The sequence below is a fragment of the Myxocyprinus asiaticus genome, chromosome 3 (genome assembly GCF_019703515.2).
Source record: "Myxocyprinus asiaticus isolate MX2 ecotype Aquarium Trade chromosome 3, UBuf_Myxa_2, whole genome shotgun sequence".
NCBI classification, from domain to species: domain Eukaryota; kingdom Metazoa; phylum Chordata; class Actinopteri; order Cypriniformes; family Catostomidae; genus Myxocyprinus; species Myxocyprinus asiaticus.
The window spans coordinates 30,051,677-30,123,765 of record NC_059346.1 but is presented as its reverse complement, the minus strand read 5'-3'; the positions used below and the strand labels follow the sequence as shown (position 1 = coordinate 30,123,765).

Here is a 72,089-nt window from a genome sequence, read left to right as displayed (position 1 = left end):
ATTTATTTCAGTAATTCAACTCAAATTGTGAAACTCATGTATTAAATAAATTCAATGCACACAGACTGAAGTAGTTTAAGTCTTTGGTTCTTTTAATTGTGATGATTTTGGCTCACATTTAACAAAAACCCACCAATTCACTATCTCAAAAAATTAGAATACATCATAAGACCAATAAAAAAAACATTTTTAGTGAATTGTTGGCCTTCTGGAAAGTATGTTCATTTACTGTATATGTACTCAATACCTGGTAGGGGCTCCTTTTGCTTTAATTACTGCCTCAATTTGGCGTGGCATGGAGGTGATCAGTTTGTGGCACTGCTGAGGTGGTATGGAAGCCCAGGTTTCTTTGACAGTGGCCTTCAGCTCATCTGCATTTTTTGGTCTCTTGTTTCTCATTTTCCTCTTGACAATACCCCATAGATTCTCTATGGGGTTCAGGTCTGGTGAGTTTGCTGGCCAGTCAAGCACACCAACACCATGGTCATTTAACCAACTTTTGGTGCTTTTGGCAGTGTGGGCAGGTGCCAAATCCTGCTGGAAAATGAAATCAGCATCTTTAAAAAGCTGGTCAGCAGAAGGAAGCATGAAGTGCTCCAAAATTTCTTGGTAAACGGGTGCAGTGACTTTGGTTTTCAAAAAACACAATGGACCAACACCAGCAGATGACATTGCACCCCAAATCATCACAGACTGTGGAAACTTAACACTGGACTTCAAGCAACTTGGGCTATGAGCTTATCCACCCTTCCTCCAGACTCTAGGACCTTGGTTTCCAAATGAAATACAAAACTTGCTCTCATCTGAAAAAGAGGACTTTGGACCACTGGGCAACAGTCCAGTTCTTCTTCTCCTTAGCCCAGGTAAGACGCCTCTGACGTTGTCTGTGGTTCAGGAGTGGCTTAACAAGAGGAATACGACAACTGTAGCCAAATTCCTTGATGCCTTGACCCCAGCCTCAGTCCATTCCTTGTGAAGTTCACCCAAATTCTTGAATCGATTTTGCTTGACAATCATAAGGCTGTGGTTCTCTCGGTTGGTTGTGCATCTTTTTCTTCCACACTTTTTCCTTCCACTCAACTTTCTGTTAACATGCTTGGATACAGCACTCTGTGAACAGCCAGCTTCTTTGGCAATGAATGTTTGTGGCTTACCCTCCTTGTGAAGGGTGTCAATGATTGTCTTCTGGACAACTTTCAGATCAGCAGTCTTCCCCATGATTGTGTAGCCTAGTGAACCAAACTGAGAGACCATTTTGAAGGCTCAGGAAACCTTTGCAGGTGTTTTGAGTTGATTAGCTGATTGGCATGTCACCATATTCTAATTTTTTGAGATAGTGAATTGGTGGGTTTTTGTTAAATGTGAGCCAAAATCATCACAATTAAAAGAACCAAAGACTTAAACTACTTCAGTCTGTGTGCACTGAATTTATTTAATACACGAGTTTCACAATTTGAGTTGAATTACTGAAATAAATGAACTTTTCCACGACATTCTAATTTATTGAGATGCACCTGTACTTTCAAAACAGTAGTAATATTACAAATTATTATTACAGCTTGAAAATTTAGATTTTTACCCATGATGGCAAAGCCACATTTTCATCAGTCATTACTCCAGTCTACTAAGAATGTACTGTGTCACCTAAAGCTTAAGAAATAAATCTAATGTGCAAAGCTGGTACTCAAAATACATTTGTTTTTGTTAGAACATTTGAAAACAGCTGTGCTAATTAATAAAGTTTGCACATTGCAAAACAATGTCTTTTTTCAGTTGCTGAAGTATTGAGTACACATGCATTTCTTTCAAGTCAGGACAAAGAGAGAAGCAGACGACCAAGATGCCCAAAAACAAGAAGACAAGTACATCAGAGTCTCTAGTTTGAGAAACAGACTCCTCACAGGTACTAAACTGAAAACTTCAGTAGCCAGCACCAGTTTCATTTACAACAGTGAAGTGAAGACTCTGGGAGGCTGGTCTTTTAGACAGAGTTTCAAAGAAAATGTCACATTTGACAATAGCAAATAATAAGAAAAGTGTAGAACGGGCAAAAGAACCTTAGCTGAAGAAGATTAGCTGGCAGATGATTGGAAATGAGTAGGGGAGAGTGGGGTAAGATGAGCTGATTTTTACACATGTTGTCACCTATTCAAGGTTAATTTAGGTAAAGTTAAAAACAATTAGATCTACCTTTTATTTCAAAGTGTTTGCGATCACTTGATATTACAAAAATGAGTCTGTGACAAAGAGCCACAAACAACTGGCCTTTTGTTATTCATTCGGTCCACTTGTCCCAGGCTATGGGTAAGTTTCTCCTGGTCAGTGGGAAAGATAAGCCATCTAGGGGTAAATTGAAATAGATTTTTTTCAGTGATATACTGAATTAAATTCCATAAATGATTTTTATATCTATAAGTTCGAATCTATTATCTATTTATTTATTCATTTTAAAATCCTACTTTTCTCTTGTTTCCTTAAACACTGAGGATTGTTATTGCATGTAAATGATGGAATAATTTGGATTAATCACTTAGCATAGCCTACAGTAAATACCTAAAGTATTTAAAAGTCTTTGCCAGAAAAAAAGGTGTGCTTATCAAATCATGGGTATTTATACAATGGATATACACCATTATGCATATGTCATTTTATACATACATATGAAGAAAAAACTTATACAGTATATATATATATATATATATATATATATATATATATATATATATAAACACACACATATATATATATATATGTGTGTGTGTGTGTGTGTGTGTGTGTGTGTGTGTGTGTGTGTGTGTATGTTATGTTTGTATGTATGTATGTATGTATATATATATATATATATATATATATATATATATATATATATATATATATATATATATATATACATATATACATATGTCACCCTCCAGCATGACAATGCCACCAGCCATACTTCTTGTTCTGTGTGTGATTTCCTGCAAGACAGGAATGTCAGTGTTCTGCCATGGCCAGTGAAGAGCCCGGATCTCAATCCCATTGAGCACGTCTGGGACCTGTTGGATCAGAGGGTGAGGGCTAGGGCCATTCCCCCCAGAAATGTCTGGGAACTTGCAAGTGCCTAGGTGGAAGAGTGGGGTAACATCTCACAGCAAGAACTGGCAAATCTGGTGCAGTCCATGAGGAGGAGATACACTGCAGTACTTAATGCAGCTGGTGACCACACCAGATACTGACTGTTACTTTTGATTTTGACCCCCCTTTGTTCAGGGACACATTATTCCATTTCTGTTAGTCACATGTCTGTGAAACTTGTTCAGTTTATGTCTTAGTTGTTGAATCTTTTTATGTTCATACAAATATTTACACATGTTAAGTTTGCTGAAAATAAAAGCAGCTGAAAGTGAGAGGACGTTCCTTTTTTGCTGAGTTTATATATATATATATATATATATATATATATATATATATATATATATATATATATATATATATATATATATATATAGGCCTATAGATATATACAGCATACATAAATTCTTCATCACTTGAGTATCGCACTCTAAGAGAGAACTTATCTGAGTGAAAAGTAAAGGTTTTGATGAAAAATGTAAAAAGCAGATATAATGTTGTTGGCACATGAAAGTCATAAATTAACAGTTTTAACAGATTATGTTGTGTAAAGTTCACGGCTCTCTTTTTAAACTAAGGATTAGGCAGGTATTTAATGTTAAATTCATCAAAGCAATGGAGCAAACAGTCAATATATGTCCAGGTCAGGGCAGGCTGATATTGACAACATCCCTTCCTCAGTAATTACTTTTCCAGTTCGTTAAAGACCAGCGTCTTAACGAGACTGGCAGAGACTGATAAGACTGAAGCTGCTTGTGCCAGATGAAGCATGAGCATTCTCTCCTTTAATTAAAGGGCAATAAACCCAATAAATGTGTCTTTTTTTTTTTTTTTTTTTTTTTTTTAGTTTACAGCTGGAGAGGAGATACATTAGTTCATGCCAGTGGATGTCTGTTAGATATCCATTCACCTTGATCAGTGAAGCAAATACTTAAAATCTATTGTTTTAAATGAGATTTCCTGTTATGACAGTTTAGAGAAACATAGTGAGTGAGGTTCTCCAACCTCTTCAACAGCTCTTGGATTAATGAGAGAAGACAGATTTAGAGAGATTGCACTAACCCCCCTACCCCCTGACTAAAAAGATTTACAACTTAACTCCTTCCCTGAAAGACAGCATCAAATATGTGTGTTGCTGTGGTTTTGGGCCTGGTGTACTCAAGATTTGATGAATAGCTAACTGTACCCTAATAATGACGTTGATGCAACATTTTACCGTCTTTTGTCACAATCAATGGCTCAGGGTGGACCTTGATCATGCAGGTGCTGTAGTTAATGGACAGGGTGATAGTGTGTTTTGATATGTAATGAGCTGTATTCAGTGCTTGGTTTAGGTTGAATGAATGCAGTTTTAACAAAAGGTCTAAAAAGGATAAGAAAAAACTACATCTGAGTTTTTAAGTAATTAAGAAATTCTACAATTGTCTAATCTGATTGGACAAGTGGTGTTCTAAGAGTTTATTTTGTATGATAAAAGCACTGGGACACTTCACGGTTTGCATCACTCTTGTCCATGTTTGAGGCACTCCAAACAGACTATCAGTTTGTGCGTTGCTTGCAATCCTGCTGTGGCTTCTTATGGAAATATTTTCCTAAGCCGAGTACAAATAGAAAAAGTAAGTGGCCGTATTATATCTAATATCAGTTAATCGATATTAACATCTTGTTTATAGAACTGTTTTAAAAAAAAACATCCTCACACTTATGTTGTTAAACTTTTTTAATGTAATTTTATCACATTACAATTCTATAAAACCATTGTATATTAAGTTTTCAGTACATCTGCATTGTTATTTTACAAAGGTATTAATTATACAAAGGTTTTATAGAATTACAATGTAATAAAAATGACATTATATCTGAATTTCAATGTAATCACTCAATAATAATTACAAACTTTTCATAATGACAGGGGCTGGTAGGTAATTTTATAAACCAAATAATGGAGATATGCAAAAGAGATTTTAAAAAGCTGCCAAGCCCAGTAATACTGATCCAAAGAGCCCTGAGTGAAGGAGTGCAGCCAGGTTCTGGAGAAGACGGTGTGATGGATCTGGCTCGGATGGTTACAAGCTATTGTGTGTGGTCTGAATCACAAGCCCTTTGAGACCCACCCCTCCTCTGCTGCCTTCTCTCTCCATCCATTGGTCTGTTTACACGGTCACTTTCTCTTCCCTCTTTTCCCTCTCTTCCTCTATTTTACTAATGTGCTACAGGTGGGCCTGATCACAAACAGGCACTACTGAAGGCAGCTAACGGGCCCCTGCTAACCTTCCTGGAGGTTGTTAACAGATATAGGGGATCACAAGGGGCCATTATGTGTGTGTATGTTTTTGTGTGTGGTCTCAGAGCTTATGTTGGTCATTTGGGAATAGTTTCTGCTTTTAACCCTATGACTTAAACTGCAAACATGCCTTACTAATTCAAGATAGTTCATACCAGTTGTATGCTGTATTCCAAGTCCTACGACAGCTTTATGTAAGATAATATTTTCTCAAAATCCTGCCTTCCACCCATTCAAATCTGTATAAATTTGTATGAAAATCATATAGAGGAATGGGAAAACTTTGTGTAATGTGGCATCCCACATTTGAATATGCACAAGCATGAATTCGTTTTTCAGTGAATAATTATACATTTTGGTCTGTTCCTCGCACAAAGCTATTGTTTGGCTTTGGAAGACATGTATGTACAGTTGTGCTCAAAAGTTTGCATAACCTTGGAGAATTGGTAATATATGTACCATTTTTAAAGAAAACATGAGTGAGCAGGCAAAACACATTTCTTTTATTTCTTATGGGATTCATATTCAGCTGTAGGTTATAACAGAATGGCACAATCATAAAACAAAACATGGCAACAAAGAAAAAGTCTGCATACCCATAGTTCTTAATACTGTGTATTGCCCCCTTTAGCATCAATGACAGCGTGCAGTCTTTTGTAATAGTTGTCTATGAGGCCCCACATTCTTGCAGGTGGTATAGCTGCCCATTCGTCTTGGCAAAATGCCTCCAGGTCATGCAAAGTCTTGGTCGTCTTGCATGAACCACACTTTTGAGATCTCCCCAGAGTGGCTCGATGATATTAAGGTCAGGAGACTGTGATGGCCACTCCAGAGCCTTCAACTTTTTCTGCTGTAACCACTGGAGGGTCAACTTGGCCTTGTGCTTAGGATCATTGTCGTGCTGGAAAGTCCAAGAGCGTCCCATGCGCAGCTTTCGTGCAGAAGAATGCAAATTGTCTGCCAGTATTTTCTGATAACATGCTGCATTCATCTTGCCATCAATTTTCACAAGATTCCCCGTGCCTTTAGAGCTCACACACCCCCAAAACATCAGTGAGCCACCACCATGCTTCACAGTGAGGATGGTATTCTTTTCACTATAGGCCTTGTTGACCCCTCTCCAAACATAGCGCTTATGGTTGTGACCATAAAGCTCTATTTTGGTCTCATCACTCCAAATTACAGTGTGCCAGAAGCTGTGACGCATGTCAAGGTGTTGTCGGGCATATTGTAACTGGGCTTTTTTGTGGCATTGGCACAGTAAAGGCTTCTTTCTGGCAACTCGACCATGCAGCTCATTTTTGTTCAAGTATCATCATATTGTGCTCCTAGAAACAACCACACCATCTTTTTCCAGAGCAGCCTGTATTTCTCCTGAGGTTACCTGTGGGTTTTTCTTTGTATCCTGAACAATTCTTCTGGCAGTTGTGGCTGAAATCTTTCTTGGTCTACTTGACCTTGGCTTGGTATCAAGAGATCCCCGAATTTTCCACTTCTTAATAAGTGATTGAACAGTACTGACTGGCATTTTCAAGACTTTGGATATCTTTTTATATCCTTTTCCATCTTTATAAAGTTCCATTACCTTGTTATGGAACTTTTGGGAGTTCTTTTCTGCTCAACATGGCTCAGTATCTAGTCTGCTCAGTGCATCCACGTGAGAGCTAACAAACTCATTGACTATTTATACACAGACACTAATAGCAATTTAAAAAGCCACAGGTGTGGGAAATTAACCTTTAATTGCCATTTAAACCTGTGTGTATCACCTTGCGTGTCTGTAACAAGGCCAAACATTCAAGGGTATGTAAACTTTTGATCAGGGTCATTTGGGTGATTTCTGTTATCATTATGATTTAAAAAGGAGCCAAACTACTATGTGATAATAAATGGCTTCATATGATCACTACCCTTAAATAAAAGACAGTTTTTTTGCATGATCAGTCATATTTTCCAAATCAATGCCAAAATTTCACAATTTCTGCCAGGGTATGCAAACGTTTGAGCACAACTGTAAGTACTTAAGTCATTTGGACTACTTTTACTATTTACTTTTGTTCTATGGAAAATAGCAGTTTGGACATTCTGCTAAATGTATCCTTTTGTGAAGAAAATAAAACATACAATGGTAGAATGTTCATTTTGGGGTGAACGATCCCTTTAACACTCAAAAAAAAAAAAAAAAAAAAAAGCTTAGTCTTAGCATTCCATAGTATTCAATACATGAATATATCATGGCTGTGAAAGAGCTGTAGAAGAGCAACATGGGTAAATGCAATGTTACTGAGGTGCTTTTCAGGTCATAGCAATTTATATAGATACATTTCAAATAATGAGGGGTAATGAAGTTACATCACAGCTCTGAAGGTTATAGAAATGCCAGAAGAGTCATTAAGGCAATAAAAGGTTATGAAGATACTATTGAAGTTATGACCGAATATATAAATGTCATATGGTTTGTTTAGGAAGTCTGATGGTTGTGTAGGTTTATGGGATAATTCATCCAAAAATGAACCCATAAGACTCCAGTGGTTAAATCCATATCTTTAGAAACTATATAATAATTGTGGGTGAGAAACAAATAATAATTGAAGTCCTTTTTCACGATCAGTCGCCACTTCACTTTCACTTCATCTTTTGTTTTTGGCAGTTTGCATTTTTCGTGCATATCGTCACCTACTGGGCAGGGAGGAGAATTTATAGTAAAGAACAAAAAACAAAAGGAATTAAATATTAATCTGTTTCTCACCCACACCAAACATATCACTTCTGAAGATGTATGAATGAATGAATGTTACATTTATATAGTGCTTTTCTGACACTACACTCAAAGCGCTTTACACAGTGAACAGGGGACTCTCCTCAAACACCACCAGTGTGTAGCTTCCACTTGGATGATGCAACAGCAGCCACAGTGCACCAGTACACTCACCACACACCAGCTATTGGTGGAGAGGAGAGAGTAGAGTGATACAGCCAATTAATGGATGGGGATTACTAGGAGGCCATGATTGAGAAGGGCCCAAGGGGTCAATTTGGCCAGGACACCAGGGTTACACCCCTACTCTTTACAAGAAGTGCCCTGGGATTTTTAATGACCACAGAGAGTCAGGACCTCAGTTTAACATCTTATCCAAAGGACAGTGCCTTTTTACAGTATAGTGTTCTTGTCACAGTACTGGGGCATTAGGACCCACACAGACTGCAGGGTGAGCAGCCCCTGCTGGCCTCCCTAATATCTCTTCCAGCAGCAAGCTTAGTTTTCCCAGGAGGTCTCCCATCCAGGTTCTGACTAGGCACTACCCTGCTTAGCTTCATTGGGCAACCAGTCTTGAGCTACAGGGTGATATGGCTGCTGGCTAGATTTAACCACTGGAGTCATAGGGATTGCTTTTATGCTGCCTTTATATGCTTTTTGGAGCTTCAAGGTTATGGCCACCAGAGCTGAGATATTCTTCTAAAAATCTTTGTTTGTATTCAGCAGAAGAAAGAAAGTCATACACATCTGGGATGGTATGAGGGTGAGTAAATGATGAGAGAATTTTCATTTTTGGGTAAACTATTCCTTTAACTGTTTAACCATTAAAACTATAAAGGGTTGAAAGACATCCTTTGAGTGCCTGTGCCATAAGAGACACCTTTTTACCATTATACAGCTATTTTAGTTTCCCTTTAGTTAAGCATTGGCTGTAATTGGCTGAGTAGCAGGGTGCTCTGCACCTGACTGGAGATTGGATCAGATTTCATATACTGTAGAGTGACCTATTGGTCAAAAGAGAGTGTGTTTCTCAGTGAGGCTTACTATGGCAGAAAAACACAGAGCATGTTCCAGCTCAATGCAACTGATAGACATGTTGCCTGGCAACAAGAACTTGAGGGACATCATATCACTCCATTGTGTTTATAGTGTGTATGTTCGAGTGTACTTGTTTGTAATCGGCTTCTAAACTATGTTGAATTTAGTAAACTACCATTTCATTACTCAAGCCATATAGTATCTCCAATATAAATATTCATAGTTATTATCATAGTTTTAGATGTTATTATCATAAAGATATATTGTAATTTCTTGGGTTTTATGAGCCTGTGACTTCTTAGGGTGTGATTAAGCACATCCTTATCATTTTGCCATAGTATGATTGGGTATGTGTCAGGAGCCTTGGGTATGTGTGGTTATGGTGGACATGATACAAAATGTTTTGAGCAGCTAAAAATAGACTAATAGTTACTTGAAGAATTAAAGGAACGATATAAAGAATGCAAGAGGACCTTCAAGGAAAATTACAAGACAACGAGAACAAGAGCCCTGTGGAGGAGGACATCTTTTTACATTTTCATGTTTCACATCAGCCAGCAGAGTTTGCAGATAATGGTCAGGGTTGCTACGGAAACACTGGAATAAAAGGAAAGGATCTCATGGGTCACGTATGGGTGTTGATTCGTGTGTCTTGCAGACAGACACACATAGACACACTTAAGGACAAGATGATCTCAGCCTATTTTGTACATTTATGGGGCCCTTTCATTACACACCCATATAATACTTTCTACAGAGAAGTGCTGACTGCCATATAAAGCTTCCCAGATATGTGAGAAATGTTTTAATGAGCTTGATATCCAAATAAGCCATGCTGGAATTAAAAGCTTTAGTACTCTTCATTTGTAAAAGACAGAAAAACTGACTTCAGCATTGGATTTGAAAGTATGTACTGGGGTGATTCCCACAAAACCTGTCAAGAAAATGTCATATTTAATCCCAGATCAATATAAAAAGTAAAATAAATTATATTTTGCATTAAAAAAATATTAAGCCTACATTTAGGAATATGATTTTTTGCATTGTGACATTATTTGCAGAACACTTAAGCACATTTTACCCCCAATTCTCATTACCATAACATGTCCGGATGTTTTACTTTTATATTAGGACCATTCAAAAAAAAAAAATTTCATTATGATATTATTTTGAGGACATTTAAGCACATTTTACCCACCAATTCTGATTACTGTAATGTGTCTGGATTTTTTACTTTTACTATTTGCATTGTTTTCATTGATGATTCTCATCACTGTAACAGTAATTTTTTACTGTATTACACTAAAAAAGATATTGTACACAGGGGTGTGAAGAGTACTGAAAAATAATACTCAAGTAAAAGTACTGTTATTTCTTAAAAAATGTAGTTTGAGTAGAGTAAAAGTACCTGTCCTGAAAACTACTCAAGTAAGAGTAAAAAAGTAGCTCATTTAAAAGTACTCATGAGTAGTGAGTATTGAGTACTGAGTTGCGAAAGCTACATCCCTTTATAATAAAAACTCAATGCTGCAATTTAAAAATGTAGCACACATACCATAATTTACATTCCCTTCTATGGCTGTTTGCCAGAAAGAATAAAAAATGTAGGTATTTTATAGGTGTTTGTGATTGACAACTTATAAAATACATCACTTATCTATGATAAATGTAAACACTACATGAATCTGATTTAAAATAATAAATAAAAGGGAGACATGATTACAGAAATGAAAAGATGAAAAAGTTATTTTCAATATCACAATGTATGAAACAATTACATTAAAATCAGTTTATGTGTAGGGTCTAAATTTTCCTCACTGAGTTATTGTTGCACATAAAACATGTTCAAAACAATGCAAGGAATGCAAAAAATAAAAAAACACTAAAAAAGCAGGGTCACTTGGCACGTCATGTCCCGCACAATAGAGGCGGTAGAGCAGTTGTTTGGTACAGGGGCCACATTGGGCTATAAAGGAATAATTCACACAAAAATAAATATTATCTCATCATTAAGTCAACCTTATGCCATCCCGGATGTGTATGACTTTCTTTCTTCAGCAGAACACAAATTAAGATTTTTAGAAGAATATCTCAGCTCTTTTGGTCCATACAATGCAAGTGAATGGGTGCCAAAATTTTGAAGCTCCAAAAATAACATATATCAGCATAAAGGTAGCCTAATCCATGTGACTCCAGTGGTTAAATCCATGTCTTCAGAAGAGATATGATAGATTGGGTGAGAAACAGATAAATATTTAAGTAAATTTTTTACAATAAATTCTCCTCCCTGCTCAGTCAATCTCCACTTTAACTTTCACTTTCTTCTATTGTTTTTGATGATTCACATTCTTCATGCATATCGCCACCTACTGGGCAGGGAGAAGTATTTCTAGCAAAAATGGACTTAAATATTGATCTTTTCTCACCCACACCTATCATATCACTTCTGAAGTCATGGATTTAACCACTGGAGTCTTATGGATTACTTTTGTGCTGCCTTTATGTGCTTTTTGGAGTGTCAGAATTTTGGCATCCATTCAGTTGCATTGTATGGACCTACAGAGCTGAAATATTCTCCTAAAAATCTTAATTTGTGTTCTGCTGAAGAAAGAAAATCATAGACATCTGGGATGGCATGAGGGTGAGTAAATGATGAGAATTTTCTTTTTTGAATGAACTATTTCTTTAAGTAGCACATGGGGGCCAAATTGTCCTCCTTTTGAGATACAATGTTCCACATTTAGTTCTTGTATCTTTTAAGCCCAGCAATAGTTGTATTCACATTCTAATGCATGATGCACAATTTTCTGAGGTTTGTGACTGGTGGAATGTTCTGCCTGAAGTATTGCTCTACAAAGGTTGATACTTTTCTATCAGGCATTAGAAAAAACTTGATAAAGGCCAAGTATAATTATAAATTATTTTATCATCATTAACACTCTCTCTACATCAGGGGTCGGTATTATAAAAATAAAAAAAAACTAATAATATTATTAAAAAATATTATTATTACAAATGTCACTGTTTTATTCTATTACATGAATACTTTTAAAGCTACTCGTTATTCAGCCAAAAGTAGTGAGTGGTTTTCTTGTTTCCTTGTTACTGTTGTTTGATTAATAACCTTTATATGACATGGCATACTAGATAGTGCTCAATTCGGTTATGTGCACCCTTCAAGTCCAACATTTTGATGCAAATACGCATTTTGTCCCACTGTTCACGTTCACTTTAGACCAAACCGACTGCGTTTACATTAATGCCTCACCTAGAATTATTAAGTGTATTTGGCCATTTAGGCACATGTAAAGCGCACAAACATTAGCCTCCTGTCAATCAAACAGAAGGCAGCTACAGATGTCAAGAAATAAAATCTAGATTAACCAACCAGTGGTGCATCGCAATCGATGTAATGAACACCCCTGGTCTTGGTGTAGAACATAGACTAAGTATAGAAAATTACTCAAAAGATATTGAGGATATCTCTTTTTTTTTTTTTTTTTTTTCAGATAAACATCAAGATTGCTTTATCGCCTAGCCCTATTGATAACATTGCCTTAATCTCTCACATCAACCCAATAATCTCAGTGATAGCTAAATTACAGGCTACATTTTAGACACACAGAATCTAGAAAGCAGAAATATGAAATTTACCTAGATATGTTTCTTAAAATTGCTGATATCTGGCTTGAGCAAGTTAAACTCACATGACACAGTCAAGCAACTGGCCTTTTTCACTGCGAAAATCCCTTTCAGGGGCGGCCGTGATGTTCAAGTGTTGAAATGTGTTTGAGGCATCCTCCGCATCCACTACAGTTGGCGCCAGATCTGCAGCTGCTATTCAAGTTTTTTACGTGTGATTTGATTTGACGGGAGTCACGAGACTCCAATCATGTTGATAGATAAAAATAAAATCAGGACAGGGAAGTAGCGAACACAGACGGTGGGAAAATAGTGCATTAAAAGTACAGGTACAGCACTTAAAATGTACTCAAGTATACAATTTTAAAACTACTTAAAAAAATACAATTCCTGGGAAAAACTAATTAATTACAGTAACGTGAGTATTTGTAATTCGTTAATTTTTTTACAAAATAAAATCAGTGATAATGAAAGGCAGTACTACTATGATGTATAAATACTTAATTTAATTTTTTCATGCTGCAGTAAGAAAAATCTCATAATGACTATCCATTTCTGCATAGTGGTAAAGAGAATTGAGATTACTATGCACAACTGTTATGAAAATAATGTCACAATGATAAAACCTTACTGGTCATTAAACTAGGCTTCATTTTATATATGCAAATTATAATTTATTTGTATCTTTTGATTTTTAATTGAAATAGGACCAGGAAATGTTCTTGACAAATTTTTTTTTTTTTTTTTTTTGTCACTTAACCACAGTGATGGGGTAGGAAAACGGAGAAACCCAAATAAAAATATTTTTATATCGATCAAGAGGAAAAACTCTTATCTTTATTAAGCCATGAATTTCACATTGTGAAAAAATAACTTGTACAAAATAATGTTAACCGCTGTGGTTGAGTTAAAATATTAATACATTAATAGAGAATACACAATACAACAAATATCGTAATGGAAAAATAAACATGACATCCACATAAACGACAGTACAGCCCAACATTGACAGTGTTTTAGCAATGTGTCTGTTTGTGAAGGTATGCAGCATTTGAGTTCTCAAGGCACACAAACCTAAGAGTCACTTCCGAATCAATGTTCCACTTGAGCAGGAGAGAAGGAAGAGGGAGGAAGGGCAAAAGAGTAAGAGGGAGAGAAAAAAGAAAAACAAAACACTATACTTTTACTAGTTCAAATGGTAGAGGGGACCAATGATTGTTCACTATTGCTGCAGCAGATGAATGGAGTCCTCTGATGGGCTGGAGGTCAGAGTTTGCGGGGAGGGGGGTAGATGGTGGGTTGTTAGACCCCTAAAGGCCAAAGACAACATGGTTAGAAAGATTCTCCTGAAACTGCTCATCTGGGAGGGTTTCTAGAAGGAATGTGAACCCCTCACTACCATTTTTCTTTTTCTCTCTTGCTGTGTGGATATAGGGCTTTACTTTAGATGGCACACTTGCGGTTACGCTGACCTGCTGTGTCGCTGTGCAGTGGAACAACATAGAATATTATATTCTTAATGTCCATTAATGTAAAGCTATATAGTTTGTTTGCGACCAGCATGAAGAACAGTGTTGTAACAGCAGCTTTAGCATAGCAAACTGCCAGTGGCGTTTTTCAACCTAACCAAAACCTTTGTTTTGTCTCCATTTGTCACTGTGTTCCTCTGAAATTAATATTTCAACAGACTGATCATATATGCAGTGTGTCTGGCACTGGCATTAAAGCACTATGGTCTTTGCCCTTATGTAGACATCGCTTTTTTAGTAATTTTGAGACCTTTGGGATTTAGCTTATTCATTCTAAACACCACTGTGGTCACCATTAAATCTATACTACTGAACTCACAGCATTTTCTTACTCAGCATTTTTGTAGTTTTCCAGTAAAAAAAATACAATAATTACACACACGCAAACACTTTATTAGGAACACTATGGTCCTAATAAAGTGCTCGAAGTGGTCTTCTGCTGTTGAAGCCCATCTGCCTCAAGGTTTGATGTGTTGAGAATTCTGAGACGCTGTTCTGCTCACTATAATTGTACAGAGTGGTTATCGGAGATCCGTAGCCTTTCTGTCAGCTCGAACCAGTCTGGCCATTCTCCATTGACCTCTCTCATCAAAAAGGTGTTTCTGTCCGTAGAAATGCCACTCAGTGGATGTTTTTTTGTTTGATACCATTCGGAGTAAACTCTAGAGACTGTTGTGCGTAGAAATCTCAGGAGATCAGCAGTTACAGAAATACTTAAACCAGCCCATCTGGCACCAACAATCATGCCATGGTTGAAATCACTGAGATCACATTTTTCCCCATTGTGATGGTCCATGTGAACATATATACAGATCCATAAAACAAGATAAGCAAAATTACATAAAATATAAAGTCTTGTTTTCAGATATATCTAATAAAAATGTTTTAGGTTTATACCAGGAACAAAAACAAACTATTTGCCAATTGGGTAAGCAAAACAAAATCAATTTAAAGGGAAAACAATGTTATCTTTCTTACCTCATTTTTCTTTTTCTTTGTTTGAAGCATAAACCTTACTAAATTTAGTTACAATTTTTTTTTTTACAAATAAGACTTAATATCTTGGCAGTTTTGCTTCCAGTAAACTGATCTTTTAAAAGAATTAGTTTTTTTTCCCCACTGGAAAGACTAAAATACAGAGTAAGAAAATAACTTTTTTGCAGCGCACCTGATGAAATATAGCATATTTTCAACTAGCATAGTTGCAAGCTGTAACAGGTGGAGGCTGCAACAAAACCAAGCTCTGCAGAGAAGTATCAACATTTTTTTTTTTTTTTTTAACCACAGTCAGTAGTAACTAACATCCAGCGAGGTGACTGTGTTATATTCAGAATCCAATCATACTGCTAACAATGCTTCCACTGACTGTCCCTTTAAGTTCAGTGTACAGAGTTACGGCATGCTAGTGACAGTTCCAGCTGTTTGGAGAGCAGCTGCGGATGTCACATTCCTCAGATAGCTCTACAGGTTCCTTACAACCAACAGCGATCCAGCACTGACAGAGTGATTGATGCAAGGCAGGGTTAGAGAGGGTGCATACTGGACTGAGTTTGGCATGGGGTCACGGAGCACTGGTTGAACCCACTTGTCAGGGGCAACAAACTATGCTAACATTGTAGTCTGGTTATTAGTAGTTAAATCACAATTTTTTATATAGAGTTTTGTGGTTAAATTATATCGTCTAATACCACAAACATTTGACGTGTGATTAAATACTGATTGTTAAAGTACACCAGAAGTTTTGCTAAACATAATTTAGGTACAGCAAGAACATTATTTGAAGTATGTGGACCATTGTGAATTTTGTTGATTTGTCTAGTGTGCAGAAACAGTCTAATTCTGATTATCATCCAGTCCCAATAAGTTGTGTGAATGCCTCCCCCATACCACCCTGGGTAATATGAACCAGTGACAATCATTCAGCCCATTCTTATCCTGTCAACGACCTATGACCCCCAAGCCTCCCTGTTTTTGATCAGATGAGCAAGGGACTCAAGCGTTCGCTGACCACTACAAATTCCACCCGCTCAGTCAAAATTACCTTCCCTAAATGTGCAAAAGGACAGCAGGAACAGAGCATATTGGGCTATGCGCGGTACAAAAACCTGGCGACTTTCAAACATCCAAACATGTACGCAAGCAGAAAAATAAATAAAGAATATAAACAAAATATTAATACACAGTGGATAAAACAAAAGCCTTAAAAAAACCATCATAAATTAAAGACAATTATTAGACACTGAAATATTTTAAGACAACCAGTTTCTTGAACCTTTCCTTTAAATTTACAGTTCAGGTTTTTCCTGTTGTTGTTGCCATAGAGACTGCATTCCCTTACAGGGTGACGAAATGACACCTTTCTCACTCTCCTTCTGTCGTTCACGTTTACTGTGACTGTATGTGCTTAGAATAGTACAGGCAAAACCGCAAAGCAGATGTTTCTCACACAACTCAACGAGCCTCTTGCAGGAGAAACTTTAAACACCAGTTAATCAGTCCATTGAAGGTATTAATGTAAGGATAATGTTTGTTGGTTGTTACTTGTCGTCATCAGAGGGTATGCTCACACTGTTTGTTTTGAAAGGGGTGGGGGTATGATAGTGTATTGTGGGAAGGGGGCTGAGTGGGGTCAGTTGGGTTTTCACTCAGACTAACATGCCGTGACATGCCTCTCCCGTACTCACTTAGTCACATATACACAGCTGGTGTGTGTACCTTGGGACACTCTGTACCCTTGTCCATTTTCACACCAAGGTAAGGTCTGTTCATCAGGAACAGTCCAGCATCAATCTGTCTTCCTCCTACAGAGGTGTGAAGGACAGATACGTAAAAAAATGCTTGCTCAAACCAGCAAAATCGTAAGTTTATCGTCGTCCATTAAGAGTCAATATAATGCCTCAGCATCTCATTCTGAGCAGAATCCATTTTTAAGATAACCATGGGAGAAGAGAAGGTAGATGCATAACAGGAAATGAGGTACCTGTCCAAAAGTGGGAGTTTTTAATCCTCCAATCATGCGTTGAGTCTAATGTTGATCTCCGAATCAAATGCTTTCACTCGTCCTTCATGCAGTATACAAATTTAGACAGGCATAGGAGTCTATTTTAGCTTGCATGGCATCAGCATTGTACAAAGTCAAAATACACAAATGTGGGGAACAAAAATGATAGTTATGCTGGTTATGATGGAAATACGCTGGAAGTAGACTGGTCTTGTAGGACACATTGCAGCTCTTTTGGTTTAAGGTGAAGCCCATGTTCTGATACTCCACAAAATATAGGTATGACATATACTTGAAACATCAGAAGTTCAAACATTTTGGTGCACTTGCAGCAGAAAAAGCTTTGTGACTGGACATCACACACATTAAGATCTTCATAACTTTGCACAGAAGGGTTATAGTGCATTTCTTCACAGTTCGAATCCAGTAGACAGTAACGACAAAGGGATACAAGAAAATCTGTGGAGAAAGACAAAGATCAATTAAAATCATTTTAAAATAACAGAGGTTATTTTCCTTATATGCTATTTCTGAAAGCCAAATTAAATCAATGTAATACCTAGAATGATAAACACTCACAAAACTTCTCATGTGTAATCCACATATTCACATCTACACTCACTTCCTTCCAAAATACAGTTTAGGAAAGAATAACATGTCTCAAAAGTAAAAGTCCAGACACTGACCCTGACCATTTGTTCCTGCTCTTTTCTTTTTCCCTTGAGAAGAAACAAAGGAGATTACAGACCAGACCCTCACACCTGTTCAACAGCAGATATAGGCCAAAGACATTACACACATAGAGGTCTGCCCTCTCTTGAATACTGCATTCAGTCAAATCACTGAATTTTCTCTTTGGCTTTGACTCTCTAGCCATTTTATAGCCCCAAGCTTCAGAAAGTCACGATATCCATTTCTAGTCATATCTTCACTATTGCTCTCACTCAGAGCCTCTAGCTTAAATGAAAGAAAAATAAAATGAAGGCGCTTTGAGATCAAAAGTACCCCAGAGCATACAAATCAAGTTTATGTACGTTTTCCCTCTCCATCGCTCTCTCTTCCTTACCTAACTCCAACTTCCTTCCATTAAATTATGCATACAGTTCATACAAATGACTGTAAAGGGCAACAGAGCCTTGCAGTTATGGAAGAATCGTTTGCAGATTAAAACCCACTCAAACAGAAGCCCAAAAGACTGAAAGGGAGCAATACTAAATCCATCCCTCCATCGATCCAGGAGGCAGTTAGGTGTAGATTCTACAGAGCTGCTTTTGAAGACAAAATGTTCACTGAACCATGTTACTCTGTCTAAACCAGCATGGAGCTGATGGTGAATGAACAGCTTAGACTAGACTAATGACCTCCCTCCACTCCCACACCAGCCTGACATTAACACACATGCACATGTATGTGCAGCTTGCGCACACACAGACACAATGTAACCAGAGTTAGACGTGCTTGAAGGGTGTGTAATCTATTTTTGATTAGAAGCATCTTACAAGCTTGTGAAACAATGTGTCCATGTTTTGTGGGTACAATATTTCCATTATAAATGTCAAACAAGAAAGGAGAAACTTAACAGAATTAAACAAATCCCACATTTCAGACTCTAAAGTGCTGGAGATAAAGGCTGTTGGCAATCTTTGAAGCCAAACAATGGACCCTTTTCACATTTTCGGGATGGGAACAGTAAAAAAAAAAAAAATCCACGATTACAGTTCCACAACTTTCAGAGTTTGACAGTCAGAAGAGAGAAAGATGTGACCGACTCAGCAGCTGTATTTGAAACACTATTGCAGCAGTGTTTTTTTATTATTAATGTCAGGGTGATATAACAAAGTATAGTGATATAAATGCACAAAATATTTTTCAAAGTTTGCAAAATTGGTGCTGCTAAATAAAGGCGTAAACATTTCGGTCTGTGAAGAGAGTCTCACACACATACTAGTGCATTGATGTTTGTCATTTCAAACAAGTGTTATTTTAGTGTAATGCAGTACATCTGTGAAGAACATTACTAAACCTTTACAGAGTTCAAGAACACCAAAAGGTTCATAGAAGAAAAAAAAAAAAAAAAAAAAGAAAAAAAAATTACAGATAAAGAGCAGTGTGTCTGTGTACGAAGGAAAGGGAGGAATTCTGTAGCCAGATGCATTCCCATGGGAGGAGCAGGAGTTTGAATGTGAGAAGACAGCCGCTAGGAGAGCCAGAGTGAGGCTGAAAATCTTTGTTTACCCTCCATCCTCCCCCCTCAGTCTTCTATCTCTCCTCCCACTCCTCTGGCCAGCAGTGAGACCTCTCATTGTTAGTAGGAAGGAAGCTTGCTTAGAACACTAAGGTCACCAAGATTTTAAGCGAAGCTAAATGCTCCAAGACAGGGAGTCAAGAATTTAATGTGTGTGTAGGACAGCCTCAGTTTTTGCTTTGCAGTGACGAGGGTTCACGTTAAGTGTTCATTTTGTTTAGTCTACTGTCCTGGTGTTCACTTTATCCAGTCAATTTTGGTTCATTCAGTATTTACTGGTTATCTTGTTCCTTCACCAGTCAGATCACCTGCCATTTAGGGAGATGAGAAAATAATGTATAAAATATTAATATCATTCTACCAGGCAGTGATAAATCTCTAAATGTTTGGTTGTACTATCACTCAGTGCTTTTTCAGAAGGGAAAATACAAAATCAATAAATCTCCCCCCATTTCTCAATCATCTTATATGGATACTCTACTTCAGTGGTTCCCAAACTTTTTACAGTGGTGCATGTTTTAACTTAACATATCACTGTTGTTACAGCTGGTAGCACATCCTGAGCAGGTAGCACAGATTGTCAGAACACCGGCCGACTTCGAGCATTGTGGGTAAGTATTTGTGCAATTGCATGGTCAGCTCAAGGTGCTTTGTCACATTTGACACTAACTACGTTTCCATCCAAGGATTTTTTGCAATAACATAAGATTTTTGTGCTTTGCGCATCAAAATTAAGCTGATGGAAAATTTTACAAGTGTCGACATTTTTCCGTTTAACTCTAGCGCATAAACCATGTCGATACTTTAAATGTTGTGAAAAACTGGTTTGGAAACACTTTGTCGAGAAAATTGGCATTAATGCAAAAACGTAGTGTCACGACAGAATTTGCCCCAGTCGTTAGCCTGTGTTAATCATGATGACAAGGTATAGGATCCTTGAAAGCCAATTTATTGTACATGATTATGGATTGATCTTAACGGCATATACACTATATTGCCAAAAGTATTCGCTCATCTGCCTTTAGACGCATATGAACTTAAGTGACATCCCATTCTTAATCCATAGGGTTTAATATGACGTCGGCCCACCCTTTGCAGCTATAACAGCTTCAACTCTTCTGGGAAGGCTTTCCACAAGATTTAGGAGTGTGTTTATGGGAATTTTTGACCATTCTTTCAGAAGCGCATTTGTGAGGTCAGACACTGATGTTGGACGAGAAGGCCTGGCTCGCAGTCTTTGCTCTAATTCATCCCAAAGGTGCTCTATCGGGTTGAGGTCAGGACTCTGTGCAGGCCAGTCAAGTTCTTCCACACCAAACTCGCTCATCCATGTCTTTATGGACCTTGCTTTGTGCACTGGTGCGCAGTCATGTTGGAACAGGAAGGGGCCATCCCCAAACTGTTCCCACAATGTTGGGAGCATGGAATTGTCCAAAATCTCTTGGTATGCTGAAGCATTCAGAGTTCCTTTCACTGGAACTAAGGGGCCAAGCCCAGCTCCTGAAAAACAACCCCACACCATAATCCCCCCTCCACCAAACTTCACAGTTGGCACAATGCAGTCAGCCAAGTACCGTTCTCCTGGCAACCGCCAAACCCAGACTCGTCCATCAGATTGCCAGATGGAGAAGCGTGATTCGTCACTCCAGAGAACGCGTCTCCACTGCTCTAGAGTCCAGTGGCGGCGTGCTTTACACCACTGCATCCGATGCTTTGCATTGCACTTGGTGATGTATGGCTTGGATGCAGCTGCTCGGCCATGGAAACCCATTCCATGAAGCTCTCTACGCACTGTTCTTGAGCTAATCTGAAGGCCACATGAACTCTGGAGGTCTGTAGCGATTGACTCTGCAGAAAGTTGGCGACCTCTGCGCACTATGCGCCTCAGCATCCGCTGACCCCGCTCTGTCATTTTACGTGGCCTACCACTTCGTGGCTGAGTTGCTGTCATTCCCAATCGCTTCCACTTTGTTATAATACCACTGACAGTTGACTGTGGAATATTTAGTAGCGAGGAAATTTCACGACTGGACTTGTTGCACAGGTGGCATCCTATCACAGTACCACGCTGGAATTCACTGAGCTCCTGAGAGCGGCCCATTCTTTCACAAATGTTTGTAGAAGCAGTCTGCATGCCTAGGTGCTTCATTTTATGCACCTGTGGCCATGGAAGTGATTGGAACACCTGAATTCAATTATTTGGATGGGTGAGCGAATACTTTTGGCAATATAGTGTATATCCGATGCTGTAAACATGACACATCCAGGAGTGCCAACACAAATCTTGTATCACGCACATCGACAAGTGCACGGAGAACAAATGAATGGCCACTGTTTGCGATTAATCATGGTAGACATCCATTTATTCATTAAAGTTGCTTTTCCACACCATTCAAAATAATAGAAGGCAGTCATGGAATTAGTCCACAATACAAAAAACATTTCTATGCACAAAGATGTTTTAAATTAAAAATAAATACACAATACTAGGAGAAAATAATCACTGTGCTTTTTTGGAACACTAACATAGCCCAATTATATTAACTTTTTGTTTATACTTTTGAAACAAATACCGGCAAAATTCCCTGTATTAAATTAATTACCAAATCAAAAAAAAATATTTTTAGACCTATATATGCCTTTTCTTTACACAAACTTAAATTAGCCTTATCCCGTTCCGCAGACAAAAAAAGTCAGCTGAATGACACTTTTTCAAGACTATAAACTATCTGAACTATTTGTCCAATGCGGAGTTCACTTTCAGAATACGACCTTTTGAACATTTTAAAACTTAAATATTTTAAATCTAACCTGCTTTACCTCAGTTCACATTTGCTGAGCTTTTTCAGAAAATGTAAATTGCATTATGACGCTAAAATTAATTTTAGATAAAAGTTCAGTTGGTCGTTAAAAGTTGCTGGACAAATATGCTGGACATAATGCAGTTTTGATGGTGATGCTTTAGGTGATTGTTCAAAATAGCCTACTGAATATCAGGAATGTATCATATGTAAACCCTGATATTACACCGCATCAGTTTTTCTTTAATAGCTGTGCACACAACATATACACATCAATGGATGGTCCTTATACTAAGACCAAAAGTTTCCCCTCACTACTTGGTGCAGGTTGCCAGCTTGAACAGGACCATTAATATTTGCTTTCGGGTCGGAACCGGTGGCAACCTGCGATAGGCGCAACATCAGGACCGATATTACGGTCCCATCAGAAGGGCAACTGTTCCTTTTTGATTGCAATTCCTCTTCTGATTGCATTTGTGAAATTAAAATGACAGTAAGCTGGCTAATTTCAATGAATTGTCTCAATACTCCCCATTTTACCAAAACTTGAGGGGAAAAGAATTGGGGACATCTGGGAGGCGAATTAGCGATAAATACACATTTCTGTATGGAAACGGCTTAAGGGCAGATTTCTTTTGCGATAAACCAAAACTTATGCGACAAAGTGTTTTAGGCATGACGTCATCATGCACAACATTTTTATCGATAAAAGGCCATTTGAATGGAAACAGGCAGAAGACAGCAAATTTCGAAGGTTGAGCTCATTTGCTGAAGAAACATCATGCAACAATGTAAAAACAGGTCTCTAGCGTGCAAGCAAATATGAGTGAACATTATTGTATGTGAATGTGGAAAATTATTTGGCCACACCGGATGTCTGACACCTGTCATTAAAGCTTATGAACTTACGGTATACCATCACAATCAAAACTCCCTATGCATCCAACCTTAAATACAAATTATGTTTTTAAACCGTGAAAAAACACATGTTGGGGTTCAACATGTTGTGCATTCCGAGATGCTATTCTGCTCACTACAATTGTACAGAGTGGTTATAGTAGTTACCGTAGCCTTTCTGTCAGCTCGAACCAGTCTGGTCATTCTCCTCTGAACTCTCACATCAACAAGACGTTTCCATGCGCAGAACTGCCACTCACTGGATGTTTTTGGCACCATTCTGAGTAAAATCTAGAGACTGTTGTGTGCGAAAATCCCAGGGGATCAGCAGTTACAGAAATACTCAACCCAGCCCGTCCGGCACCAACATGGCAGATCCATTTTTTCTCCCAAAACTAGCATGCTGCTTATTTCAACACTCTTCATCCAATAATTCTCCAACCACCCAGTTTCTCACTCTCTCGTCATCATCTGCCCCAACTCTTTTCCCTCCTTCCTCCACCCTTAGACAAATTTCCCCCTCAGGAACAATAAACATCTTCTATTCTGCTTCAATTACCCCCTGTGCAACACCCCTTTATGCCATAACTCATTCAGCTCTACTGCAAGCCAATGCTCAGAACACATACAAACATGGATCTAAATTTTACATGTGAAAATTTGCATGTGCCCATGCACACATTGAAATTTAGATGTAGCCTTTAGCATAGCACTTGATCTTTTAGTAGGTGTGTGGGATATCTACTCTGACATCTGAATCTCTGGTTTTAAGACCAAGGCTCCGAATTCTCTGAAGCAAGGATGCCACTCTCTCTCTCTCTCTCCAAGTCTGGAAGCTGATCAGATACAGCAGAGTCTCCCTGTCAGCCAGAGCAGACACACGCACAAACACACACATGCATCACTTGGCATATCACTGCTGAGAGGAAGATAATGGAAAGCCTGATGCCCTTTTCCATTGCAGTCCTGCTATGAACCAAGCCTGTTTTCTTGGAGACTGGGCAAGGCTCAATGCTTAATAGCCAGTATTTTCTGGACTCTGCACAACAATCTTTGTTGAACTGGCCTCAGGAGACATGACATCTAGCAACCAATTATAAAACTTGCTTTGAAAACACAACGTTATCGATTTGTGAAATGTTGAGATGTGTGAATTTTGGACCCATCTACATAACATAAGAGTCTCCTTAATGTGCTAAAACAGGGAAAACTAAGAGAGGAAAGACTGAGGAACAGATCGATGAGAAATCAGATTGTGCATATGGTGATGAGCTGGTTGAGATTCATAGCATGCTTCCTAGTCTGTTTTAGCAGTCAAAGAATAAAAATCTTAATTGCTCAATCAATATTTAATTTGGCACTGATATTAATAAGGTTCTTTTAAATCTAGATTCAGTGTGCATATATACGAACAAACAAGGATCTATGTAAAATTGCACACAAGACTTTTTCCCCAATGTGTAAGCAAGCTTAAAGAGGGCAATGTGCATGCTAACTGCAAAGTTGGAATTTATCCAATTAGAGTAAAAAGAATAGTTCAGGGAAACAGACAATTAACAAATATCATCTTAACAGGTTCATTACCTTGATGCATCCAATTAAACGCTGCCTCAAATTCCCTGGCATTCCTAGGATAAATTCTCTCAAAATGCATTTTCAGTTCCTACAAGCACAACTACCTCTAACTGTGCTCATAGCCACTTTTGGATAGAACATAAACAATGACGTGATTTTCTGTATTAATTTCTATAATATGGTCCATTAAATAAAACCGAGACAGACCCGGAGACATAAAAGGCTTTCTAGCCCATGATCTATAATTGGACCAAAAAAAAATAAATAAAAATCTGACCTGCCTCTTAGGAATACTAGGGTCACACAGGTGAGTACAGACGTGCATTAGGCTGGGAGGTGTTTCCAGGTGCTGACAAAGGCAGTGGGGATTAAGGAATAAGGTACGGTAGTTATGCTGTTCCAGGCATCCAATGTGGGGTCATAGCAGTCTAGTGTTTTACAGCGCTGTGTACCAAAGTAGCCACCAACTACATAAAGTTTATTTCCAGAGGCCACCGCCTGGCAACTCATTCGTTTCGCTGTAACATCTCCCACCTTGGTCCACTGATGAGAGTCGCTGCTGAATTTGTATGCAGAGCAAGCGGAGAATTCGGTGTCACCCCCCATTACAAAGATCTGGTTTCCGAGAACAGCAGCTGCAGTGTAGCGCCATGGTTGTGGGCAGGAAGCTGGGACGGTCCATCGATTTTCAGAAGGATCGTAGCACTGAACTTTAGGTAGCTTGTCATGGGCCACACTTGTCCCTCCAAAGGCAAACAACTTGAGCTTTACACTGACAACAGCTGCATTGCTTACTCCCTCTCGTAGCGGTGCTACCATACTCCACTTGTTAGCAACTGGGTCAAACTGCTCTACCTGCTTCAAGGACACAGATGGTGAAGCAGGCAGACAGCCAGTGGCAGCTGTGTGACCTCCGACAACATACAAGCAGTGGCGTAACTCTGCTGATCCATGACCGAAACGTGCTATCAGCATTGGAGCTGCTTTGGACCATTCTTCATGTAATGTATCATAAACCCAAACGTCCTTAGACACACCGTTCTCCGAGCCCCGGCCCCCCGTCACATACACTTTGCAGCCAATTGCGCAGGCACTGAACTCCTTGCGTGGGCTGGGGATGTCTGCCTTTGGAATGATCTCTTTGGCCTTCTGATCCACCAGATAGAGCTTGTCACACATAAATGTGGGGCCACCAAGCAGGAAAAGGGCATGACTGGTCTTTCGAGGCCGCGCACAAGGACTGTTGACGACGCCATCATTTTGCAAGATGCGCAATTTGCAGCGGATGGCCTCATCAACTAGCTCTTTGCTTTTGGCTTGTGCGATGATGAGCTCCTCTGTGGAGACATTCTCCATGAGAAAGATGGCAGGCAGGAGAGCCAGACGCACGGTACGCAGCAGCTCTGGAAGGTCACAGTGCCTCCTCTCAAGATCATAGTTCACCCAGTTGAGCGCCGACTCGTAGACCAGACGCTCGTCCTCTGTTTCAAGCTCCTCGTGTGCCAGCAGTTGGATCAGCATGTCCTTGGGCAGCTGTAGAAACTCTTCAGTCTTGCAGATAGCAGGAAAATTGCCGAGACACATGCTCCAGGACAGCTGAAACAGCTGGGTGCACTGGTGGGCATCGGAGAGCAGCAGCATACCCAGGCAGTTGGATGGGTGGAGGTTCTTCTCGAGAAACTCGGCACAGGCATCTCGGATGTCCTGAAACTCCAGCATGTCACCTGCCTCAAGCAGAGACTCTGCATTCTCCTCGTTTATTATCACTCTTGATGAGTATGCATAGTCCAGAAGGAGCTCCAACACCTAGTGCATGTGAAGTAAAAACAAAAGGGTTGCCTAATTGAAATGGAGAAAAAACAATGTTCTTGCATACTACGGTGGCTTCGTTTTAAAAAAAATAAGCCTGGTTATTGGTAAAGGTAAATAAACCTGGTAACATCTATGGCTTTGTTTCCAAAAAATACAGAGCTACTTTGAGGTATAAGCAGCTTTCTTCAATCAATCATTTAATGTACCTTCATTTTTTGTGTCAAATTAAAATTTAAAACTACAACAATACCTCAGGATGAATTGAGTCCCTGAAGTCCACTTCACCATCCTGACTCTCTCTCAGCCCTCCGCTGAACATGGCCTCAAAATAGCGGCTGCAGGCGGCCAGCACAGCCCTGTGGCATGGAAAAGAGCGGTTTCCTGCATGAAGCAGAACATCAGTGAAGAGCCTCTGCTGACGAAGAGCATTCAGGTGCATTAGCACATTGTCAGCATATGAGGACTTGTGGAACAGGTAGATGTTCATAGAGCCCATGCTAGCACGAGACTTGCGGTTCTCGTGGACACAGACAGACATTTTCATTGAATCCTGCAAAGGAGAAAAGTCAACATCAAAACATCAGACATGCACACATGACACACACAACTCTGTTGAAACATTAAATAGATATCACAAAAGGTTTGATATTTGCCAAATGTAAGCTTTATCAGAAGTAATGTGACAACCAGATGATTAATTCACACTGAAAATTAAATGTGAAAGATTGAGGACATTAAGCCAAGTAGACATTAGCATGATGCAGGGCTTTGAACAGCCCTTCAGTTGTTTATTGCAGATGACTGACACTGTTTTATACAGTGACATGATCAATATCAGCAAAATCCATGAAGAGTGCACCAAACCTCAATAAAGGCAGAGAAAGATGATGTAATCTTGCAAACACAACATAAAACCCAGTGGAAGCCTCTCTGATGTCTAGCCGACTGGAATGTGAACATTTGCAAGGGAGTCTAATCATTACCAGGTGTTCAAAAGGCGGACGGATAAGGAGGAGGGAAATCGGGAGGAGAAAAAAAAAAAAAAAAAAAAACTTCTGGAAGTTAACACCCCTGCCTGCAATTTACTATGGAAAAAATGAACAGAGTTGAGCACCAGGCACACAGTCAACACCAAGTGTGTCAATGTCACCGGCTGCCATCTGGTCGCCTATATGGTGCACATTCAAATCCAATCAGTTTGAATTTCTATGTAACCGATACACATTTCCTGGTCCCTGCCGGCTGTCAACATCCCTCCGGGGAGGATTTAATTGCGTTTCCGCTAATGCTGTGCGGAGGCAAAATGTTGTTCCGAACCGAGCTAAACACATTAAAGACACACAAGCAATGGTGATGTATCACATCTAATTCATTTACATTGGCTACAGCTGTGAAGTAAATGAACCAGGAACCCTCTGCTGACACTGCCAATTAATTACTTCACAATGCAGTTCTGTAAAATAGCAATGTTCTATGAATATCACATTTCAACCGTTTGAATAAAGCACAATAATCATTTGCAAAAAAAAAAAAAAACCGAAATGACAACATTAGTAGGCTATAAACATCTGCTTGTCAAATATAATTTTAGTCTGTGTCAACAGACCTTACAGATATCAATTTTGATTGATGACAGATCAACAATGCCATTGGTGCAAATCAGACTGAAAACATTTCTTTGCCTTGAATTCACAGACTGAACAATGTGCAGCACTGTTCTGTTTGTACTGCATTGGAAGAACATTTGAATGTATTACATTTTTATAATTTATAAATTATTAAAAAAAAAATTAAATAAATTGTTCTTTCAATAATACTTAATCACTCCACAAACAAAAGGCACTTGCATGCGCGCGCATATATATATTTTATATATATATATATATATATATATATATATATATATATATCACACACACACACACACACACACACACACACACACACACACATATATACATATACACACATAATTAGTTTCTTCTGATCTAACTTATGTACTACTCCAGCTGTCCTGTTACGATTAGAACTTAACAGTGCGACACTGTGGATATTGTTGGCTTTTGTACGACGAATTGCTTATGTTCCTCATTTTGTAAGTAGCTTTGGAGAAAAGCGTCTGCTAAATGATGGATGTAAAAGTAACATTTTTTAATTCGAATTATATCTTGTTCTTACATGATTTTAAGACTGTCTATATCTTTATTTGTTCCTTCTCTTTATCATTTCCATGTAAAGCACTACAAGTAACAATTGTGTATGAAATGTACTACACAAATAAACGCGCCTTGCCATGCCATTGACATATCACTTGTAAAATGTCAAGAACAAATATGGGTCTAACGCTAAACAAACCTTTAAAAGAAGGCAAAGGGTGGCTAATAACAAACACAGGAAAGACGACTTTTCCATGTAATGAAAGATATGGTCGGCCATATGATGCCTAAAGAATGCACTTGCACATATATAAATGTGTATATACATGTTACCTGTTCAGTAGCAATAAGGGCTTCAGTTCCGTCTGCTTTGGCCCTCGAACATGCCACACCGCGACGGGAACACAACACACAAACCGGCGGCGCTGGACGCGTGGATAAACCGCAAAACAAAGGAAATGTAATTTTAATAAATAAATAAATAAAATTAACGTCCGCAACTTACTGATACGATCTGGTAGATTTCGGCCGAATTACATAGAAAGCATCTGAGCTGCTCTATCTTCGTGAATATGGTTCCTAAAATACGCTGCCTCGTATCGACATGCAGCTTTCTGCTCCTCCACCGCTCATACAGGTCTAATAGTGAACAGCTGAGGGGTGTGAACCGCTTTAAGAAGAGAAAGAAAGAGAGGCGGAGCGCTACTGTTCTTTAAGAAGAAGGCGAGAGGAGATTGATAAACTGGCGTGCAAGATGAGGAGATGCGTTTGTGACGCTCATTTAATGAAATAATAATGGGATTTTAGACATATCACCATGGGGATTTCTGTGTATTAAAATAATTTTAAATAATTTCGTGAATTACTGCATAACGCCCCATTAATAGTACTGCATCAATTAGGTAAAATTACAGCTTCGGTCACAAGTCACTTTCATTGTTGTCGAAAAATGTGCAAATAAATGTGAATTTTTTGCATAATATCACGTTATAATATGTAGGCACCTCTAAATTGCCTAAAGGTGAAAGTTGTCATGTAGTGGTTTATTGGGAATTTTTAATCAAACTGCAATTAACAGTCCAGCCTAAAGTTTGTTCCTCATTGGTACATTAGTATGAGATACAGTGACATTGAATTTTAATTTATGGAACAATATCGCCCCCTGCTGAACAAAAGATGCTGTTTCATTAAATTTGATCTGAATAGAACTTATTCAGAGCAGCTCCATATTTTATTTTGGACAGAAAGAAAACGAGACTGTGAGGGATATACTTACTCTATTCAGTTGGTTGTACTGTTGTTTGAATTGGTATTGATCGTTCAGCTGACAAAACATTGGGGGAAAAAAACATATTTCAAAATAAATAAATATTATAATTTTCCTATGTATGCTTCATAGTGATGCCTTAAACTCCCATTGGGGAGAGAAAGGATGAAGAACAATAAGACTACCTGCAAGCAGAAATGATCAGGGATAAGCCCTGCAACTATTCAGTAGGCACATGACTCTGGTAAGAAATCTGTTTTTTCATTGAAACCTGTTTGGTTGTAAAGAGTAGCAACTCTAGTTTCATTTGATATGTCGCTTTGAAACATTTGTGTGACCCCGTTAAAGTGAGGCCTTGGATGAACAAAGATAATCGTGCTTTAAAGCAGTCTTGTAGGAAAGCAGAAAGAATATGGAGGAAAACCGAGCTAGAGGTAAACTGTAGTATTCTGAAAGAAAAAACTGCCAGTGTATAACAAAAGTTTTCATACTGCGAGACGGATACTTTTTTCTAAGATCATTACTGAGAATAGTGGAAACTCTAGAGTTTTATTCTCAAGGGTGTAGAATTGTCTTGAACATTGGGGGGGGGGGGGGGGGATAATCAAACATCAAGACATTAGTAGAACAGCTAATAAGCTTGGTGACACACCCCATAGCAGTCGTACTACTTTTAAACGTTTTACCAGCATCTCGCATATAAACCTTCGTGAGATTATAGCTCAAACATCCTCCTCCACTTGCGCTCTCAATCTCAATCCAATCCCTAGCAATTTCCTCAAGAATGTATATGTCTCCCTCTATTCTAAAGATAATTAACACTTCACTAGACACAGGTATCTTTCCCATGCTTTTAAGACTACGGTAGTGAAGCCTTCATTAAAGAAACAAAATCTAGATGAAAACATCCTAAATAATTACAGGCCTATATCCAACTTACCTTTTATGAGCAAAGTCCTTGAGACCTTACTTAATGAGAACAGTATTTTAGAGAAGTTCCAGTCTGGTTACAGTACAGAAATGGACTTAGTCAAAATAGTAAATGATCTCAGATGTGCCACTGACTTGAATAAAGTAGCAATTCTTATTCTCTTAAATTTAAGCTCAGCATTTGACACCATCGACCAAACTATTTTAATCAATCGTCTTGAAAAATGGATCAGTCTATCAAATAGAGCTTTAAACTGGTTTCGATCCTAATATATGTTACTGTTAGAAAATGTAATATTAGTCTGGGTGATCATGAATCTGTGGAGCATGACTTGCCGTTTTGTATTGCACAAGGAAGCTGTCTTGGTCCACTGCTATTTTCCTTATATATGCTTCCGTTAGGCTACATCATTAATGAATTCAATATATGTTTCCATAGCTATGCAGATGATACACAATTATACATTTCTGTTGAACCAACTGACCCACATGGCCTATTGTCTCTGACTGCCTGTATTACACAATAGATGAGACTGTTTAAAACTAGAGTTGGGGTACTCGAGTTCGGACTCGAGTCTGAGTCAGGAGTCCAATTTTAATGGACTTGGACTTGTCATGGACTCGGATGCATTTTTACTCAGACTTGACTCGGACTCGAGCCTTTTAGACTTGGGATTTTTTTCTGAGTCCAGCTGAGTCCATGGCATTTGTGATGCAATGAAAAACAAACAAACAAACAAAAAAATAATGTAACAGTGTGAACATACAGTACTGTACAAAAGTCTTAGGCACACAAGATGTTTCACAAAAGCATTTGTCTTAAGATGGTTATTTATATCTTCAGCTTTAGTGTGTCAATAGGAAATATAAATGTTAGACTCCCAAACATTACTTTTGCAAATAAAAAAGATTAGAATACAAGAACAGGGAGCCCTGCAACAGATGTCATGGCGCCCACAAAGCCCCCCACTGAACATCGTGTCTGTCTGAGATTACATATAGAGACAAAAGCAATTGAGATATAGCCTGAATAGATAGAAGAACTGTGGCGAATTCTCCAAGAAGCTTGGAACATCCTATCTGCCAACAACCAAGAAAAACTGTGTCCAAGTGTACCTACACTCTTAAAAAAAGGTTCTTAAATGGTTCTTTGCAGCACCTTAGGTTCCACAAAGAACCTTCTTCTTGTCAAGAAACATTTTTTATGATGTAGGGTTCTTGATTTGAGTTACATGGTTCTTTGGAGATTAAAAACGTTCTTTATGTCTCAGTATAGGTTCTTCAGTTCAATGTATGGTTCTCTGAGGTGTCATCTAATGTTTCATGTAAGTGAAGCCCAGCTGCGTGTGTGTGTGTGTGTGTGTGTGTGTGTGTGTGAGAGAGATTTATATATTCACTCACGTGTGTGAGAGAGTTTTATTTATTTACACACACGTGTGTGTATATACCCAAACACACTCACACACACTCATGCACACACTCACTCACTCACTCTCACACACACACACTCACATACACACTCACTCACTCACTCTCACACACAAACTCACTCAAACACACACGTGTAAATAAAAAAGACTCTCATATACATGCACCTGTGTATCTGTGTGAATAAACTATCCCTCTCTCTCTCTCTCTACACACACACACACACACACACACACACACATACACACACACGCATAAATATGAGAGATAAAGAAATAAAACTGCACAGAGACAGACGCAAGAACGAGCCCTGACTGAACAGTCTTTTTCTCGCTTCATTCGAAACACCCAATCACGCGCTCGCTTCTCCTCTCTCCCACCCACGGACTGCTCCAGCGGGAACTTCAACTCCAACGGTTTTTCACTCAGCTTCATTTGACGGTGGTAAGATATTATTTATAAAATTATTATTTATAGTATTTTTAAGTTAAAATTATACTTATTGTTGAGGTGTTATTAAAATGTTGAAACAATTATTGTGCGCCGTTAGTTGTACTTAGTTCAACAAAATTGATGGACATGAACGAACGAATGTTTAATTGATTCTTGTAACTTGCTATTTTTAGAGAAAGGTCAGTATGGCGAGTTAATTTTATGACGTGTGTTATCCTGTCTGCCAACAACCAAGAAAAACTGTGTCCAGGTGGAGAATTGGTGCTGTTTTAAAGGCAAAGGTGGTCACACCGAAAATTGATTTAACTTTTTTTGTTTACTGGACTTTGTATGACATAAAGTGATAAATGAAAACTATTTGTGTCGTTATTTTTGAAGACATCCTCACTATATGCAACATTTTTTCACAACTGCCTAAAAATTTGCACAGTACCGTACGTCCTCTTTTCCCCAGACATTCTTTTTCAGACCTGAAAAAAGCGTCCGGCCGTGATTTCAAAATTGCCTCTAAATGTCCGAGATTTGGCATTGTCTTCATAATGATGTGCTCTCTACAGTTAGTACTATCATATAGTCTGTGTATTTGATATACTGTGCATCAGTTTTCACGCATATATGTCCTTACGTGTGATTATTCTGGCTGAGAGCGGCAGCACGCACTCTTTCAAAGTACTTTATTAACTCTCATTCCACGCGCCCGTGCAGTATGTGTGTGCGGGAAAGAGATCGCCATTCACCAGAAGTGCTCTGCCGCTCTCATCCAGACATACACTACCGGTCAAAAGTTTTGAAACACTTACTCATTCTTTATTATAATTGTTTTTTTTTTCATTTTAGAATAATAGTAAAGTCATCACAACTATGGAATATCATAAATGGAACTATGGGAATTATGTTGTGACTAAACAAAATCCAAAATAAATCAAAACTGTGTTATATTTTAGCATCTTCAAAGTACCCACCCTTTGCCTAGAATTTGCAGACATGTACTCTTGACATTTTCTCAATCAACTTCTTGAGGTATCACCCTGGGATGCTTTTTAAACAGTATTGAAGGAGTTCCCATCTATGTTGGGCACTTATTGGCTGCTTTCTTTATTATTTGGTCCAATCATCAATTTCAAAAACTTTTTTTAAATATTTGTTTTTTTATTAGATTTTAGTTTATAATGAAATAAATTAATATGGTGGCACAATTATATTTTTGTTTACAAAACTAATTTCAAACATTTAAGCATACGCCTTCAGATCAAAAGATTTTTAAGATCATGAGAAACATTTCAGTCAAGTGTTTCAAAAGTTTTGACCGGTAGTGTATAAATAACGTAAGTACACTTTAAAAAGTACGTTCCCCAACTCTGCAAATTATTAAATAGTACAAATGATTTATCAGACTCATGCTTATACGCAAAGTCATTTCTAACTGAAAATGTTGACTATATCGAGACAAAATAAAATTTACTACGTATCAGGGACATTTAAACTAGTATGACGGATGAAATAGACCATGATGGAAATTGTACAACTCAGTCCATCACATATTTGTAGCGCAACATCTGTGTGTTACCTGTAAAGCTGGCACTTGCGTTTCAGTGGCAGAAAATACAATGAAGAACACAACTGAGTGGAGAGGTCTCTATTCACCTATTATCCATACTAAATATAATGTGAAAAGAACGAAACAGCTGCCCAAGGGGAGTTTGATCTTGACTTTAGGGAAGTAGGCTACACCTGGACACAGCAGGACTGAAAAGTGTGAAGTGTAGTACTGTAGCATATAAATATTTTTTTTAATGGTATCTGATCTTTACTGTTTTTATTTTATGTTGTTGTATTTAATTTTAATGACATTATTAAATGTTTTAATATTACCATTTATTAAATGTATTGAACAAATTCAATGTATTTAATTAATTACATTAAATGTATTTCACCCATAATTTTAGATAAAACTAAACTAAATTGAATGGACAAATTGAAAATGAAGTAGAAAAAAACTCAACTAAAATTCTAAATAATAATAACTCTGGTTGTATTGACTAACGCAGCTTTCACTTTCTTATGTTTGAGTGGAGGGTGAAAGCAACAAATAATTGAAATGTCAACAGAACGCAGTAAGAAGTGTGTTGTAGGACAGTTTTGTCTTCATACACCTAAAGCAAATGCTTTCATTCTGAAACCACTTTGAAGTTTGTTCAGCAGGATACTAAAAATGTGTTTTTGCATTTATATTGACAAATTGTTTTTCTTAGTTGTGAAGGTTAAAATAAATTTAATTCAGATTCTTGAACAGATTCATTCGGACTCGACTCGGTCTGTTATGGACTCGGTCTTGAGTCCGGCTCTGCCCCTTTTGGACTCGGACTCGACTAAGGTGGACTCAAACACAATATTAAAAACAGAAAGAAGTATTAGTTCATATTATTACCGCTGCTGCTCGGTTATGGTACCATCATCCTTCCTTGGCCTCAGTCATTTATTTATTCTTGTTAATCTGTGTTTCAGTTTTCTGTTTTGCCAATTAGCCTACAACTAAGTACTGAAGTTCGTGCTGATTTTGTTAATGGACACTGACAGTCTACGTCAGATTAGTGTTGGTGACTGTAAAATTGGCTTGTAAATCCCAAGATTTGAGAGAGCGCAGTTTAGGTAAACACCGCCCCCTAAACCAGGCATAGGATATACCTTTCGCTCTTCACTCTAGAAACAGAAGTCAGCTGATCGCACAACACTGAACACTATGCGCTGTCTGCTCAAAGTTGCACCGCTGTTTTTGGCGGTCGCCGTTTGCCATGGGTGGCTATTCGGTGACTTTGGTAGAAAACCGAATGAGCTGGATGAAATATCTCTCTGGCCGCTGCCGCAGAAATTCCAGTCCTCCGCAGCTTCTTTCAAACTCAGCCCTTCCAGCTTTCAGATCGTCGACGCTAAAGGGTCCACCGCTGGGCCGAACTGCAGTCTCCTCCAGAGTGCATTTCGCAGGTAGTTATATTTTATTTGTATTTGGGCGATATTGTATCGTGCGAGACGCAAATATTGGAGCAAACAGGAAGTACAGTATCACAATGTGTGGCGTTCCAAGATTCAATTGATTCAACTCATTCATGAACTAACCATTTGTCTCACAGGTATTTTGAGTACATGTTTGGCGACGTAAAGAGGCAAGAGAAGAGCCGCAAGAAGGCTTTCGCTTCAGATTTGGTTGAGCTTCAGGTTCAGATCACATCAGCTGATCCAGAGTGCAACGGCTACCCGAGTATAAAGACCGACGAGTCATGTGAGTTCCCTTCTCTTCCGTCCCTGTGATCCACGGCGCCATAATGTCAGTGCATGTAATCTAGCCTCAACGATCGCTAATCCAATAAGAGACATATGCCTCCTTGAGGCGTAATCCGGTTAGGCATTAACGTAATTGAAGAGGTCTTTTCCGATGTAGTAACATTTGACCCATGAAAAGTAAACAAGAAAACTCTTCAAATGTACCCATAGAAATTAGATTATTAAAGTGCTTGCTTCTTTGGTCAGAAGCATTGAGACCAACTTCAAAACATTTACTGGCTCAATTGTTATCTATAAACTGCAATTCTGCTCTCTGTGTAGATGAGCTGACAGTCGATCAACCCTCTGCTTTACTGAAAGCTCCTAATGTATGGGGAGCTTTGCGAGGTAAGCAAAACACCACAATAGAGTTGTACAGCAAAGAGCAGTAAACAGGATAACATTTCTGTTTTCCTTTTGAAGGAAATGTTTCCCCAATGTTCCCCAAATATTGATCGTATAATAATCTTTTTTAACGTTTCATTGAATTTGGTGTTTGAAACTCCTTTGTAAAGACCGATAAAGGCAACTTGTACATAATTAAATGCTTTCATTTTGTGTGCTGTGTATCTAAGTATTTTTTAAATATGGCATATAGGGTATTTAATGAAAGCTGAAAAGAAGGATAATATTATTGAAAGATAAGATGCTTTATCTTGATTAGCTTTTACCTAATACTCTGTGCTGATCTTAGAAAGTTACCTTTTTTAGAGTAATCTATTTTTATGTATCCGTAAATGTAAATTGTGTGCGATTTAAATAATATGCACTCTTTTTACTAAGGGAGATTCCTGAAAACTCCGTATTCATTACTGTTTTGATTAGCTCTTACCTTATAGGTCAAATACAGAATTCCCAAGTTTAATTTTTTTTCTTTTTTATAGACTGCCTCACACTGTTAAAATCATTTAAGACTTGTGTTCAAAACTGAAAGAGGTATTTAGTTTCTGTAGTTGCCACTGCTGCTCTACTAAGGTGAAAAGAATGTTAATATTGTAGAAACATAAGGAGATTATTATAATTAGGTAACAACTAGTTTATAAAAGATAGCAACTCAAATTCCAGTTGTATATGTTATCATCATTTATCATCTGATATGTGTCCTTTTGTTTGTATGTCTGTTTATACTCTTACCTTGTTTTATATTCTGTGTCTCACTGAAATGTTCTGTGTGCACTTGTTTCTCCTATCACCATAAAAAAATTCCTTGTGTACGTGAGAACACTTGGCAATAAAGCTCATTCTGATTCTGATCATTTTACTTATCTACTATAAACACCTAAAATATTTTTTGTGGCATTCTCTTTCTTCAAATTGATTTAGGATTGTTTGAAAACCGAGTGTTACGGTTTTGGTCTGTAAGTGCTATTTTTATGTGGATTATGATTTCTCTGGCATGCTTACTACAAGCCAGAATGAATGATTCAGATATAATTATTTTAGCCACATAGTCTAGTCTGGGTTTTAGGTTTGAAGTTGTTTAGTAAGCTAATTATCACAGTATGTCATCCTTCTAATGATCCGAACATAAAAGTTTATGAAAAAACTATCTTGCAGTCACACTCTTTATCTCATTATGTAATATGTTAGACCATATTTCAATGGATGCTTTCTCATATTTATTTATTTTAATTGTATATTTTGTAAGGACTGGAAACATTCAGTCAGCTGCTCTATGAGGATGACTATGGAGTTGTAAGTTCAAGTAAATCTTTATTGCAGTGATGTACTTGATTAAGTCTTTATATTCTTTAATCATATCTGTGGGTGTATTTTAATTGAAAAGATCATTTTTGCCGTCTTGTTAACAGAGCAACATCAATAAGACAGTTATTTCGGATTTCCCCCGGTTTGCCCATCGAGGGGTCCTCCTGGACTCATCTCGCCACTACCTGCCACTCAAAGTCATTTTGGCCAATTTGGTAAGATTAAATTCTTTTGAGTTTAAGATGACTGGCTTGACATAAATAATTGTATTAATAGGCCTATAGGGTCATTTTTATTAGCAAAATTATCGATTCATAAATGTGCCCTTTATAAACAAATATATTCCTACAATATAAAAAATATGATTGTGACTAAGCACATTTTTTATTAGTGCACTCTTACCTCAAATGGAAAACTTTACCCTTATGTCTGTTAAAATAGCTTTAATAATCTTGTTTGACCATTAAATTCTTTTTGACCCGTTGTTTGTTAGATGGGAAGTCCTTTTTATTCCAGAATGTTCTGTAATGAATTGTCTAATTTTTACAGGAAGCTATGGCGATGAACAAGTTTAATGTATTCCACTGGCACATTGTGGATGATCCGTCTTTTCCTTATATCAGCCGTACATTCCCTGAGTTAAGTCAGAAGGTGAGCATGTGATGCACCCGGAAATGACAGTGTTTTGGCTTGACTGTCTTAAAGTCTCTAGTCAGAGCATAAAATATATTGTAGATTTCAATAATGTTGGTATTAGATTACTACACCAAGGAATCTGTAACTATAGAGTGTGTTCTGGATTATATTATATAGTGGCACATTCCATTGATCAGTTTTTACATGTAACAGTCTGGGTGTTGACAGTTCTGTTGAAGGTTGATTCAACTGTATAACTAGGGGTGGTGGCCAACACCACTTAAATAAGTTAACACAAGCTGATGGTTCAAGCCATAATAACACAGCAGTAAATTCCAGATTTATTGATAGGCTTAAAACAAGATAAGCCATAAGGAATGACTGTTTCATTTTTTTTTTTTATATATTTGCTGCCCTGGAAGCAAACGGTAAGAGAAAATGTGATCAGGGGAGAAAAAAAACTGTATAGAAAAATACTTCTGTAGTAGATGCTGCTGTAGAAAGCATGTCAATTCCTGTGTCATTTCCTTTAGTGTAGTTGTAATTTCAACTCAATCAAAAACATTAGATTGAATGTTTACATGCTTCAGCTATTGAACCCCACTGCCAATGTTAATACCAGAAAACTGTCTGGGATGGTGTTTGTGTATGTATTACAGTCTACCTAATTGTTTTCTGTATTACAGGGAGCCTATCACCCATATACACATGTGTACACCCCGTCTGATGTGAAGATGGTCATTGAGTTTGCTCGCATGAGGGGGATCCGGGTTATCCCTGAGTTTGACACCCCAGGACACACACAGTCATGGGGCAACGGTCAGTCAGTGAACATGATACATTATAGCTTTTTATTAATAGATTAATGTACATTATAAGCAGTGTTGGGAAAGTTACTCAAAATTAATTATCCACTACAAATTACTTCTCTCAAAAATGTAATCAAATTACTTTACTGATTACTTAATCTAAATAGTAATCACATTACTAATATTTTACTTTTAAGTTACTTTCTAAATCACTTCCTAGAAAAGTTGTTTTGTTTTCCACTTAAATTCAAAATGTCTATATTTCCTCATTCATTGTCGCACACCATTCAGCTGTTACAGAAACGCTAACAGACTAACATATGAATTCATATTTTAAAAGTATTATACAGTACACATTACTTTAGTGCAAGTAATGTACTTAAAAGTAATTACTTTAATTGAAATTCAGTAACTGTTATCTGATTACAATAATTTTAAATGTAATGTATTACATTATTTGACTAACAAACAATTCGATTACAGTAACTAATTACTCTGTAATCGGATACACACTGATTATAAGTCATCAGTTTATTTTTGTTTAGTCATGTTTTGTTGGTTTCAACAGTGAGCATTAATTTATTTGAGCTTTTCAAGAACTGATGATGACATTATGACCATTTGTTCACATTTTAATCAGCAGTTACTGATTATTAATATTACAATTAAATATTCTTTCTATCTGTCTCTTCCTCCACCAGGCCAGAAGGATCTGCTAACTCCCTGTTATTCTGGCTCTACTCCATCTGGAACATTCGGGCCAGTGAACCCCATCTTGAACTCCACTTATGAGTTCATGGCCCAGTTCTTCAAAGAGATCAGCAGTGTCTTCCCTGATGCCTACATTCACCTGGGGGGAGACGAGGTCGACTTCAGTTGCTGGTAAGAATGAGAGAAGATTCTTACCCAAATCACTTTCATCTGCTTTCAGTAACCTATATTCTTTTCTTGAATATTAACTCAAATGAAAATAAACATACCTTATATCACACAAATGAACTGTGAAATAAAACAGCTAAGCCAAGTCATCATGGAGTCATTATGGAGAATGAAAACTGTTTAGTTTATGAAACTGAAAACAACATACTAGCTTGCTTTCCATTAAGTGACCATGGCCATGTTCGGAATAGAATACTACCATACTACTTTTACTATTTCTGCAGTTTAGACCATGCTTACATTCCACTTAAAGGAATGTTATGGGTTCTATACAAGTTAATCTCAAATGACAGCATTTGTGGCACAATGTTGATTACCACAAAAATTTATTTTGACTTAACCCTTATTTTCTTTTAAAAAAGCAAAAATTTGAGTTACGGTGAGACACTTACAATTGAAGTGAATGGGGCCAATCCTTAAACATTAAAATACTCACTGTTTCAAAAGTATTGCCACAAAATGTAAGCAATGTGCATGTTAACATGATTTTAGTGTGATAAAATCGCTCGCTAACCTTTTCTGTGTAAATTTATAGCCAGTTTTACAATTTAGCTGCCATGACAACATAATGCCGTAAACACTAAATCCGTAAAACGACCATAAAAATGAGGATGTAAACAACATTGCAGCTCAAATAACACACGTTTTAACAAAAGATTTAACCTTTTATATAATTATAAGCTTCACATTTCTGTTTAAACTCTCCAAAAAATTGGCCCCATTCATTTCCTTTGTAAGTGCCTCATTGTAACTCAGTTTTATTTTTATTTTTTGGCTTTTTAGAGAAAAGGAGCAACAAGTCTAAATAATATTTTGTGTGGTAATCAACATTATGCCACAAATGCTGTCGACTGAGCTTAACTTATTAAACCCGGAACATTCTTTAATGTTCTTGTAGGAAGTCCAATCCTGATATTCATAAGTTTATGGAGCAGCAGGGCTTTGGCACAGACTACAGCAAACTGGAGTCCTTCTACATTCAGAGGTGAGAGCTCTAATACAGTCAGGAAGTCTATATTTAGGGACACACAGAAACAGTTGTACTTAGTTCTTGAATAGTTGTACTTTGAAAGGGCTATACCTTTTCAAAATATGGTAATATTTATATTGCAAACCAATTTACTTTCTACCTATTAATTTCCAGATTGCATTCTGATTCATACAAAGTTATGATTAATCTATTCCTCTCTTACAAAAAGATTACTTGACATTGTGACTGCAACCAAGAAAGGTTACATGGTGTGGCAAGAAGTCTTTGATAACGGGGTGAAGGTAAGACTCATCTAGGTGAATGGGATTGTGCTGTGCTGTTAGGAAGTAATATAGAGCCATAAAGGTCATATTCTCAAAGTCTTAATGTTTTCAGTGTAATTTATTCTTCTATGTATTCTCTTTTAAGCACTGCATACATATTAGTAACTGCATAAAAACAAATGCTTTGCGACTTAAATCACAGCATAAGCTTGTTTTCTTTTAACCCTCTCAGTAACAGATAGCATGACATACACAAACGTGCTTGCTTGCTCACCTTTCCACAAGGCACTGCTAACACACTACTAAAAAGCTGCGCTTGCATGTAGATCTTGCATGCTTCCCCACTAACAAGTTAACAGCAAAGGGGCAAAAAATTCATTCATTACAATTTGCACAGATGGCACATCATGTGCTTTATGCATGTTCCAGCTGAAGAGTGACACTGTTGTGGAGGTGTGGATGTCGAACAATATGGAGGAGGAGCTACAGAATGTGACTGGGGCGGGATTTACAACCATTTTGTCCTCCCCTTGGTACCTGGACTACATTAGCTATGGACAGGACTGGCAGCGCTACTACAAAGTTGAGCCACTCAATTTTAAGGGTTAGTTTCTTCAGTCAAACTCTTATTGTTTAATTTAGCACCACTAATACCAGTTCAATCTCTAAGTGGTTTTAAATGCAACCCTTTAGGAACAACTGTTTACAGTGATAGATAGATGACTTTTGTATTGGCTATTGGATTTAGCAACTGTGGTTTGGTTTTGCCTTTGTGGCAACTTTAAGATGTGGTTTGGGTAGGGATGACCCATTTATCCAGAAGGCTAGTGGAAGAGGTCTGTTGCTATTTTGGTTTTGAATGATCACTAGTGAGACAAAAATACATAACAATTGTCATTGCCCATTTATTGGTCAAGAACACTCCTCCACCTTGCTCCATCCTAGAAAATGTTCCAGTTTTCACTCTGCTTGCTGCTTGTCATTAGAAAACATCAGTAAAACCAATATGCCAACACCACTGCTAAAAATTTCTACCCTAGTCTTCATAGATGTTACAGTATCAATTAACTATTTTGTAAGGATGCAGCGATATAACATTTTTTGGCCGATACCAACACCGATTTTAACAAAAAACTGTAGGCCGATAATTTTGCAACATACCTTGTTTTGTCATCAGATCACTGTTTTACTTAAGAATGCTTAAAAAATATACAAAGAGGTACAAAAGCTTTTTCACTTAACAATAAATAATTCCCATTGAACACTGGATCTGTTGAACACATGACAGGCCAAAATTTTAAAGAGAGCCACAATGAAAGATACATACAAGAAAAAAAGATTAAAAAAAATAAAAAAAAGAGACAAAAATTATTGATTGATTGAATGTTGATTGATTTAAAAAAAAAAAAAAGGAAAAAAAAAGTTATTTTGTTCTGTTTTTGCAGTTTAAAACAGCCGTTTAAGGTTTAGTGATCGCACAAAGCAATATTGCGATTTCAATCTCAACTCAATCAGTCATGCAGCATTAATACCGTAGATATCATACAGATGTCTCAGAAGTCAAAGTCTGCTGATTTCAAAACATTCTGGATGGTTTTCCTCATCATATAGCCTACAGTTAAGTACCGCTTTCACAACAGTAACGTCCATTTATGGCTTTTTTCTGCATTAACGTGAGAATGAGTAAAAGAATAAAAAAAAAATATTATGTGTACTTAGGAGTGCCAACCGTTCTAGATATTGTGGCTATTATTATTTTTGGATTGTGCATTTGAGTTTTTACAAAGTGTGTTACTAAATAAACTATTGGTTTTTCATATAGACGTTTTCATGCTTATTACGATATGCCGATGGTTTTAATTTGGTCAATAAATGGCTGATAAATATCGGCAGCTGATACATCGGTGCATCCTTACTATTTTGACTATTGTCAGATTTGAAGACCTTTAATTTATGATCTAAAAAGAAGCATAAGTTGAGCTGAGCATCTGACGTTCCCAGAAAACATGACACTGTATTTCACTGGGTGGCTGGGTTACATTCAACAGGGCTCCACACTGCGACTAAAATGGTTGCAAATGCGACCAAAAATAATTGATTGTGACAACAGTTTATAATCTAGTTGCCACTGGTGACAGTCAGGTTGTGTGCGTTCAAATGCGTTTTCTTTAGATATCATCTTGTGAATTATTGAATACATCTTTTAGGGCTGCCCCTGACCAAAGATTTTCCTAGTCGACAAGTAGTCATTAGTTTAAGCCATTAGTCGACTAGTTGTTGCACATTTCTGATATTAATTTAATTTCTTAAATATATATATATAGGGGGGCATCAGAAAATGGTTTGAGTTCCAGGGCTGAGAAAGAATGTTATAAGTAACATTTCTAACACTGTTCTACATTACAGAGAATTATTAAACCATAATAATTAGCCTTTAAAATATAAATTTTACAAGCGCACGCACGAAGCAAGCCGTTGTTCCGACAGACGATGATCTCGGGGATCGACAATGGTCAGAGTGATCGCCAATAGCTGATGCCTTTGATGATGTCAAGACAATATTTGGCTCATTTTCCCATTAATGTATTAAATTATTATTATTAGGCTATTATTATTATCAAATTAATATTACAAATAATTTCCCCATAGACACACAGACACGCGCTTGAAGAAACACACTTTATTATATTATTAAGAACAGATGACAGAAAAGCCGTCTATGCGCATGTACGACACGCTGTTTGTACAGAGGAATGCAGTCTCGTGGAACACGCGCATGTAAAAGGTTCTCACTCTTTCTTTGTTTCTGTCTTCTGAATTTTTTTTTTTGTTGCAAGAACAGTATCGTCTATGAGTGCTGCAAATGACCTCAGACATCTCAGCTCAGGAGGTGCTTTGAGTTCTGTTTGCTTTATTTCCACAGAGCGGTTCATTGTGACCACAACTCTGCAGCCTATAAAACACGTTCACCTCAAACCATCATTTATATTTCAGTGATTATTATCATCATTATAATTATTATTTTTACATATATAATTGTTTTTTATGTCTTCACTTGTGTAAGTAATTTTCTGCCTGCATGTTTAAACGGATACTTGCCTGACGGTAAATGGAAAGGTGGTTACTAATACATATATATATATATATATATATATATATATATATATATATATATATATATATTTTTTGATCACTTCGTTATTGTAATTGCTTTTTCGTTTCATTTGGAGTGCAATTTGAATTTAGAAATGTATTTTGATTTAAGTTTTTAGTTTTTTAAATAAATTAATTTTCAATGCAAAATCACTAAAGCAAGAATATTCACGGATCCCTCAGACAGGGGGTTGCCAACGTAATTATGTATATATATATATATATATATATATATATATATATATATATATATATCATGAAGGAGGGAACAACATTTTTTTTTTCACACACATGATGTATTTTCCAGGACAACGAAATACCGACCGGTAGAGATTGCATGGATGAAGTAGGTTCTTTGCCAGAGAGATGTTGCCCTTCACAACTATTTGTAAAGCCATCTTTCAAAAAGTTGAACAACACACATTTTAATTGCACTTAATTTTTTTCCAGTTTCATTTGAATTTTTTGTTAAAATATATAAAAAATAAAGTTCAAAGTTTGAAATCAAGGTGTCATGCTTTATTGTGTAGGCTTAACCCTAAACCTGCTTAGCCAACCGACCAATCAAAACTTGGTCAACCAAGACTCTTCTCATCGACTAATGTTTGGTCGACTATTAGGGGGCAGCCCTAACATCTTTAGAGCGTGCACCAGTGTGTCTTCCGCCGCTTTTCACCCGTTCTGTTGTGATGACGAGCTCCCTGCACCTCACGCAACAGCAAAGCCAGCGTGAGAGAGTCGTGAACAAATTACTCTTTTGATCCAGGTCTTTTTCATGAATCACCCGAAAAGAACTGAGGGTTTGAGCTTAGGTTAGCAGTTTGAATCAGATCCACTTTCTCAGCGAATCAGCCATCAGTGAGCTCACAACTGGGAACGCAGACATTTCAAAATAAGAGTCTGTTTTTATAATTAAAAGTCCCGTATTTTGTACCAGTTTTTTTTTTTTCTGGAAATTATTGATTGGGATTGTAGTAGCACAAAAAACTGCCTCTGGGATTTCATTCAATTTGCACTCTTGTATATATATATATATATATATATATGAGATACAGCTTTTGACACTTAGGACAACTGAGGGACTTGTACACAACTATTACACAAGGTGCAAACATTCATTGATGCTCAAGAAGACGACACACTACTATATGCATACTATATGTAATTATCTGTAATGTAGATTCTGAAGAGCAGTACTAAATAAGAAAATGTATCTTATATTTGTATAAATTATGAAAGGGGTGTGAACATTTATGAGACAAAAGGGGAATCCAAACTTATCTTCTCAGCTATGCATACTGTATATTAAAGGGTTTAATTATCAGCAGTTTTCCTTTTCTTCAGCTATCTAAATCGAACAATTCTGTGATTTGGCAATTAAAAACAGCCATTTGGCTCCTTAATGTTTCAGTTTAGGAGCCAATGGCTCCTATGTCATTTTTTTAGTCTGGAGCCCTGTTCAAAATATAAGGCTTACAATTTCTGATGAAGAGCTGACCTTATGATATTTTTAACTTTATTATGGTATGATTATTAACTAGGGCTGCTACAATATTGAGAACCGAATTATTTTTAAATTACAGCTGATAACTGATGTGATGCCAAACATACTGTATCTATATCTATCTATCTGTGTTCAGTGACAAGTCTTTTATTGAAAGCATGCATTGTCTCAGCCTTGTAACTTACACGACTTCGCTTCCCAGCAGAAACAATAACCAGTTCAGCTTTATACCCAAAAGTTGCGTAGAAGCCAGTCGAATTACAACTGGCAACTGTAGCCGGCTCTTCACATTTGTGTGCATCAATATGCATCAGATATTTAGTGAATGGTCTGTGGGCATGCCATCGGAGGCTGAGACTAATATTGGCCTAATCAGACAGATTATGATGTTTGAAAATAATCACAAATATTGACTTCACTAATCACTAATATTGAAATATTGATATCCATTTGTTACAGATGTATTGCACATCCCTAGCATTAACTATCGACTATCTGTGACACGAAGCATGAAATGCCTTGTAAAGATCTTAAATGGTGTTCAGGGTTTTTGTACGTATGATTGTTTGTGTGTTATACATGCATGTATGTGTACACATGTAGCTGAAAGCCGACACACAGATCCATGTGTGGAAAGAAAGGCCACACTACCAGGATGAGATGTCGCGGGTAACAGCGGCCGGTTTCAATGCTCTGCTCTCCACACCATGGTACCTCAACCGAATCAGCTACGGCCAAGACTGGGTGAACATTTACAAAGCCGACCCCCAAAATTTTACTGGTGTGTGTAATTTCAACACGGTTTAGAGTAAAAGTTCAGTGTTTAACAGCACTAATTGCACAGTGCATGATTATGTAGAGTTAAGTTGGACAGTTTTTAAAGAGGTATAGTATAGGGCTGCCCGCTGATAGTCGACCAAAACGTTAGTCGATGAGAAGAGTCTTGGTCGACCAAGTTTTGAAGACAGAAGACAGAAACAAAGAAAGTGTGAGAACCTTTCAGATACGCGTTCCACGAGACTGCACGCCTCAGTACAAACAGTGCGTCATATATGCGCATAGACGGCTTTTCTGTCATCTGTTCTTAATAATATAATAAAGTGTTTCTTCAAGCGCGTGTCTGTGTGTCTATGGGCAAATTATTTGTAATATTAATTTGATAATAATAATAGCTTAATAATAATAATAATTTAATACATTAACGGGAAAACGAGCCAAATATCGTCTTGACATCATCAAAGGCATCAGCTATTGGCGATCACTCTAACCATTGTCGATCCCAAGATCATCATCTGTTGGCACAACCCTAATGTGCATTTCCCTCTATAAATTAACAAAATGTTCAGACAGTCTCCTTGCTGGTTTTTCCAACACATTCAGAACCATTACCGCTTTTGCCGGTGTCACTGCGGCTTGCTTCGTGCGTGCGCGCGCTTGTAAAATTTATATTTTAAAGGCTCACTATTACAGTTTAGTATTTCTCTATAATGTAGAACAGTGTTAGCAATGTTACTTATAACATTCTTTCTCAGCCCTGGAACTCAAACCATTTTCTGATGCCCCCCAATATATATATATATATATATAAGAAATTATATTAATATCATAAACGTGCCACAACTAGTCGACTAATGGCTTAAATTAACGCCTACTAGTCGACTGGGAAAATCTTTGGTCGGGGGCAGCCCTATTATAGTAGATTGTTTGAATGGCTGATCATTGGTTGTATGGACAGTAGATTTTGATTTTCTGAGGATCATCTACTCTGAATCAAGGGCAACTGTTTTTGACTCGTGAATAGCAAATAATTCTCATATCCTAACATCATATCACTGAGTAACAGTTCTTTTAATCCAAAGTGTGGTCAAAGTAATGACATTTGCAAACAACTCTCCTTTCTGAGGAAGACAGGCAAACATGCTTGTCATATGGCCATGGCACTTTGTACAGACTAAGAGTTATGTCTCTAATCACCCAAGACCCAGTTTAAATGGTTTGCTTTGTCATTGTATTCAGGCATAGGAAGAAGTGTGCATATGTATAATCTGTCAATTATAATTTGACAAACATTTAAAACAGACCTAGAGTCTCAAACAGGACTAACTCTTTACCTCTTAAAGGGACTTATAGTTTTTAATTTCAGTATTGTATAACATTTACTTAAACTGTAAAAAATACTATGTCCCCTGAATTATTATTATTTATTTTTTTAAACTTGTGATTGACATTTTGACCACAGGCTCAGCTGCACAGAAGAAGCTGGTGATTGGTGGAGAGGCTTGTCTCTGGGGAGAGTATGTAGACGCTACCAACCTCACTCCCCGACTCTGGTATGATTGAAACGTTACTTAAAAAAACATATCAGTCAGTTGTACCAAAGCCAAGATGAACCATAGATTTTATTAATGTTTATTATAATTGTAATAATTTCACAAATAGTTAATGAACTTAACTTTGTACGTATGTATCTCCTATTGTGTAATATCTACAACATGAAACTGCAATAAAAGCTAAAGCTAGGAGTGTGCACCAAAACTTGAAACCACAACTAGTATTGATTTGCATATTTAGTTATAATTATTATAATAAATGTGTTTATTGTGCCATTGCAGGCCCAGAGCCAGTGCTGTTGCTGAGAGGTTATGGAGTGATGTGAGTGTGACAGACCTCGGGAATGCCTACAATCGCCTGGCTCAGCATCGCTGCCGCATGGTCAAGTGAGCCAAACTATTATAGTTTATGGCTAAATAATCAACTGACTCTCACTTTTTTGCCTAATTAATAGCTGAAACAGCATTTTAGAAAGTATATTAGGAATAACCTATAAGAGATGGTTCAGTTCATTTATTTACTAGCTGTTTGAACTAACACACACATAGCTTCAAATCTTTAAAATGTAATCGATTGCCAGGCATTTTTTATAAAGAGAATATATATACACACCGATCAGCCACACCATTAAAACCACCTGCCTAATATTGTGTAGGTCCCCCTTGTGCCACCAAAACAGCACTAACTGGGGGGCAGTGGTGGCTCAGCAGTTAAGGCTCTGGGTTACTGATCAGAAGGTCAGGGGTTCAAGCCCCAGCACTGTCAAGATGCCACCGTTGGGGCCTTGAGCAAGGCCCTTGACCCTATCTGCTCCAGGGGCGCTGTATCATGGCTGACACTGCACTCTGACCCCAGCTTAGCTTCACAGCTTATGTGAAAAAAAATAATTTCACTGTATACATGCAAATGTATAACATGTGATAAATAAATACAATCATAAAAAAATTATACTAACCCACATCTCTGAATAGCATTCTGAGATGATATTCTTCTCACCACAATTGTACAGAGCAGTTATCTGAGTTACCATAGACTTTGTCAGTTTGAACCAATCTGGCCATTCTCTGTTGACCTCTCTCATCAAGGCATTTCCATCCACAGAACTGCCGCTCACTGGATGTTTTTTGTTTTTGGCACCATTTGGTGTAAATTCTAGAGATCTGTTGTGTGGGAAAATCCCAGGAGATCAGCAGTTACAGAAATACTCAAACCAGCCCATCTGTCACCAACAATCATGCCACGGTCCAAATCACTGAGATCAAATTTTTTCCCCATTCTGATGGTTGATGTGAACATTAACTGAAGCTCCTGACCTGTATCTGCATGATTGTATGCACTTCACTGCTGCTACACGATTGGCTGATTAGATAATCGCATGGATGATTGTTGGTGCCAGACAGGCTGGTTTGAGTATTTCTGTAACTGCTGATCTCCTGGGATTTTCACACACAACAGTCTCTAGAATTTACTCCGAATGGTGCCAAAAACAAAAAACATCCAGTGAGCGGCAGTTCTGTGGATGGAAATGCCTTGTTGATGAGAGAGGTCAACAGAGACTGGCCAGACTGGTTCGAACTGACAAAGTCTATGGTAACTCAGATAACCAATCTGTACAATTGTGGTGAGAAGAATAGCATCTCTGAATGCTATTCTGAGTTGCAAGTTGGCGCTATTTTGGCGGCACAAGGGGGACCTACACAATATTAGGCAGGTGGTTTTAATGTTGTGGCTGATCAGTGTATATATACTGTATGCTCTGGAAAAAAAGAGACCACTGCAAAATTATTAGTTTCTCTGGATTTACTATTTATAGTAGGTGTTTTAGTAAAATGAACATTTTTGTTTTATTCTATAAACTTGTCTCCCAAATTCCAAATAAACATATTGTCAATTTAGAGCATTTGTTTGCAGAAAATGGCAACTGGTCAAAATAACAAAAAAGATGCCATGTTTTTAGACCTCGAATAATGCAAAGAAAACAAGTTCATAGTCATTTTTAAACAACACAGTACTAATGTTTTAACTTAGGAAGAGTTCAGAAATCAATATTTGGTGGAATAACCCTGATTTTCAATCACAGCTTTTATGCTTCTTGGCATGCTCTCTACCAATCTTTCACATTGCTGTTGGGTGACTTTATGCCACTCCTGGCACAAAACTTCAAGCAGCTCTGCTTTGTTTGATGGCTTGTGGCCATCCATCTTCCTCTTGATCACATTCCAGAGGTTTTCAATGGGGTTCAGGTCTGGAGATTGGGCTAGCCATGACAGGGCCTTGTTCCGGTGGTCCTCCATCCACATCTTGATTGATCTGGCTTTGTGGCATGGAGCACTGTCCTGCTGGAAAAACCAATCCTCAGAGTTGGGAACATTGTCAGAGCAGAAGGAAGCAAGTTTTCTTCCAGGATAACATTGTACGTGGCTTGATTCATATGTCCTTAACAAAGATGAATCTGCCAGATTCCAGCCTTGCTGAAGCACCCCCAGATTATCACCCCAGAAATGTTGTCAGTACTTTATGGAATAAAACAAAAATGTTAATTTTACTCAAACACATACCTATAAATAGTAAATCCAGAGAAACGGATAATTTTGCAGTGGTCTCTTAATTTTTTCCAGAGCTGTATATTTCACAGTTGAAATATTTTTTTTCCCACTCTTTCTGTCCATTAGGAGAGGCATCGCTGCAGAACCTCTGTTTACTGGCCACTGTCGTCATGAGTACAAGGGCTGGTGAACTTTAGGATTGAAAATGGAAAATAAATGGGAAAAAGAGGAAACACTTTTTAAATGCACAGATAAATCAGAATCATGTTGGCCATTCCAGTAATCATGGTTTGCTATTGTTGCACTGAGCCAGTTTTCCAGGACTTGAATTTTTATTTTGATAAGCAGTTAAATTTGGATTTCCTTTGTAGTTCCGTTTCGTTAAAAGACACATGTATGATAAATACTCTTAATAAATTTTACATTTGGAATTTAAAGACTCATGTTGTAGTAAGTGCTTCTATTTAACATTTATTTTTTTTGTTAAAAAGATTGTTTACACAAAATACATATAAAAGGTTTATGTAAAGCTGCATTACGTAACTTTGTGCTCTCTAGCAACCTCTGTGGTTGAAGCTTAAAATTGCAAGCAATTTGCGAAAGAATACATTATGTCAGTCGTGTTCTGACACTGCTTTTCTGGCGAATGAATCTCATGTTTTGAGCTTACCTGGACATCAACTGTGTGTGTGATCATGACTGGAGCCGGAGTCATAACACACTATTTTCATGTTGATATAATGTTATACGATTAAACATTTGAAACGGAAATATTACTTGCATTGATGAAGATAAAGAATACTCTTATTTACATATTTGAATGAATTTTACACTTAAATCGATTTTCTGACACAACACTGAAAGCATTTTTAAATATACAACCCCAATTCCGAAAAAGTTGGGACAGTATGAAAATGGCTAATAAAAACAAAACGGAGTGATTTGTAAATTATATTCACCCTTTGCTATATTGAAAGTACCACAACAACACATAATATGATGTTTTACCTTGTGAATTTTATTGTTTTTTTGAAAATGTACAGTAATTTCAAATCAGATGATTGCAACACGCTGCAAAAAAGTTGGGACAGTCGAGTGTTTACCACTGTGAAACATCACCATTTCTTCTAATAACACTTTTTGGGCACTGAAGACACAAGTTTTTTAAGTTTAGAAAGTGGAATTTTCCCCATTCATTCATTCATTATGTAGGTCTATAGCTACACAATTGTACGGGGTCTTCGTTGCCGGATGGTGTGCTTAATAATGCACCACACATTCTCAATTGAAGACAGGTCAGGACTGCAGGCAGGCCAATCTAGCACACACACTCTATGCTTACACTGCCATGCACTTGTAATCCGGGCAGTATGTAGTATGAAGTTGTCCTGTTGGAAAATGCAGGAACGTCCCTGGAAAAGACGGTGCAGGATGGAGGTATATGTTGCTCCAAAATTTGACAAATCTGTCTGCATTCATGGTGTTCTCACAGATGTGCGAGGTACCCATGCCATGGTCACTGACACACCCCTGGCCCATACAGACACTGGCTTTTGGACCTGACGCTAATACCAGCTTGGATGGTCCTTTTCCTCTTTGGCCCGGATAACACGACAGCTGTGTTTTTTGGGGGGGATTTTTCCCCTTTTTCTCCCAATTCGGAATGCCCAATTCCCAATGTGCTCTAAGTCCTTGTGGTCGCATAGTGATTCGCCTCAGTCCGGGTGGTGGAGGACGAATCCCAGTTGCCTCCGCGTCTGAGACAGTCAACCTACGCATCTTATCACGTGGCTTGTTGAGCACGCTCAATTCACCATGCGCCCCACCAAGAACAAACCACATTATAGTGACCACGAGGAGGTTCCCCATGTGACTCTACCCTCCCTAGCAGCCGGGCCAATTTGGTTGCTTAGGAGACCTGGCTGGAGTCACTCAGCACGCCCTGGGATTCGAACTAGCGAACTCCAGGGGTGGTAGCCAGCGTATTTTACCACTGAGCAACCCAGGCCCCCTGACAGCTGTGTTTTTGAAAAACTTTTTGAAATGTGGACACTTCGGACCAAAAAGCACAGTTCCACTATTCTACTTTCCATCTAAGATATGACCGAGCCCAGAGAAGTCGGCAGTGCTTCTGGACAGTATTGATTTAGGGCTTCTGCTTTGCATAGCAAAGTCTTAACTTGCATCTGTGGATGCAGCGGGGGGTGGGTTAACTAACAGAGGTTTACTAAAGTTATCCCAAGCCCATGTTCATGAAATCCATTACAGATGAATGATGCTTTTAAGACAGTGATGTCTGAGGGATCAGAGATCACGTGCATTCAGAAGTGGTTTTCGTCTTGCCCTTTACGTACTGAGAATTGACCAGATTCCTTGAATCTTTTAATATTGTGCACTGTAGAGGGTGAAATGCCCCAAATCCTTCCAATTTGTCTTTGGGGAACATTGTTCTCAAAGTGCTGGATTATTTGCTGAAGCATCCGTTGGCAAATTGACAAGTTTTGAAACTTGCTCTTGAAATTGACCTTGCTCTTGAAGGCCTAGGCTGTTTTTGGAGGCTCCTTATACAGTATACAGTATTAGGCCACAATTGCCTCACCTGTTTAACGTCTCCTGTTTCACATCGCTTTGTTATTTCAACTCTTCAAATTGTTATTAGTCTTAAATTGCCCTGTCTCAACTTTTTTGGAATGCGTGGCAATCATCTGATTTGAAATTACTGTACACTTTCAAAAAAACAACAACATAATATTATGTGTAGTTGGGGTGCTTTCAATATAGCAAAGGGTGAACATAATTTAAAAATCACTCCGTTTTGTTTTTATTAGCCATTTTCATACTTTCCCAACTTTTTCAGAATTGGGGTTATAGAACAGGGGACTTTCCTCAGCCACCACCAGTATATCTTAATATGATTATTAAAGTGTTTTATCTACTATTAATATTTGAATTGTACTACAATTTTCAATTTAAGAGATTATCAGATATGGCTGATGCGAATTCAATAGAAGACTTATACTATATTGTCCAGCCTCAGTTACTATGCAATGCACACAATGACACTGTAAATATAAAACGAGGTGTAACACTTCTCAGTGGAAGGAGGAGGCGAGAAGCAGATTTCCTGGTTCAGGTAAGCGTTTTATTTTCCTCACTGTGGCAAACACACACTTTCAGGGCTTTTACGCTGTTCAATAACTCACTCTAAAAAAATACACAAACTACTTCACAAAATAAACTCTCAACTTTGCAATAATAAATTCTTGGCTTCGCAATCGGGTCTCTGGTGCCCAGGCTCACTCTCTCGTCTACCTGCGGTGTGGCTCTATTTATGCCGCTCTCCCCGTGCTCACTGAAATTAGAGACAGGTGTTAGACATAATTTAGCGCCCTTATCGCTTTCTCTCTCTCCGGAGAGACGCTTGACCACGCCCCCGCTGCCACATATCCCCACCGCACTTCTTTGGGTTCGCTGTGAGTCCCGCTCGACGCAGCGATCTCAGAACCGCCCTCAGATGTTGCATGTGCCGCTGCCAATCATTGCTATAAATGATGATGTCATCTAAATAGGCAGCGGCATAAGCTGAATGCGATCTGAGGATTCGGTCCATGAGACGCTGAAATGTAGCCGGGGCTCCAAACAAACTGAACGGAAGTGTCACAAATTGGTGTAATCCAAACAGTGTGGAGAAGGCGATTTTCTCACGGGAAATTGGTGTCAAGGGGATCTGCCAATAACCCTTCGTCAAATCCAATGTCGAATAAAATCGAGCAGTGCCCAACCGATCGAGCAACTCATCAACGCGAGGCATTGGATACGCATCAAATTTAGACACCGCGTTGACTTTCCTATAATCCACACAGAACCTTACAGACCCGTCGCTCTTAGGCACTAGAACAACTGGGCTGGACCAATCGCTGTGGGATTCTTCTATTACCCCCATATCGAGCATTGCATCCAATTCTTCCCGAACGATTTTCTTCTTGTGTTCGGGTAGTCTATAGGGGCGGCTACAGACCACGACCCCCGTCTCGGTCTCGATATGGTGATGGATGAGGTTTGTACGTCCCGGTAGAGGGGAGAACACATCCGCAAACTCCTGTTGCAACCTAGCAACCTCCGCGAGTTGACTCGGTGAGAGGTGGTCTTCGCAAGTGACCGGGGTGAACTGTTTATGTTTTGAACTCACCTCCGGTCCGAGCTCCGCCTTCTCGGGAACTACCATAGCCAACGTCATGGGAACCGCCTCCCTCCACAATTTCAGGAGATTGAGGTGGTATATTTGACGTGCGCCCCCTCTATCGGTTCGTTTAACCTCATAATCGAGATCTCCCACTCGTCGTGTGACCTCAAAGGGTCCTTGCCACTTGGCGAGTAATTTAGAGCTCGATGTGGGAAGCAATACAAGCACTTTATCTCCCGGGGCAAATTCCCTTAGCTGAGTTCCCCTGTCATACAGTCGGCGCAGTTGTTCTTGAGCTTGGAGCAAATTCTCCTGTGTTAGCTGCCCCAAAGTGTGGAGTTTGGCACTAAGATCAAGAACGTATTGAATTTCATTCTTACTGTTTGAAGGTCCCTCCTCCCAGGCCTCTCGCAATACATCAACCACACCGCGTGAGCGTCGCCCATACTGCAGCTAAGCCAGTGGAGGCTTGCGGGACCTCTCGTACTGCAAATAACAGGGGGTCGAGCCATTTATCCCAATTTCTAGCATTGTCGTGCACGAACTTTATTGAATCGTTCCACCAGACCATCCATTTGAGGATGTATACGCTGGTGAAAATCGATTTAATACTTAACAACTCGTACAGTTCACGTAGTGTCCGTGACATAAACGTTGTGCCCTGATCGGTGAGGATTTCTTTCGGAATCCCCACCCGGGAGATTATTTTGAAGAGTGCCTCTGCAACACTGCGTGCTGAGATGTTACGAAGAGGCACTGCTTCCGGATATCACGTTGCATAGTCCACTAGGACCAATACAAAGTGATGTCCACGTGCTGACCGTTCTAATGGCCCGACGAGGTCCATTCCAATTCTCTCAAAGGGGAACTCGATCAAAGGGAGAGGGCGCAATGGCGCTTTTGGGGTGGCCGGTGGGTTAACCAGCTGGCATTCGCGGCATGCCGCACACCACTTGCGGACATCGCCGCCATTGCCCGGCCAATAGAAACGGACTATTAGACGGTTCAGTGACCCGCCATGGGATTATAATGAGCCGCCTGGAATACCATTTCCCGACGGCTCCTTGGAATCAAAAGTTGGGTTGTATCCTCTTTAGTCTGAGTGTCCTGTGTCACTCTATACAACCGCTCATTTATAATCGCAAAATAGGGGTATGAAAGGGCGATGTCCGGCTGGAGACATTAACCAACAATGACTCTCACTTGGTCGAAGGCGTGTTTGAGGGTTTCGTCTCGCGACTGCTCCAAAGGGATATCCCCCTCAGGGAATTCCCTGAGAAGGGGAGGGGCTGCAGCCTCTCCCCCTCTCTCGTCATTATGATGCGGAGCTGTCGAGGATGGCCCCGGCTCTGCCTCCCCTGCCAGAGCATCGCATATTGCACATCTCCCTGACTTCATACAGGACCCATCCGCGCAAATTCCCTTCAATAAAACTCTAAAATCAGGCCAATCAGTCCCCAAAATCAGCGGATGGGTGAGGCGGGAACTAACCGCGGCCTGCACTCTATACTTTTTCCCCCGGAATTTAATCGTCAGGGTCACCACCGGATACTTGTGAATATCCCCATGCACACATTTCACCCTCACCGTTTTAGTTGTGTCCAATGCCTCGGGTTGAACCAAGCGTTGGTGGATAGTGGTTTGATTACACCCAGTGTCCACCAACGCTTGGTGAGTACCCCCCTTGACACTTACCGGTATCCGGTACGCTCCAGCCCGGTCGGGGGCAGCCTGCGGGAGGTCAGAGACCTGCACCACTGTCCCCAGCTCCATCAGAGGGCACTGATCCCGGAAGTGGTCCGGGTCCCCGCACCTCCAGCAGGCTGGCCCAGGCGCTACGGCTGCACTTGCGTCGGCGGGCCGAGGGGGAGAGCGGCGGGGCATCGGGATAGGGGAAGGTGTCGGCTCCCACACCCGGGGAACTGGTCTCAGTGGCTGAAGTCCTCCTCGTCTGCGTGGGGCAGAAACGGGACCTGGAGAGAGAGCAGAACGAGAGGAGAGAGAGGAGGGAAATGAGACAGGGGGAAGAGAGAGAGAGTGGGAGGGCTATTCCGCCCTCGGGATCGCCGCCATGTGGTCCTCCGCAAGCCGGATGGCTTCCTCCAGCGACGCCGGGCGGTGGCACTGGACATACTCCGCCGTCCCTTTTGGCAGTTGATGTATTAATTGCTCCAGTACCACCTGGTCGATGATCCCGTCGACCCCGCTAGCAACCATCTTCGGCAGGCGTCCCAGAGCCGTTGGGCGAAGGCAAACGGGCGGTCGGAGCTCTCCAGCTTCGGGCTCCGGAAGAGTTGACGGCTTTCTTCCGGACTTCGACCAACCCGTTGCAGGATGGCTTTCCTTAAGACTCTGTAAGCCAGGAGGCTCGTCGCTGGTAGTTGTTGAGCCACGAGTTGGGCTTCCCTGGACAGTAGCAGTATGAGTCTGGCCGCCCACTGGCCGAGCAGCCAGCCCCAGATCTCGGCGGTGCGCTCGAAGAGATCCAGGAACGCCTCGGGGTCGTCCGCCGCCCCCATCTTTTGTAACGCAGGTGGGGTAACAGCGTGTGGGTGTCCGGGGTCGCGGCTGGGGATGCCTCCTGGCTGAGGAAGCTCCGGATCTCCTGTCGGTCCTCTGCTTGAGCGCGCATGAGCTCCACAAACCGGCGGTCTTGATCTTGCTGGAGCTCAAGCAGGGATTGCTGGTGGCTCCGATGTAAGCCAGCGAGGGCTTGGAGGATCTCAGCCAACTGGGAGGACTCTACGGGGCGACTTCCGTCCATCTTCAAACCTTTTTCCCGGGTTTCGGCACCAGTGTAACACTTCTCAGTGGAAGGAGGAGGCGAGAAGCAGATTTCCTGGTTCAGGTAAGCGTTTTATTTTCCTCACTGTGGCAAACACACACTTTCAGGGCTTTTACGCTGTTCAATAACTCACTCTAAAAAAATACACAAACTACTTCACAAAATAAACTCTCAACTTTGCAATAATAAATTCTTGGCTTCGCAATCGGGTCTCTGGTGCCCAGGCTCTCTCTCTCGTCTACCTGCAGTGTGGCTCTATTTATGCCGCTCTCCCCGTGCTCACTGAAATTAGAGACAGGTGTTAGACATAATTTAACGCCCTTACCGCTTTCTCTCTCTCCGGAGAGATGCTTGACCACGCCCCCACTGCCACACGAGGATTCAATAATGATGGGGATAAAATATACTTTATTAAACTTAAAAATAATATGCTTAAATATGCAATATAACAGTTACAAGAAGTCAATTTCAGAAGTCATACATATTAATCCTGTCACAGTAACTTCACCGTACAGCATAGATGCATCGGGGATCGGTTAACACAAGTAGTGTCCGATTCATACAAGCATGACAAGCAATATAAGCTTCAACAACCCTACCAGAAAACATATCCAAGCATTATAGCAGGTAAACAACTTTGCCAAACGGATAACAGATACACATCCATCTAGAATGCAACGATGCTGTCCTGAACTGTTTGAGAGTTACTGAACTGAGCTGAACAGCATAGTTTGTTTCTCCAGCCGGAACATGAGACAGCCAGTACTTCTTTCCTGTGTGTGCGGACATGACGTGATGACGCAAGGATGAATGTCATAAGCCAGCGATTTCACGCCAGATCGAACCTGACAGCTCAAAATACAAAGGATCTTTATAGGCTTACCATAGTGAATCGGGGAAAGGTAAGGACATTGTTTTGAACACTGATTGTTTATGTACTTAATAATGGCAATTTGTTCATTTTTAACCAAAAAATCTGACATAGTGCAGCTTCATTTAAGGATAAATGTAAGCGTTGTTCCTGTACAATGGTTGGTATATACCATTATGCTTATTACTCTCTGTACTCTTATACTGTCCTGTGGTGAAGGGAACTGATTGAGGTACTGTATGTCTGTGTCAGCTCCACATGTAGGCTAGTCTTCATGATATGGTCCAATCAAAGAGCAGAGGACATAAGCATTCAAATGCTGCATCCAATCAGAATTTGTTTTAACAAGGGTCTGTTCCTCTTGCATTTAGCTGGTGATAGTTGTAGGTTCAAGCCAGTCCAGCCATCTTGTAGAGCAGTGTGTTCTGGCCCTGAGTATTCATGGGCTAATAGCTGGACAACTCCAGAGAAAAGGTGTCATTCCCAGAGGTCAAAGTGCGCAGAACAGTTGAGTAGCCCTTGAGATGAAAACTAGTATAAAAATTGTTGCTCCAACATAGTTCATACAGTACCTTGCTATAGAGTATATAATTATCATTTGTGGTTGACTGATATATTGCAGAGGCCGAGCATGTGAAGCGACTGAGACTTGTAAACGACCACAGTTCGTTTTGTTGTTACATGCCATCGTGTTACTACAATGAAAGACCGCTGAGCAACACAGTGTCATTTAAACAGTCCGCATATCAGAGCCGTGGCAGACGCGTTTCAGATCATAATGTTAAAGTGCTTGCCTTTTTCATTCTCCCTCTCTCTCCTCCTAAAAGTTCCCTGTAACTTTTAACTGTCTTGTCTATAAAAAGGCAAATATCAATAAAACTAATATCATATACCATCTGCAAATATGCACATATCTCATTTAAACAGATCTCACACAACTTCAGCAGATCCAGCATCCTGTGGAGCGCTCATTTATTTACCTCTGAAGCACGTATTCTAACAGTCTCTCCTCAACAGTTCTCGTAACTTTTCTAATGATAAAAGGCAAATATCAATTGTGGTGAGCAAAAAAAAGGGTGAAGCTTGTAAGCCGAAGAACACTATCCCAACCGTGAAGCATGGGGGCGGCAGCATCATGTTGTGAGTGTGCTTTGCTGCAGGAGGGACTGGTGCACTTCACAAAATAGATGGCATCATGAGAAAGGAAATTTATGTGGATATATTGAAGCAACATCTCAAGACATCAGCCAGGAAATTAAAGATTGGTCGCAAATGGGTTTCCAAATGGACAATGACCCCAAGCATACCTCCAAAGTTGTAGCAAAATGGCTGAAGGACAACAAAGTATTGGAGTGGCCATTGCAAAGCCCTGACCTCAATCCGATTAGAAAATTTGTGGGCAGAACTGAAAAAGCATGTGCGAGAAAGGGGGCCTTCAAACCTGACTCGGTTACACCAGTTCTGTCTGGAGGAATGGGCCAAAATTCCAGCAACTTATTGAGAGAAGCTTGTGAAATGCTACCTAAAATGTTTGACCCAAGTTAAACAATTTAAAGGCAATGCTACCAAATACTAACAAAGTGTATGTAAACTTGTGACCCACTGGGAGTGTGATGAAAGAAATAAAAGCTGAAATAAATAATTCTTTCTACTATTATTCTGACATTTCACATTCTTAATATAAAGTAGTGATTCTAACTGACCTAAGACAGGGAATGTTTTCTATGATTAAATGTCAGGAATTGTGAAAAACTGAGTTTAAATGTATTTGGCTAAGGTGTATGTAAACTTCTGACTTCAACTAATATATATATATATATATATGGATCCACACTAGCGCATGAGTGCAACTTCAAAGCTGCGTCCGAAACCAGGAAAATGCTGCCTCCGGAGGCTTTATACGGAGCTAGGATGAAAATAAGGTGCTTTTCAAACTGTTAGGAGACCAGTTTCCTTAAGAGTTCCATTCATTTAAAACAGCTGTCAGTTAAGCCATTAACTGATTATGCAGCAAGTCAGCTGCCTTCGTTTTCGGATGCAGCCCAAGGTAAAACGCTTCACATGTGCTATAAGTAAATGTCTTATTCACTAAGCACTGTATGTACAATTGGTTTGATTCTGTATTTTTTGAGAAAAAGCATTGCTAACATGGACATGCCATCCATGGTTGCTGGATTACTGCGTGTACTGTTATTTCATTTTTCCTAATATATTAACAATTTCTTCATGCAAAAAAATGACTAAAATTGATTGAATAAACAGAAATCTGCTATCTACCATTTAAAATACAATATTATTTTTTAGGTTTGTGTGAAATTGAGTAAATATACTGCTAAATAAGAGTTTATTATTATTATTATTATTATTATTATTTTACAATTTTATGTTTGTTATTTACTATATTAAATTGTGTGATATATAGGCCTATCGGCCACCCTGCTTTCTGGATATCGGCATCGGCCATTTAAAACCCAATATCGGTCGACCACTAATTATCATGTGGCTAGAGTTGACAGTGTATTATATTTAACATCTAAAACTCATTTTTTATTTGTTTCAATTATCAAGATATCAGTATAGCTTTAACAGTAACATTTTGTTATTAGTGACCATATAGACATAGTATATGGCAAAAATATGTGGACACCCAGATACCACACCCTTGTTTGCTTTTTGACCATTTAATTTCAAAACCATGGCAATTAATAGGGAGATGGTCCTTCCAAACAGCTTTAACATTTTCAGCTGAAAATGCCCTTACCAAACTGTTGCCACAAAGTTAGCACCAATTCTCTAGAACGTCACTGTTTGCGGTAGCATAAAATAAAAATTCCGGGTACAATACATATCAAGCACAATTAATAGCATTTGTGGCATAATGTTGATGTTAGTAAAATACGATTCGGCTGCTTTGTTCTGCCTTTCTCACAGTCACTCTTTGAGCAAGCAAGGGGTTTATATGTTTCTTGTCACACAAGGCTTGTTACACCCTTTACCTCGAACTTTCTCAATCCTCCATATATGGGGTTGTTTCCTCTCGCTTACAGAAATACATTCTTGTCAAGTACATTTTGTGCTCAAGCCAGTGCCGAAAACATACAAAGCAGATAAGCAAGCATCAGCATAAAAAGGTCACATTGTTCCATCTGAGGCCTATTTCTCACAGTTGATTACCACAAAAAATAATTTGACTCTTTTAAAAAAGCAGAGGTTATAGTGAGGCACTTACAATGGAAGTGAATGGGGCTAAATTTTGGATGGTTTATGGGCCGAAATGTGAAGCTTATAATTTTATAAAAGCACTTACATTAAATCTTCTGTTAAAACTTGTTTATTGTTTGAGTTGAAAAGTTGTTTTAATCACCACTTTTAAGGGCGTTTAAGAGTTTTAGGGTTTACATTGTTTCGTCATCATGACAACTAGGTTGTAAAATTGGATGTACTGTAACTTTACAAAGAAAAGGTAAGCAAGCAATTTTATCACACTAAAATCACGTTAACACAAATATTATTTACATCTTGTGGCTATACTTTTGAAATTATTTTAATTTTTACTGTTTGGCCCCATTCAGTTGCATTGTAAGTGTCTCACTGTAACCCAGATTTTTGCTTTTTTTAAAGATAAGGGATGAGTCTAAATTAATTTTTGTCTATATAGCTTAATTTTTTGTATTGAGCCCGAAATGTTCCATCACTGGAATTAAGGGGCCTAGCCAAATCCATTGATTTGAAGGGTCTGTTCACATACTTCAGGCCATGAAGCATATTATACCATGGTAATATTTTTAATGACACAGACAGCACTGTTGTTACCACTCACCATCATCTCTGCCAAAGGTACTGTAGCCAGCAAAACCTTGTTTTCCTGCCGACTTTGGATGTCGCACACAGTGCTGCGTCACTGGGCGAGGTCTGCAAGAACAGGACTCAGATGTTCCTCCCCCATTGCCACTTTCAGAGCCATCACCGGCTCCAACACCTGCCCTCCTGCCTGCCTCAGAGCCTACATGCATACACACACACACACATAAACAAAGTGAAGCCACAAGTGCCATTATTTGAATATGTTTGTAGGATAGTGTTTCTGAGTACCTTGAGCATGCAGCAAGACACACAGGTTGACACCATGGCTGCAGAAGTGCCTGGTTCCAAACTTACATTCTGGATAACTGTTTGAACTCCCTGTACAGGAAAACCCAACACAGGACCTGCACAGAAAAGAACAAGAAGAAGGGTCACCAATAGCATATGGCTGACAGGGATGTTACATTTATAGACAGGTCCAGTTTAACTGAAAGATGGCAAAACGCAGTAACTACGCCACAGACTAAGAGTGGGTGGGGGTTGGTAGTTCTGCTACCTTGGAGGTATGCACTTTGAACTCCATTCTCTGCTGCCTCTCTGACATCAGCAGAGAGCTGGGCTTGTACTTCCTCTTTATAAGTGATGTCACAGGAAGGGGCAGACTCCGTCCAAGCATGGACTGCAAGCTCCACAATAACAGCATGCCTCTTATCTCCCAGGGTACAATCTATTGTGTCTGAAAATGATCACACAAATAATACAACACTTCCAAAAGACTGTAAATAAGCACTACCATTTATGTTGTGTAGAAATATATGCATTTATGTTCCTTATACTCAAAACCTATCCGTAGCCAGGGTTGGGGAGTAACGGAATACATGTAACGGGATTACGTATTTAAAATACAAAATATAAGTAACTGTATTCCACTACAGTTACAATTTAAATCATTGGTATTTAGAATACAGTTACATTCAAAAAGTATTTTGATTACTGAAGAGATTACTTTGCATTTTATTGTCATTTGTTTCATTTAATATTTAGCCCTTTCAGATGGAGAACATTTATTCATATAAATGATGTGATCCAAAGTGCATTTGAACAGCGGTGAGACACTTTCTTATGATGTGTTACATTCATACGAGCAGACAGAGAAGTAAGTTTGAAGTAAGTTTGGAGCAGAAGAAATAGAAATAAACCTTATGTAAATTGTCAGCTTTATGCTAAGCTAAAATGCTATTCCTAGCTATTTTACATGCACGTTACCAGGCACGATCATGTTTTTTATCAAGAAAATTCACGTTGGATCATAATTTCTTTTTTTCTAGTAAGACCTTTGATATTAGGGCAAACATCGTATTCTTGATAATAAATGTTGTATTGTTTTCCTGTAAAAATATCTAAAAATCCTTAAAACAAGATCAATTTGATTTATCTTGTTTTAGAAACAACACTGCATAAGATATTTAGGTTTTTCAGAGAATGTATTTTTAACGTGTATTTTGTCTTACTGTTCTGGCAGAGTTTTTATAGTCAAAACAAGTGAAAAAATCTACCAGTTCTGAAGAAGTAATCCAAAGTATTTAGAATATGTTACTGACCTTGAGTAATCGAACGGAATACGTTACAAATTACATTTTACAGCATGTATTCTGTAACCTGTAGTGGAACACATATCAAAAGTAACCCTCCCAACACTGTCCGTAGCACAGCAAAAACAAACTACCTAGAAGTGAATGGCACTGATGACATGTGATACACTTGACTCTAGATGCAGGGCACATGACTGGTCATATGCGTTTTCAGTTTCATTTCATATTGTCTGGTTTTATTGTTTCAACCCTGGTCCTCACTGTGGACAAAGTCTGTTATAACTATCTGACATACTAAGCCATACAACAGACGAAATTAACAAAACTGACAGTCTGCTATAACACTCTCTGTACTATCTGACCACAAACAAGCTAAGTGATTCTATTAAAGGTTACTGTAGGTAACTGTAGAAGAAGAAAGAGTTTGCATTGATAATGAAACTCTCAAGACCCTTACTTTAGTGTCACTGATTGACTGATGACTCACCTGTGGTAGATGCTGATTGGAGGATGGTCTCTCTGTAGGCTACCTGCAAAGATCCTAGATGGGTTTCAGTGTTGTACTCCCTCTTGATGTGATCATGGATAATCTCAATGTGCAGCTCCCCCATGCCACACAGTATCGTCCGTGTGCAAATGTGGGTTTGTTTATGCATATATTGGTGCATAAATGCATGAGTTGTGGAGTGGGATAATTAATGAGAAAGAGAGATTGCAAAAACAGGATTTTCTATGCATTGTTATTGTTTGCTCTAGAACAGGGGTGTTCAAACCACTGTGCAAATGAGTTCTAGCAGTTGCTCATTTAACTGTCCAGAGTCGGGGTCTGTTCTGATTTTTAGACTGGGGTCTTACCTCTGCAGGAAGGTGAGCGCATGCTCTAGATCTCCTTGTTTGGCCATAGAAGGAGGCTCAATGGAACAGAAGAAGACAGGCTCAGGGACTTCCACCCCTTGCAAGCACCAGATTGTGGCTCTCCCTACGCATGTCCTTCTTGCTCTCCATTTCCTCATGAGCTCTCTGCACTGCAGCTGCTGCAGAGGCTTTGGACGAGATGATGGTGTCACCTGTCACTGTCTAAAAACACAGAATTACAGAAAATCCTGTTGGGAAGGTGAATCCATCCTGGTTTCTATCCACTGACATGTTTTAACTTTGAAAGTAGGAAGTTACACAGGTTAGGAACAACATGAGAGTGAGTAAATAACAACAGAATTGTAATTTTTGGGTGAACTATCCTTCTAAGGGCGTTACACTGTCTTGAGCCTTTCCAACCTGTGGAACATGTGTTGCAGGTTTTCTTGGCCACATGCGTTCCACATTTGTGTTGCAAAGTTGAGTTACCTGTTTGAGTCCCACCGTGACCTGCAGACTAGAAAGGGATCTCTACATGCTGATCAGCAAAAGGCAAAAGAAGACGACTCATTCTCTCCCTGGAGCAGTGAGAACACAAAAGAATGTTCTAAAATTAAAACAAAAATTTGACCCATACAAGGGTTGAAGTCAAGAAAACAAACAAATACAAAAAATGTATTGACCCGCTGGCAGTCATATGCAAAAGTTAAATTCCCCAGATACAAAAGTCAGGTGTATGGTGTATAATTCGAAAGCTTAGAATCTGAACCTTTCATAGAACACCATCACTCCTGCATTTATGCTACATAAAATAACAAAATAAGGGCTGATAACACCTGTGTCGCAAATAGGCGCCACCTAGAGGTAATGTGGTAGACATATTAATATGACTATAAAAGTCTTTCACTTAGCACTTCAATGGACAAGCCATAAATCATATGAAAGTTCTCATTCTCAGGAATGTGTCAGTTTAATATGTTACACTAATACCACAGTTTGAAAGATTTTAAAATGAACCACAAAGTAAAATATGATTTCTTTAAGACATCAAATACAAACGTAACATTTATGCGCTGGTCACTACTGTTGTAAGCCCCAAGAAGCAACAAACTTTATATCTGCTCTTACAGTAGGCAGTAAAAAAAAAACAAACAAAAAAAAAAAACTTGCCATTTTTTACTTGTCTGCGAGCTTGCTTGGGTAATAATCCATTATTTGAATATGTTTGTAGGATAGTGTTTCTGAGTACCTTGAGCATTCAGCAGGACACACAGGCTGACACCATGGCTGCAGAAGTGCCTGGTTCCAAACTTACATTCTGGATAACTGTTTGAACTCCCTGTACAGGAAAACCCAACACAGGACCTGCACAGAAAAGAACAAGAAGATGGGTCACCAATAGCATGTGGCTGACAGGGATGTTACATTTATAGACAGGTCCAATTTAACTGAAAGATGGCAAAACGCAGTAACTACGCCACAGACTAAGAGTAGGTGGGGGTTGGTAGTTCTGCTACTTTGGAGGTATGCACTTTGAACTCCATTCTCTGCTGCCTCTCTGACATCAGCAGAGAGCTGGGCTTGTACTTCCTCTGATAAGTGATGTCACAGGAAGGAGCAGACTCTGTCCAAGCATGGACTGCAAGCTCCACAATAACAACATGCCTCTTATCTCCCAGGGTACGATCTATTGTGTCTGAAAATGATCACACAAATAATACGACACTTCCAAAAGACTGTAAATAAGCACTACCATTTATGTTGTGTAGAAATATATGCATTTATGTTCCTTATACTCAAAACCTATCCGTAGCACAGCAAAAATAAACTACCTAGAAGTGAATGGCACTGTTGACATGTGATACACTTGACTGATGCAGGGCACATGACTGGCCATATGTGTTCTGTTTTCAGTTTCATTTCATATTGTCTGGTTTTATTGTTTTAACCCTGATCCTCATTGTGGACAAAGTCTGTTATAAATATCTGACATACTAAGCCATACAACAGACGAAATTAACAAAACTGATAGTCTGCTGTAACACTCTTTGTACTGTCTGACCACAAACAAGCTAAGTGATTCTATTAAAGGTTACTGTAGATAACTGTAGAAGAAGAAAGAGTTTGCATTGATAATGAAGATAAACCCCAAGAAGCAACAAACTTTATATCTGCTCTTACTGCGGTAAAAAAATAAATAAAATAAAAATTGCAATTTTTTACTTGTCTGCGAGCTTGCTTGTGTAATAATCCAGTGTTACATTTTTGATGCTAAAAGCATGCTAAATAAATCATTGGAAAAAAATTTGATTGACTATTGGTGATAAAATGTTATAAATTGTCACAAAGGGGAGGATCTCAGCTTTCTAATGAAACCTAGATTAAGCTTCTAGTCCACTCAGAGGCCCAGAAATTCGATGAAACAATGGGGGTGGTGCAACTGAAAATTAGACTAAATGTCTATTGACCAGCATATCTGTGAGGGCTAAAATGCATTAGAGTGCAACCTACATATCAGATCTGCATATTGTGAAGGAAGGTGATAGAGGAAAAAATCTTTTCCCTACTACTTGCTGCCATCTAGTGGAATGAAATAAGACTTTTTGCAGGGAGATACAGTGAACAGAACCAGAATTACATGCTTACAAATTAGGACCAAAAAAATAAATAAAAATAAAATAAATTATAAATAAACCTTTTACTTTCTATTCATCATAAGATTGTAAACATATACAATATTATTTATGAATAGCTGGAACCTTTTTTTGATTTTATTTTTTTTTTTGCAATTAGTTCACAATATGTGTAAATGGTGAGCTTTTAAATTTGAGTATGAAAAATTGCAAGCGGCAGTCCAAAAATGAGTTTACGGGTTAAAATTTTACAGATATCTATTTTTGTATACGTTATGACCAACATGATATTCATGTGAAGTCAGAATTTCCATCACAAAAAATATAAGACATATTTAGTAAGCAATCTCTGAACTACTTTCACAAGTAAACAATATTGTACTTTGATTATTTGACATATTTCTATTGCTATATGTTGAACAATTTATTTAGGTATCCAAACTTATTTCAGAAAATGGTAAAAATCAGACTCAGTGTGCAAAGTTTTGGTTTGAAAAGCTGTCTGTAAATATTTTATACTTTTGTGTTGTTTAGTTGCATTAGACTTCATGTAAAAACCTTAAGAAAATCCAATTCAGAAGACAATTACAGAGTCCAAAGATAGATATTAGATATCAGTCTGTGATCACAGAATTACTTCCTGAAATATCTTATTTGAACCTACGTTCCATTGCTTTTGATGTTGTAAAGTGCTGACTGCGCCCTCATGCTTCCTGAGTAGATTCTAACAAAAACCAGTGGACACCTCTGCTTGTCATGGACCACTTTAAACACCAATGCACACAGATCATCCTTATACCAGTGCCTGGACAGACACACAGAGATCAGGCTGATACCAATACAATAATAAATATATAATAATCCCTTTGAACACCAATATTCATAAATCACTTACCCTTTTTGTTCCGAACCCATATTATTATTATTATTATTATTATTATTATTATTATTATTATTATTTGTTTTTTGTGAAACACAAAAGGAGATGTACTTCAGACTGACAGCCTCAATCATCATTCACTTTCAATGTATGAGGAAAAGATGCAATAAAAAGTTAATGATGACTGAGGCTGACGTTCTGCCTAACATCTCTATTTGCTTTCAACTGAAGATAGAAAGTCATATGGTTTTGACAACACAAGGGTGAGTAAATAAGGACAGAATTTTTATATTTGGGTGATCTGTCCCATTAATTGATGCTAATATAATGCATAATAATCCAAATGATCATGCTTTATTTTCATGCTTTATTGCAGAATAACTGACAATTACACCAGGTCATGATGCCTCTCTTTGGGGGCGGGGAGATATGCAGTGATGGCATCCAGCAGAGGCTGAACCCCTTTAGCTTCCACACAATACAGGCACTCCCTTATGAGCTAATGTCACTCTCCTCACTGCCTCCTGCAACTGATCACACACATACACACACACTCAATCTGAATGCAATAGTATCTTTTAAAGCCAAATGTATAAGAACCAATAGGGAGAGAAACAATGAGAAAACAAGTGCACATGTACACACAGACAGTATTTTGTATTCTTACCTTCCCTGCAGGCACTGCATCAAGTTCTGCTACCTGTCAACACAGTTCACATTTATCAGTTAATTTGTATACTCATGTTCCAACTGAATCACTACCACAGGCAGATTAGTTTTTTAGTGCTTTTTTCAAATAACAAAATAACACCAAATATATCAGTATTTATTCTGTTATTATTAGATACAACATGTATTGAGCTTCACTTGTTCAATCAGAGCTTCTCTGCCTCATTGAAGGCCTGGAGCACTTCCACGTCATTTGAGAGCTGGATGACCATCATCTGTTAGTGAATACCACTGCCACATTATTTTCTGCTTAGTGATCAAGTCCACCAATCCTGTGAAACCCTTCCCCGAGCCAATAGGGATCTGCAAATGTTAACAAATACTAGGGTTGATTAACCTTTTCATTAGTACCTGGGGTTGGTTACAATTGTTACAGAGGTTACCTGAAGAAGAACAGGGTTGGCCTTTAGTTTGGTCTTTATGCTCTCCATAGAGTGACTCAGGCTAGGAGGACAGAAAGTGAAATATTAGTGAACGAATGAACGTTACATTTATATAGGGCTTTTCTGACACTACACTCATAGCGCTTTACATTGTGAATAGGGGACTCTTGAAGTGATGGGACAATAAGTTGTTGCAACTTTTTAGATAATGTTGTGGTGTTAACCTGTGGTGTAAGAGACTGACAATGGGTGTGAAAATGTTTATAAACCTAGCTTCAGGTTTGTCCATCTTGTTAAGGAAACACAAACATGAGATTTTATGTTTTTCCGCCTGCCACCATACAGTCAGGGTTTGAGCCTGAAATTCACATAATAAACAAATTAATACAAATCTGTAATTATTCATATATTCCTAATAATAAAACATTTATAATAATTAGGGCAATTGATTAAAATGTTTTAATCTAATTAATTACACAATGTGATGATTAAATAATTATTAATTTAATTAATTATTAATGATTAATTAATCACATACCTACAGTTGAAGTCAGAATTTTACATACACTTAGATTGAAGCCATTAAAACTCATTTTTTAACTACTCCACAGATTTCATATTACCAAACTATAGTTTAGGCAAGTCATTTAGGACATCTACTTTGTGCATGACATGAGTAATTTTCCAACAATTGTTTACAGACAGATTGTTTCACTTTTAATTGACTATATCACAATTCCAGTGGGTCAGAAGTTTACATACACTAAGTTAACTGTGCCTTTAAGCAGCTTGGAAAATTCCAGAAAATGATATCAAACCTTTAGGCAATTAGCCAATTAGCTTCTGATAGGCTAATTGGCAATTTGGAGTCAGCTGGAGGTGTACCTGTGGATGTATTTTAAGACCTACCTTCAAACCTTTTTGCTTGACATCATGGGAAAATCAAAAGAAATCAGCCAAGACCTCATAAAAAAAAATTGTGGACGTCCACAAGTCTGGTTCATCCTTGGGAGCAATTTCCAAACACCTGAAGGTACCACATTTATCTGTAAAAACAAAAGTACGCAAACACCATGGGACCATGCAGCCATCATACCACTCAGGAAGGAGACGCATTCAGTCTCCTAGAGATTAACATAGTTTGGTGTGAAAAGTGTGAATCAATCCCAGAACAACAGCAAAGGACCTTGTGAAGATGCTGGAGGAAACAGGTAGACAAGTATCTATATCCACAGTAAAATGAGTCCTATATCGACATAACCTGAAAGGCTGCTCAGCAAGGAAAAAGCCACTGCTCCAAAACCACCATAAAAAAGCCAGACTACAGTTTGCAAGTACACAGGGGACAAAGATCTTACTTTTTGGAGAAATGTCCTCTGGTCTGATGAAACAAAAATTGAACTGTTTGGCCATAATGACCATCGTTATGTTTGGAGGAAAAAGGGTAAGGCTTGCGAGCTGAAGAACACCATTCCAACCGTGAAGCATGGGGGTGGCAGCATCATGTTGTGGGGGTGCTTTGCTGCTGGAGAGACTATTGCACTTCACAAAATAGATGGCACCATGAGGAAGGAAAATGATTTGGATATATTGAAGCAATATCTCAAGACATCAGCCAGGAAGTTAAAGCTCGGTCACAAATGGGTCTTCCAAATGGACAACGACCCCAAGCATACCTTCAAAGTTGTGGCAAAATGGCTTAAGGACAACAAAGTCAAGGTATTGGAGTGGCCATCACAAAGCTCTGACCTCAATCCAATTTGTAGGCAGAACTGAAAAAGCATGTGCAAGCAAGGAGGCCTACAAACCTGACTCAGTTACACCAGTTCTGTCTGGAGGAATGGGCCAAAATTTCAGCAACTTATTGTGAGAAGCTTGTGGAAGGCTACCCAAAATGTTTGACCCAAGTTAAACAATTTAAAATGTTAGCAATTTTGCTACTAAACACTAACAAAGTTCATTCAAACTTCTGACCCACTGGGAATGTGATGAAAGAAATAAAAGCTGAAATAAATCATTCTCTCTAATATTATTCTGACAATTCACATTCTTAAAATAAATCCTAACTGATCTAAGTCAGGGAATGTTTTCTATGATTAAATGTCAGGAATTGTGAAAAACTGAGTTTAAATGTATTTGGCTAAGGTGTATGTAAACTTCTGACTTCAACTGTATATTTACTGAGAAAGGTCATTTAGAATAAACACAATATATAGGCCTAATAAAATATTATAATTCAGATAAAAT

At 38.6% G+C, this 72,089-nt stretch overlaps 2 protein-coding genes across 4 annotated transcripts; one reads left to right on the top strand and one right to left on the bottom strand.

The window, feature by feature from the left end:
- Positions 1 to 13,469: 13,469 nt before the first annotated feature.
- On the bottom strand, positions 13,470 to 69,705 carry LOC127419092 (ectoderm-neural cortex protein 1). Of its 2 annotated transcripts, XM_051660202.1 has the most exons (12): positions 69,598 to 69,705; positions 69,398 to 69,430; positions 69,123 to 69,260; positions 66,467 to 66,582; positions 65,707 to 65,795; positions 64,850 to 65,439; positions 63,327 to 63,506; positions 63,059 to 63,174; positions 62,787 to 62,969; positions 26,947 to 27,246; positions 25,162 to 26,690; positions 13,470 to 17,825 (listed from the first exon to the last, which is right to left on the bottom strand). In XM_051660202.1, exons 9-11 carry the CDS (start codon positions 62,790 to 62,792, stop codon positions 25,209 to 25,211), a joined length of 1,788 nt encoding a protein of 595 aa, XP_051516162.1. In that variant the 5' UTR covers positions 62,793 to 62,969; positions 63,059 to 63,174; positions 63,327 to 63,506; positions 64,850 to 65,439; positions 65,707 to 65,795; positions 66,467 to 66,582; positions 69,123 to 69,260; positions 69,398 to 69,430; positions 69,598 to 69,705; the 3' UTR covers positions 13,470 to 17,825; positions 25,162 to 25,208. The 2 variants fall into 2 exon arrangements, with proteins under 2 accessions (XP_051516162.1, XP_051516172.1); XM_051660212.1 differs by lacking the exons at positions 62,787 to 62,969; positions 63,059 to 63,174; positions 63,327 to 63,506; ... (4 more) ...; positions 69,398 to 69,430; positions 69,598 to 69,705 and adding an exon at positions 29,186 to 29,472 and having other exon boundaries at positions 25,166 to 26,690.
- LOC127419100 (beta-hexosaminidase subunit beta-like) lies at positions 35,599 to 51,564 on the top strand. Of its 2 annotated transcripts, none has more exons than XM_051660224.1 (14): positions 35,599 to 35,912; positions 36,059 to 36,207; positions 36,531 to 36,596; positions 37,897 to 37,943; positions 38,060 to 38,170; positions 38,505 to 38,606; positions 39,278 to 39,410; positions 40,102 to 40,282; positions 41,238 to 41,324; positions 41,539 to 41,611; positions 46,854 to 47,031; positions 48,490 to 48,580; positions 48,863 to 48,967; positions 51,254 to 51,564. In XM_051660224.1, exons 1-14 carry the CDS (start codon positions 35,671 to 35,673, stop codon positions 51,315 to 51,317), a joined length of 1,629 nt encoding a protein of 542 aa, XP_051516184.1. In that variant the 5' UTR covers positions 35,599 to 35,670; the 3' UTR covers positions 51,318 to 51,564. The 2 variants fall into 2 exon arrangements, with proteins under 2 accessions (XP_051516184.1, XP_051516194.1); XM_051660234.1 differs by lacking the exon at positions 46,854 to 47,031 and adding an exon at positions 42,023 to 42,197 and having other exon boundaries at positions 35,606 to 35,912.
- Positions 69,706 to 72,089: the final 2,384 nt, after the last annotated feature.

Bases quoted from the DNA above. Each gene is read 5' to 3' on its own strand.
- LOC127419100 (XM_051660224.1), top strand. From the start codon at position 35,671: ATGCGCTGTCTGCTCAAAGTTGCACCGCTGTTTTTGGCGGTCGCCGTT. The intron at 37,944-38,059 runs GTAAGTTCAAGT...TCTTGTTAACAG, and splicing joins ATGAGGATGACTATGGAGTT to AGCAACATCAATAAGACAGT. The intron at 40,283-41,237 runs GTAAGAATGAGA...ATGTTCTTGTAG, and splicing joins GAGGTCGACTTCAGTTGCTG to GAAGTCCAATCCTGATATTC.
- LOC127419092 (XM_051660202.1), bottom strand. The intron at 26,691-26,946 runs GTATTGTTGTAG...CACATGCACTAG, and splicing joins GGGACTCAATTCATCCTGAG to GTGTTGGAGCTCCTTCTGGA.